Source organism: Rhinoderma darwinii, chromosome 3 (assembly GCF_050947455.1).
Source record: "Rhinoderma darwinii isolate aRhiDar2 chromosome 3, aRhiDar2.hap1, whole genome shotgun sequence".
In the NCBI taxonomy this organism is placed as follows: Eukaryota; Metazoa; Chordata; class Amphibia; order Anura; family Rhinodermatidae; genus Rhinoderma; species Rhinoderma darwinii.
The window spans coordinates 73816750-73888838 of record NC_134689.1 but is presented as its reverse complement, the minus strand read 5'-3'; the positions used below and the strand labels follow the sequence as shown (position 1 = coordinate 73888838).

Here is a 72089-nt window from a genome sequence, read left to right as displayed (position 1 = left end):
CCACGTCAACTTGTGGATAAAAAAACTACGAAAGGGGGAGTCATGCACTTTTCAAATTGAGAAGATGCTGGCTTTAAAATTCCGTGACCACAAGGACATCTACATGATCAGCACTATCCATAAAAGTGCAACAGAAACTGTTAGGGAACGTGGGGCCTCTGCAGATAGACAAAAGCCTGTGTGTGTCATCGGCTATAACAAATTCATGGGTGGGGTAGATTTGTGCGACCAGATGTTACAACCTTATCTGGTTAAAATGAAAACCAGGGGGGCGTGGCCAGCTATGGGAGAGTGAAGACGTGCTTTCTCCAGCTCCTCACCCAGTGTGCTAAAATCGGCTGACATCCACTCTCAGACATGGGGAAGACGACTAAAAAACACAAGGCAGCAGCCCCTACCTGCCCCTCATCACCCCAGCGTGATATCGGGGAATACTTCGGGCGACAACCCCAGATGCAGCTCCGGGCCTCGATCCGGGCCGAGGCCGGGGGTCAAGATGGCCGCCCGACCTCTCCATCTCCACTGTCTCAGTGCCCTGAGCTGATAGAGACGGCAACAGAAGTCGCTCACTTACCCGTCCGGGTCCAGAATCTGGAGGCCTCCGATTCCGCATCTCTTCTCCGGGCTGTGGAGGATCCTGCGGCCCGGCCGACCTCGCCTGCCTGCATCCAAGATGGCCGCCGGGACTCTGTGGTGCTCGGATGTGGGCCTGCTCTGGGGAATACGGCCCCCTTCACAATCTCTCCGGATGGGAGAGCCCCGGTGCAGAGGGTATCGGACCCTCGGTCTCATTGTGAGGCATCTGGGGCTCCCTCCGCGGCAGGTGCCGCTTTTCTGCCATCAGGCCTCGTGGCCTCTCAAGATGGCCGCCGGCGCTCTCCGGCTGGCCTGCAGACGTCGGGTCTCCATCCACCTACGCCATTGCTTTCATGGCCTGATGGCCAGCTACCTCCTGGACCTGACTGCGGCCTGCTACCACCTGATCCGGCCTCCAGGGTCGCAGGAGACGCCACAGCTGCCCTGACTACAGCTCCACAGCAGGACGATTCATATGAGAGGCGCAGTGAGTACCGAGGCTCTGAACCTCCTGCCCCCAGTGTCTCTTTACAGCCTGTAGGGCCACTAGTCCCAGACCTCCCCACTCCTCTCAGGGGCCCTGGGCTGGTGGGGGCCCCCCCATCTTGGTCCTCCAGCTCCTCAAGGAGCAGCGCCCCAAAAGTCCCCTCAACCACCGCCCCGGCCGGGCATGTGGGATTTCCCCTTCAATCCGGGACTTTGCCTGCATTACATACCCGTGACCAGGGTCCTCAATTCCACCCACTTCCTTCTCTTGACCTGGAATATGCCCATGCTCCGATGGATATACCAGCAGACCTTGCATTAAGTCTCACAGACCCGTCGTCTGGAGGTATATGTGAAAATAGGCCGGCGACTCTTTCAGACATCCGCCAGCTTGTCCAACTGTTGCCCACCAGGGCTGATATGTCTTCCTTTGCCAGACAGATCGTGGAAGAATGTAAGCTGGAGTTTACTCAATTTCGGGCTGAACTTTCCTCACTTTCTACAAGGGTGGACACTCTTACGCAGGAGCGGGTTGCTGATAATGCCACTATTGCAAATATCCAATCTACTATTCAGCAGCACTCAGCTCAGCTGTTCACTTTGCAACAACACCTCGATGATATCGAAAATCGTAACAGGAGGAACAACCTACGTGTGAGAGGATTGCCCGAATCTATTCCTACGTCCGATCTGTTTTCAACTCTCTCCACCATCTTCAATACTTTACTAGGCCGTCCGCCAAATACCCATATAGAGATCGACCGGGCACATAGAGCTCTCCGCCCTGTAAGTGCTGATGATCCTCGGCCGAGGGATGTCATCTGCCGAATTCATTTCTACGCAATCAAGGACTCTATCCTGCAAAAAATCCGGCGGCAGCCCATCATTCTCCATCAAGGCACGCAGTTACGTATTTTGCCGGATTTATCTCGACATACGCTGGCGCAAAGAGCTGCTCTCAAGCCCCTGCTGGAGGTGCTCCGAAACCGGGACATCATTTACAGGTGGGGCTTCCCGTTTGCCCTTATGGTCAGACAGGATGGCCGTACCTATACCGTGCGATCCCCGACCGACTTGCCTAGTTTCTTGCGGGACTTGAACCTTCCTCATGTTGCGTTACCAGAGTGGCCCTCATTGTTATCCTCTGCTGGCGGAGGATCGAGAGGGAGACGCCCGCTCCCTGGGCCTCTATCTGTGGCAGAGGGTCGCCCTCCACGAGGACCCCGCAGAAGATCTAGACGCCGACAAGAACGGGACCCTACTCCACCCATGGAGACCGCCCGTTCGGCGTGATGACCCGGATTTCACACCCCTGGAATCCTTCCTTTTACGTATTTACTTGCTGTCGGTTTTCAAGAATGCCTGTGGTTTTGAGTATTACCTTCAGATGCCTTCCAATGTCTTCCTCTTGCTCATTATTTAAAGTGTGCAATGATGTTAAGCTGTCAAGATTTATAATATGGTACGCTGGGGAGTGCGGATAACTCTTATGCGTAGTTGTCACCTTCCCCCTGTAGGTTTTGGACCGAATTTTTGGTCTACCGCAATTGTGCGCTTAGCTGGTGCGGCAGTTGTTTTCTTACTGCCTTTTTTGTTTGATTTTATGTCTGTGTTTTTCTCTAATGCTCTGTTCTTTACTCCTAGCGTGTTTCCCTCCTCTTCCTCCCTCCTGGCGATCCTGGACTCCGATCCCTCGTGCGTTAGCCGGCATACTTCAGCGAGCCGCTTAGTCTGCACCCATGGCTGACCTTACTATTGCCTCCTTCAATGTGAAGGGGCTGAATGTTCCTGAAAAGCGGGCGCAAATTCTACACCATCTACACAAGCGTAAGGTACACATTGCATGCTTCCAGGAGACACACTTTAAGGAGGGACATACCCCTACTATCAAGCACAAACATTACACTACGTGGCATTTCAGTAATAATCCCCTCTCCAGATCGTGTGGAGTTGCCATAGCCCTCCACAAGTCCCTCCCCCATCAGGTTGTTAATCTGGTTGTCGGTCCCGACGCAAGATACATCATCTTAGTGCTTAATATTGGTGGGAGGGAATTCACGGTGATTAACGCTTATGCTCCCAATCAGGGTCAGGTGCCCTTCGTTCTCCAACTTATAGAAGCCGCCCTTCCGGTGGTCCGGGGGACTGTGGTGCTGTGCGGAGACTTTAACCTTACTCTGGATCCGACGGTGGATAATTCTACTGGTCGCTCTAGTGTTGCATATGGTGCTATTAGACGGGCGAGGCGTGCTCTCCTACAGCTTCAACTTTGTGATGCATGGCGCCTACAACACCCCACTGATAGGGATTATAGTTTCTACTCCCATCCGCATGGCACCTACAGTCGCTTGGATTACATTTTCATCCAGCAGCATGCTCTCCCCTGGGTAGCCTCTACGTCCATTGGCAGTATCCTGTGGTCTGATCATGCCCCGGTATACTGTACCTTACAACTCCCCTTCATCACTAAAGGCTCCTGGACTTGGAGACTGAATGAGTCCCTGCTCCTGGATGGGATGTGCCATGATGATTTACTTCAAACGGTGGAATATTTCACACTTGATCACGCTCAGGATGACACGTCCCCCTTGGTGCGTTGGGAAGCCCTTAAATGTGTTCTCAGGGGGGTCCTCATAAAACACGGAGCGCGCCTTAAAAGAGAAAGGGCCCACTCCCTTAAAATTGCGCTCCAAAAAATTAGCGCTCTTGAACTGGCCCACAAGCGTGCGTTGTCTCTTCCGATTTTACGGGAGTTACAGGTTGCCCGACAGGATGCCAGACGGCTGTTGGACTCTGCCCAGCAGCGCGCTCTCCAAGTCTGTCGCAGTAAATTCTACGAGTTTGGCAATAAGAGCGGACGCATGTTGGCCAGAGCTTTAAAAACTAAGATTGCCCAATCACACATCCCAAATACTAAAGCTCCTTCTGGCCAGGTGGTTCACACGACCCCAGAGATAGCGGATTGCTTCCATACCTTTTTCTCTAATCTTTACAACCTTGACCCTCCCACCCCTACCCACTCTCATCTGCCAGACGGGGATTCTTTCTCTTCTCCCTTCACACCGTTGTCTAGGGAGATAGCTGAGGAACTTGATAAGGACTTCACCTCCCCGGAGCTCCTTGCGGTTATAACCGATCTTCCTGGGGGAAAGAGTCCTGGCCCGGATGGCTACACTGCCAAGTTTTACAAGGTGTTGGCTGACCGGTTGTTACCGTTTTTACTGCCAGCTTTTAATTCTATCTCCCCGGAGGTCCGGTTTCCTCCTAGCTCCACCTTGGCTCATGTCACGGTTATCCCTAAGCCGGGTAAGGATCCTCAACTCTGCTCCAGTTATCGTCCCATCTCCTTGCTCAATGTAGACCTGAAAATTTACGCCAAATTGCTCGCCAATAGACTAAATAACTACCTGCCTGATCTAATCCACCCGGATCAGGTGGGCTTTGTGCCTGGTCGGGAGGCCCGGGATAACACCCTTAAAACTCTAGATATTATCCACCACGCCCAGACTAACCACATCCCGCTCATGATCCTGTCCCTAGATGCTGAAAAGGCGTTTGACAGAATATCGTGGCCTGCCCTTTACCAAACCCTTCGGCATGTGGGAATAGGACCCTCTCTCTTGGCAAAAATCATGGCATTGTATCGTACGCCTTCGGCCCAAATAAAAATAAATGGCTCCCTCTCGGCACCTTTCCCTATTTACAATGGCACGAGACAGGGTTGTCCCCTATCCCCCCTGTTATATGTTCTGGTTATGGAACACCTCATGGCCTCCATTCGGAGCAACACGGATATTAAGGGTATTAATATTGGAGGGATGGAATACAAGTGCTCGGCATTTGCTGATGACCTATTGGTCTATCTCACAGATCCTCATGTCTCTCTTCCTTCATTGATGTCCGAGTTGTCCCGTTTTGGAACATGGTCTAATTTCAAAATCAATTTCTCTAAGTCGGAAGCGCTAAATGTTTCTCTCCCGGGCCCGTTAGTGTCGCTTCTCCAAAGTAATTTCCCCTTTTCCTGGCCCTCCAGAGGTATTACATATTTGGGTGCCCGTATAAGTGGTGACCTTACACAACTGTTTACAAATAATTATATCCCCCTACTGGCCAAGTTTCGCACTGATCTTAATTCCTGGCATAAGACTGAATTTTCCTGGTTTGGCCGTATCAATATTATTAAGATGTCGCTCCTCCCCCGCTTGCTTTATCTCCTGCAGACGATCCCCATCTCTATCCCATCCTTCTATTGGTTGCGGCTTCAGCGTTGCTTCGGCTCCTTCATTTGGCCGACTGGTCGCCCACGTCTGAGCCGGGCTCTTCTGACTCGCTCCAGGGGTACGGGTGGGGTTGGTCTGCCGGATTGTAGGCTCTACTATCTAGCATCAACTCACGCACGTGTTTTAGATTTTTTTCATAACCGTGAATCAAAACTATGGGTCCGTTTGGCTCAACAACTATGTCCCAGTACCCTATCATCCCTGCCGTGGACCCTGCCCGGGAACAGACCGACTCAAACCTCCTTTGTGGTCCATCATACCCTTCTGGTATTGAGGTCCTTAGGACCTGAAAGTACGCTTATAGACCCCCTGGGTCCTTTAACTCCAATCACAGACAATCCAGCCTTTCCTGCTGGTAAGGCTGGTCGCTCCTTCCTAGGCAGGCCGTCCACCAATCCCATGTATTTTGCCCAGGTTCTCTCCGCTTCCTCTCTTCTCCCTCTAACATCCATCTGCCCCGATGCTGTGCCCTCCACTCGCCGTATATATGAATATGCCCAGTTAAAGCACTTTTATGGAGCGGTTAAGCGACGCGCACATCTTCACCGGTTGTTGACGGACTTTGAGCGCCTATGTGTCTCCACCCAGCCCCCTACCCATATCATATCCACGATATATAAGTTACTCCTTTCACAGCGTTCCCAACAACTCCCCTCCTTCTGCGGGGCCTGGGAGAGAGAATTGCATACTACATTTACTGACGCACAATGGAAGCGATGTTTCTCCCTCTCACAAAAAGCATCTATAGCCACTAGGGCCCAAGAAACTAGCTACAAAATAGTATCTAGATGGTACCGGGTCCCGGCTGCGCTTCATAAATGGTATCCATCTATGCCTGACAATTGTTGGCGTTGTGGTGATGTAGGAGGTTGTATGTCTCATGTTTGGTGGAGTTGCCCCTTGTTGAGGAGTTTTTGGGATGCGGTACTTAAATTGATATTGGAGGTTACTGGAGTCTCTGTCCCCAACTCTCCGGAAGCAGCTCTTTTATTCATGTTCCCGATGCCAATACAAGTTTATAAAAGCTCACTAGTTAGACACCTCCTTCAGGCAGCAAAGTCAGTGATCCCGCGCAGGTGGAAAACGGCAATACCTCCAACATTAGATGAGTGGTTTCGGGAAGTTGCCGCGATACAGCGAATGGAACACCTGGTGGCTCACTCTCCGGCAGCTGTGGTAAAATACACATCTACGTGGTCTCCTTGGATAGTGTTTCTTTCTTCTCCTTCCTACCTCACGGCTGTAACCTGAGTTGGCCTATGCTCTTGTGAAATGTACTGTGACGCTTGCTGGCTGATGTTTTTTCACCCAGAATACCCCAGAATTGGAGTCCAGGATCCCCTTGTCCTCTCCCCTCCCTCCTACTCCTCCCCCTCTGGGGACCTTTTTCTATACTTTCTCTTCCCCTGTCTAGGGTAATGTGCCGCTCCCTCTCTGTTTGAATTAAGTGGCCTCACTGTGCCTCCTGATGTTTTGCTGTAAGAATTCTCCATGCTACTGGTGTATACTGCGCAGTGTCCTTCCTATTGAGATGTGATGCACATTATTGATTGATTTCTCTTGTTTGTTGTTGTTCCGATTTGTTTTTGATTTGGTCCACTGACCTTGTTGGTCGGTTCCATTTATGGTGTGGAGGCCTTCCCTCCACTATGTTGTGTAATTTTGTGTTTTGAAACTCAATAAAAATTTTTGAATAAGAAAAAAATGAAAACCAGAAAATGGTATAAGACAGTGGCAATATACCTCATCCAGGTTGCAATGCACAACGCATTTGTCCTGTACAAAAAATCAGCGGGCAGGGCGACATTCTTTGAATTTCAGGAGAAAGTGATTGAAGATCTCCTCCTATTTCAATCTGCAGACCAGAGAGTAGTCCATGAATCAGAGGATGTACGCCGACTTGTTGAAAAACATTTTTTACACCCCATCCCTTCAACATCTAACCAAAAATACCCCAAAAAATGGTGTCGGGTCTGCAGCAAACGAAGACAGCGAAGCGAGTCAAGATATTATTGTTCCGCTTGTCCTTCCAACCCTGGTCTATGCATAAGTCCCTGTTTTGAAATCTATCATACCGTTGCACATTACTAATTTTCTTTTGTGAGATATAAAAGTTAAAATGCAGGATTTATTTAGGATTTTATTTTTCTGTACACCTCTTATAGAAATATACTTTTCTAGATTGAGTCATTTTGGGATATAACCCAGTTATAGAAAGTGGAATAAGGCCCTGAAATTCATTCAAGATAAAATTGTGCCCTGAAAGATTTTTATTTCCTTTTCCGTTATGACTATGTCCTGCCATAAATAGCCGTTACTGACTGGGGATACGGCATAATTTTTTCTTTTTATTCTGAGGGTTTCTAATAAGCGAGCTGTTCCTTATCAATACACTATGGGCTTTATTACAGTTTTGTTCTGGTTTTTGGTGGACCTCTTACACCCAACAATACTTATAGAAATAGCGACATTTAATCGGGGAGAAGTGGTCCTTTACTGTATCTATACATACGGTGTGGGACACTGCCCCTTTATATATTCTACAGGTGCTTGGTTGTTTTGAGCACATGGCGGTTCCTACCTTGCCGGGCAGGGGCTTGTTATGGTGTACCGCGTCACTTGGCACATTCGTCCCTTATATAGGGATTGATGGAGCTAAAGAGACGTTGTATGACCAGTCACTTTGAATAATAAAGTCATTACAGCCCTACAAATTTTCTTTCATCCTGTGAACATGCTCTAGTTTTCCACATAGCTGTGTACATTCTTCCTCTCTAACTTACTATATATCAGAGCGGGTTGATATACATAATGTCTATGGACTGACATGATTTCAGGACAGCAGCTTTCTTAGCACGACAGTCATAGCGTGTAGAAACTGTTAGGGACATATATTTCTCAATCTAGAAAAGTAGAATCATCCCATTTTCAAGCAAAATGTATGTCCTGAAAGCCTCCGGCTGCTCCCTTCCTTTTGGGTCCTGCCGTGTGTCCAGGAAACACATTAGGGCCACAATGGGGATATTTTTGAACACAGGAGAAACAGGGTGATACATTTTCTGGTGCATTTCCTTATGCTCAAGTCCTCTGTACAAGAAATCGGACCTTAAAATGACATTTGTGAAGAAAAGTGAAATAAAATTCTTTCCACCTGCTTTGCATTAATTCCTGCAAAAACTGTGGGGTCAAAATACGTATTACACACCTAGATGAATACCTTAAGGGGTCTAGTTTTCAAAATGGGGTCATTTATGGGGAGTTTTTATCTTTTTGGCAGCTCAGCGCCTCTATAAATGTGTAATGGGACCTGAAACATTTTCAATCAAAATGTGTGTCCTTAACCCCTTAAGGACGCAGCCTAGTTTTGGCCTTAAGGCTCAGAGCCCATTTTTCAAATCTGACATATTTCACTTTATGTGGTAATAACGTCGGAATGCTTAAACCTACCCAAGCGATTCTGAGATTGTTTTCTCGTGACACATTGGGCTTCATGTTCGTGGTAAAATTTGGTCGATATATTCAGTGTTTATTGGTGAAAAATTGCAAAATGTAGAGAAAATTTTGAAAAAATTGCATTTTTCTGAATTTAAATGCATCTGCTTGTAAAACAGACGGTTATACCACCCAAAATAGTTACTAGTTCACATTTCCCATATGTCGACTTTAGATTGGCATCGTTTTTTGAACATTTTTTTATTTTTCTTGGACGTTACAATGCTTAGAACATAAACAGCAATTTCTCATATTTTTAAGAAAATTTCAACAGCCTTTTTTTTAAGGTACCTCTTGAGTTCTGAAGTGGCTTTGTGGGGCCTATGTATTAGAAACCCTGATAAAACACCCCATTTTAAAAACTAGACCCCTCAAAGTATTCAAAACAGCAGTTAGAAAGTTTTTAACCCTTCAGGCATTTCACAGGAATTAAAGCAAAGTGGAGGTGAAATTTGCAAATTTCATTTTTCTTGCTGAATTTCAATTTTATTCATTTTTTTTTCTGTAACACAGAAGGTTTTACCAGAGAAACACTACTAAATATGTATTCTCCAGATTCTGCAGTTTTTAGAAATGTCCCACATGTGGCCCTACTGCGCTCGTGGACTAAAACACAAGCCCTAGAAGCAAAGAAGCACCTAGTGCATTTTGAGGCCCCTTTTTTATTAGAATATATTTTAGGCAGCATGCCAGGTTTGAAGAGGTGTTGAGGTGTCAAAACAGTAGGAATCCCCCAATAGTGACCCCATTTTGGAAACTACACCCCTCAAGGAATTCATTTAGGGTTGTTGTTACCATTTTGACCGCACAGTTTTTTCACAGCACGTATTTGAATTGGGCTCTGAAATGAAAAAAATGTCATTTTTTCCAATAAAATGTCATTTGTGATCAAAATTTCTTATTTTCACAAGGAACAAAATACCCCATTTTGTTGCCCAATTTGTCCTTAGTGTGGCAATACCCCATTTGTGGTGATAAACTGCCGTTTGGGCCCATGGGAGGGCTCAGAAGGAAAGGAGCGCTATATGTTTGTTGGAGTCCAGATTTTGTTGGATTGGTTTTCGGGTGCCATGTCGCATTTGCAGAGCCTCAGAGGTATCAAAGCAATGGAAACCCACCAAAAGTGACCCCATTTTGGAAACTACACCCCTCAAGGAATTCATTTATGGTTGTTAGCATTTTGACCACACAGTTTTTTCACAGCATCTATTTCAATTGGGCTGTGACATTAAAAAAATGACATTTTTTCCAATAAGATGTAATTTTTTACCAAAATTTCTTATTTTCACAGGGAACAAAATACTCAATTTTGTTGCCCAATTTCTCCTGAGTGCATCAATACCCCATTTGTGGCAATAAACTGCCGTTTGGGCCCATGGGAGGCCTCAGAAGGGAAGGAGCGCTGTGTGTTCTTTGGAGTACAGATTTTGCTGGTTTGGTTTTCGGGTGCCATGTCGCATTTGCAGAGCCCCAGAGGTATCAAAGCAATGGAAACCCACCAGAAGTGACCCCATTTTGGAAACTACACCCCTCAAGGAATTCATTTATGGGTAATGTGACCATTTAGACTCCATAGTTTCTTCACAGAACTAATTTGAATTGGGCTGGGAATTAAAAAAAAATATATTTTTTCCAATAATATGTCATTTTAGCTCAAAAATTCTTATTTTCACAAGAAATAAAATACTCCATTCTGTTGCCCAATTTGTCCTGAGTGCGGCAATACCCCATTTGTGGTGATAAACTGCCGTTTGGGCCCATGGGAGGGCTCAGAAGGAAAGGAGCGCTGTGTGTTCTTTGGAGTCCAGATTTTGCTGGATTGGTTTTCGGGTGCCATGTCGCATTTGCAGAGCCCCAGAGGTATCAAAGCAATAGAAACCAACCACAAATGACCCCATTTTGGAAACTACACCCCTCAAGGACTTCATTTATGGGTGTTGTGACCATTTTGACCCCATAGTTTTTTCACAGAACTTATTTGAATTGGGCTGGGAATGAAAACAAAATTATTTTTTTCAAATAATATGTAGTTTTGGCTGAAAATTTCTTATTTTCACAAGAAACAAAATACCCCATTCTGTTGCGCAATTTGTTCTGAGGGCCGCAATACCCCATTTGTTGTGATAAACTGCCATTTGGGCCCATGGGAGGGCTCAGAAGGAAAGGACCACCATTTGGCCTACTGGGGATTTTCTAGTGCGAAGTCATGTATGCAGAAGCCCCTGAGGTACCAGAACAGTTGAAACCCCCAAGAAGTGACCCCGTTTTAAAAACTACACCCTTAAGGCATTCATCTACATGTGTAGTGAGCATTTTGACCGGAGACCTACACCCCATAAACTGTAATGTGGGTTCTCCCGGGTACGGCAATACCCTACATGTGGCTGTTATCAGCTGCCTGGACACACAGCAGGGATCAGAGGGGAAAGACGAGGGGGGATAAGCTGTGTGGAGTGCATCAGGGTAAGTAAAATTGGGGTAAATTATAAACCAAGGGATGTATGATAAATTTTAAAACACTTTCATACAGAGCTCTGGTTATTCGGGACACGTGTCACATTGATATATTGTGTCATCCCTTATCCCCCTCTTATAGCAGACTTTGCACCTCTTTTGACTTTTTCCCTTCTTGCCAGTTTGGGGAACTTCTCCTGGAAAGTGTTGCCCTGGTACGATGCGTGTGGGCTCGCTTCCAGAAGTACTGGGTGCCCCCCCCTTCTTGGTCCCTAAAGATTAGGTTCTTGATAATCACCTCTTGAAATTCCAGGAAAGTTCCCGTCTGGCCTGCACATCGACGTAGCATGTACGCATTGTACAATGCCATCTGTATGATGTGCCCGGCCAGCTTCTTATACCACACCGCATGGCGCTGTAGGGCTTCAGGGCTTGATCTTACAAGTCCATCCCTCCCATGTACCTATTGTAGTCCAGGATGCAGTCTGGTTTGGGGGTGGCCTTTCCTTCATATATCCTAAACCTGTAGGTATACCCTGATGCACTCTCACAGCTTATACATCTTCACGCCATACCTTGCCCTCTTACCCGGCAGGTACTCGCGGAATTGAACCCTCCCTTTAAAATGTACCAGGGACTCATCAATAGAAATACACTTCTCGGTGGTGTATGCTTGGGAAAACCGGGCACTGGAACGGTCTAATAGGGGTCTCCGTTTATACAAACGGTCAAAACTGGGGTCATCTCGGGGTGGGCACGGCTCATTATCAGTATAATGTAAGAAGCGAAGTATTGCCTCATTTATTTATTTTTTTAGGTTCCAGTTCAGTTCTGAAGTTGCTTTGAGGGGCCCATATATTAGAAACCCCTATCAAACACCCCATTTTAGAAACTAGACCCCTCAAAGTATCCACAACAGCATTTAGAAAGTTTATGAACCCTTTAGGTGTTTCACAGGAATTTAGAGCAAAGTAGAGGTGAAATTTACATTTTTTTTTTGGTAAGAAAATCCTCTTTATACCATTTTTTTTATAACACAAAAGGATTTATCAGAGAAACGCAACTTAATACTTATTGCCCAGATTCTGCAGTTTTGAGAAATATCCCACATGTGGCCCTCGTGCGGTAATGGGCTGAAGCATCGGCCTCCGAAGCAAAGGAGCACCTAGTGGATTTTGAAGCATCTTTTTTATTAGGCACCATGTCCGGTTTGAAGAGGTCTTGTGGTGCCAAAACATTGGGAACCCCCCAAAAGTGACCCCAATTTGGAAACTAGACCCCTTGAGGAATCCATTGTAGTTTTCTTGGGGTGCATGCGGCTTTTTGATCAGTTTTTATTCTGTTTTTAGGTGGCGTGGTGACTAAAAAACAGCAATTGTACGATTGTTTTTTTTTTACAGCGTTCACCGTGCGCTATAAATGACATATTCACTTTATTCTGCGGGGCGATACGATTACGGCGATACCAGATGTTTATAGTTTTTTATGTCTTATGGCGTTTGCACAATAAAATAAGTTTTGTAAACAATCATTCACTTTTTGTGTTACCTTATTCTAAGAGCCATAACGTTTTTATTTTTCAATCAATAAAGCCGTGCGAGGACTTATTTTTTGCGTAACGAACTGTAGTTTCGATCAGTACCATTTTTAGATACATGCGACTTTTTGATCTCTTTTTATTCCATTTTTTGGGAGGTGAAGTGACCAAAGAAATGTGATTGTGGTTCGGTTTATTATTTTTTTTTTTTTACGGCGTTCACCGTGCGGGATAAATAATGAAATAATTTTGTAGTTCAGGCCGTTACGGACGCGGCGATACCAATTATGTATAGTTTATTTGTTTGTTTATATATTTTTATTAATAATAAAGGACTGATAAGGGAAAAAGGGGGATTTTTACTTTTAATACTTTTAAATCTTTTATTTTCTTATTTTTACACAACTTTTTTTAACTTTTTTTTTACTTTATTACTTTGTCCCACTAGGGGACATGAGGGCAGGAGGCCCTGATCGCTATTCTAATACACTGCACTACATGCGTAGTGCAGTGTATTAGAACTGTCAGCTACTCACTGACAGCAAGCATAGTGGGTCCTGACGTTGTCAGGACCCACTAGGCTTCCGTCTATGGCATCGCCGGACGCCATTGTTTGGTGTCCGGTTGCCATAGTCACCATCGCCGGCCGCTATCGCGTAGCAGGCCGGCGATGGCAGCTTAACCCCTAAAAAGCCGCGATCTCTATAGAACGTGGCTTTTAAGGGGTTAATCAGCGGGGACACAGCGATCGGTCCCCGCTGTAGGAGCTGTGACAGCTGCTGAACAAGACAGCAGCGTCACAGCTCCTGTATGTGTCGGGAGGACGGCCGAAACGGCCGTTACTCCCGTGACGTACTATTACGTCATGGAGCGCTAACGATACAGCTGCCATGACGTAATAGTACGTCAAGGAGCGGGAAGGGGTTAAAGTCTCCAGGTGCTCCCTCCCTTTCAGGCCCTGCCGTGTGTCCAGGTAACGCATCAGGGTCACAAAGGGGGCATTTTTGAAAACAGGAGAAACAGGGTGATAGATTTTGGGGTGTGTTTCTTCATTCCCATGGTCGCTTTACAAAGAAATCGGTCTTCAAACTGAAACTTTTATATAAAAAGTGTTTTGTTTTATTTATTTCACCTGCTATGAATTAAATTTAGCAAAAAACTGTGGGGTCAAAATACTCACTACACCCCTAGATAAATACCTTAAAGAGGCTCTGTCACCAGATTTTGCAGCCCCTATCTGCTATTGCAGCAGATAGGCGCTGCAATGTAGATTACAGTAACGTTTTTATTTTTAAAAAACGAGCATTTTTGGCCAAGTTATGACCATTTTCGTATTTATGCAAATGAGGCTTGCAAAAGTACAACTGGGCGTGTTGAAAAGTAAAAGTACAACTGGGCGTGTATTATGTGCGTACATCGGGGCGTGTTTACTACTATTACTAGCTGGGCGTTGTGTATAGAAGTGTCATCCACTTCTCTTCACAACGCCCAGCTTCTGGCAGTGCAGATCTGTGATGTCACTCACAGGTCCTGCATCGTGTCGGCACCAGAGGCTACAGTTGATTCTGCAGCAGCATCAGCATTTGCAGGTAAGTAGCTACATCGACTTACCTGCAAACGCCGATGCTGCTGCAGAATCATCTGTAGCCTCTGGTGCCGACACGATGCAGGACCTGTGAGTGACGTCACAGTGCTGCACTGCCAGAAGCTGGGCGTTGTGAAGAGAAGTGGATGACACTTCTATACACAACGCCCAGCTAGTAAAAGTAGTAAACACGCCCCGATGTACGCACATAATACACGCCCAGTTGTACTTTTACTTTTCAACACGCCCAGTTGTACTTTTGCAAGCCTCATTTGCATAAATACGAAAATGGTCATAACTTGGCCAAAAATGCTCGTTTTTTAAAAATAAAAACGTTACTGTAATCTACATTGCAGCGCCTATCTGCTGCAATAGCAGATAGGGGTTGCAAAATCTGGTGACAGAGCCTCTTTAAGGGGTCTAGTTTTCTAAATGGGGTCGTTTATGGGGAGTTTCTATCGTTCTGGTAGTTCAAAACCTCTCCAAATGTATAGTGGGGCCTAAAACATTTTCAAGCAAAATATGAGACCTGAATGCCTCCGGTTGCTCTCTTCCTTTCGGGCCCTGCAGTGTGTCCAGGCAACGCATTAGGGTCACAATGTGGGCATTTTTGAACAGGAGAAACAGGGTGATCGATTTTGGGGGGTGTTTCTTCATTCTCATGGTTGCTTTACAAAGAAATCGGTCTTCAAACTGATACTTTTATATAAAAAGTGTTTGTTTTTTTATTTCACCTGCTATGCATTAAATTTTGCAAAAAACTGGGGTCAAAACACTTACAACACCCCTTAATAAATACCTTAACGGGTGTAGTTTTCAAAATGGTGTCACTTGTGGGGGTTTCGACAATTCTGACACCTATGAGCCTCTGAAAACCTGGCTTGGTGCAGGAAAACAAAATGTACTTCAAAATGTATAAAATTATTACTAAATTTGTAAGTCTTCTAAATAGCTCAAAAAAATTTATTTTTTTTCAAAAGTGCTGCCAAAATAGAGTAAAGAGATGGAAATATATATTTACTAAAAAAAATTGTACAGTATGTATGTATATATGTGACATATTGCAGTTAAAAATAGGGGAAAATGATAATTTTTACAAAATGTCTTCAATTTTGCCATTTTTTAATTAATTTCCGCAAATCGTATCAGTCTACTTAAACCAATATATAATAAAGTACAACATGTGACGAAAAAACAATGTCAGAATTACTTGGATATTCAAAACTTTTGCAGAGTTATTCTCTGATAAAGTCAGACATACCAGATTTAACAAATCTGGCTTGGTCATTAAGGTCTTTTCAGGCCCGGTCATTAAGGGGTTAAAAGGAACTAAACTATGTACCTACTATCTGACAGCGACATGGTAGAAGCTGGCACGGAGATCTGGTTGTTTCACATTTCTCTAGGAATTGGTGTCTAGTGTCAGGAGGCAGCAATAAATCTTGAGGCTAAAAGAGAAAACGAGACGTAAGCTTTTAAGAACACTCCAAGAAAACCATTTAGCATCATGGATAGGTGCTGCTTACTAGGGGACAGAGCACGACTGGTTCATAGAAAATTAAAATGAGATTATGCCCCACTCTTCCTCAGGCAAAGTTTTTTTGTTTTTATTTTAAAGAGGCTCTGTCACCACATTATGTGGCCTATCTTCTACATAATGTGATCGGCGCTGTAATGTAGATTACAGCAGTGTTTTTTTATTTAGAAAAACCATCTATTTTCACGTTATGACCTATTTTAGCTTTATTCTAATGACTTTCTTAATGCCCAATGCGTTGTGGAGAGAAGTGTATGACGCTGACCAATCAGCATCATACACTTCTCTCCATTCATTTACAGCAAGATTACGCTTGCTGTGCTGTAAGTCCCACACAAACGTTAGCAAAGTGTCGGGATTGTGAATAGACATCGCATCCTGGCTGGTAGCAATGTCTATTCACTCTGAAGACACTTCAGTAACTTTAATGTGTGTGTATGTGGCTGCACATAGTGAACAACGCAGGATCACTATGTGCAGAGTAAATGAATGGGGATAAGTGTATGACACTGATTGGTCGTAAGCTTATAAGAACACTTTAAGAAAACCATTTAGCATCATGGATAGTGCTGCTTACTAGGGGACAGAGCACGACTGGTTCATAGAAAATTAAAATGAGATTATGCCCCACTCTTCCTCAGGCAAAGTTTTTTTGTTTTTATTTTAAAGAGGCTCTGTCACCACATTATGTGGCCTATCTTCTACATAATGTGATCGGCGGTGTAATGTAGATTACAGCAGTGTTTTTTTATTTAGAAAAACGATCTATTTTCACGTTATGACCTATTTTAGCTTTATGCTAATGACTTTCTTAATGCCCAATGCGTTGTGGAGAGAAGTGTATGACGCTGACCAATCAGCATCATACACTTCTCTCCATTCATTTACAGCAAGATTACGCTTGATGTGCTGTAAGTCCCACACAAACGTTAGCGAAGTGTCGGGATTGTGAATAACGAGAGATGCAGGTAAAAACAAATGGATCTATGTTGGCGCTGCTGCTTAATGTGGACAAGGTAAGTATCCAGAGGTCAAGTTTAAGTTTATGAAAACTGTTTAATCGCAACGCGTTTCAGCGCCGAACTGGCGCTTTCATCAGGCATCGTGGGATTGTGAATAGACATCGCGTCCTGGCTGGTAGCAATGTCTATTCACTCTGAAGACACTTCAGTAACTTTAATGTGTGTGTATGTGGCTGCACATAGTGAACAACGCAGGATCACTATGTGCAGAGTAAATGAATGTTGAGAAGTGTATGACACTAATTGGTCAGCGTCATGCACTCCTCTGTACAACGCCCACTTGGTCAAAAGTATAAACACACCCAATTGGGCATTAAGAAACTAAAACAGGTCATAACTTGGTCAAAATACATTGTTTTTCTAAATAAAAAAACACTGCTATAATCTACATTACAGCACCAATCACATTATGTCGAAGACAGGCCACTTATAATGTGGTGACCGAGCCTCTTTATGGGGGAAATAATTACTGATAAGTTTTACGTGGAAAGCCTTTGCAAGCTGCTGCACACATTGGTACAGGCCAGTCTTCAATTACAAATTCAGTTAAGGGATATACTATAACTTCAGATTTGTCAGACTATGGTGGCTAGAATGAAAGAGCCGACTAATCCAGCAGCTGGCAACCCGCGCCTCTAGCGGTTGAGAAACTACAACTGCCAGCATGCACCGACAGCTGCAAATGACTGCTGTAATGCAATTCTCTGGATAGCAAAATTAGCAATTTTCTCAACATTAATTTATCTGCTTGTAAAACAGTCAGTTAGAACACAAAATTGTTGCTAACTAGCATCCCCCATAGGTGTACTTTAAATTGGCATAGTTTTTTTGAACATCCTTTTTTTCTAGGACGTTACAAGGCTTAGGCCTCATGCACACGACCGTGTTTTTGCGGCCGCAATTCCCCCGAAAATTCACGGGAGAATTGCGGCCCCATTCTTTTCTATGGGGCCGTGCACACGACCGTAGTTTTTGCGGTCCGTGCACGGCCCGGGAGCCCGGACCGCAGAAAGAACGGGCATGTCTTATTACGGCCCGGTTCTGCGGTCGGGGCTCATTGAAAACAATGGCCGCGGCCATGTGCATGTGCGGGCGGCCTGCGGCTGACAGTCCGCAGCCGGCCGACCCGAAAATCACGGCCGTGCACACGGCTACGGTCGTGTGCATGAGGCCTTAGAACTTTAGCAGCAATTTCTCACATTTTCAAGAAAATTTCAAAAGGCTATTTTTACAGGGGCCAGTTCTGTTGTGAAGTAGCTTTGAGGGCATTAAATATTAGGAACCCCAAAAAAGTCACCCCATTTTAAAAACTTCAGCCCTCAAAGTATTCAAAACAGCATTTAGATTTTTTTTTTAACCCTTTAGACTTTTCACAGGAATTAAAGCAAAGTAAAGGTGATATTTATAAATTTCATATTTTTTTCAGTAATTAATTTTTAATCCAATTTTCTTTCTAACACAAAGTCTTAGAGAAATGCAACTCAATATTTATTGCCCAGGTTCTGCCGTTTTAGGAAATATCCCACATGTGGCTGTAGCGTGCTACTGGACTGAAGCACCGGCCACAGAAGCAAAGGTGCACCTAGAGGATTTTGGGGCGTTCTTTTTATTACAATATATTTTAGGCACCATGTCAGGTTTGAAGGGCTCTTGCGGTGCCAAAACAGTGGAAATACCCCATTTGGGAAACTACAGACCTCAAGGAAATTATCTAGGGGTATAGTGAGCATTTTAACTGCACAGGTTTTTTACAGAAATTATTGGAAGTTTTTAAAGAAAATGTAGGTTTAGCGATTTTTTTCTCATTTCCACAAGTACTAAAAGAGAAAAGACACCAACAAATTTGTAAAGCAATTTCTCCTGAGTAAAACAATACCCCACATGTGGTAATAAACGGCTGTTTGGACACACGGCAGGGCTTAGAATGGAAAGAGCGCTATTTGGCTTTTGGAGTTCACATTTAGCAGGAATGGTTTGCGGAGGTCATGTCACATTTGCAAAGCCCCTGAGGGGACAAAACAATGAAAACGCCCAAAAAGTGACTCCATTTAGGAAACTATACCGCTTGAGTAATTCTTCTAGGGGTGTAGTAAGCATTTTGACCACATAGATGTTTCATAGAATTTATTCGAATTGGGCAGTGAAAATAAAAACAATCCTTTTTCTTCAATAAGACGTAGCTTTAGCGCAAAATTTTTCATTTTCTCAACAAATAAAGGAAAAGAAGAACCCAACATTTGTAAAGCAATTTCTTCCAAGTACAGCAATACCCCATATGTGGTCATAAACTGCTGTTTGGACACAAGGCAGGGCTCAGAAGGGAAGGAGCGCCATTTGGAGTGCAGATTTTGCTGGATTGCTTGCTGGGCGCCTGAACAATGAGAAGTGTATGACGCTGATTAGTCACTGATTGGTCAGCGTCATACACTTCTCTGTACAACACCCAGTTGGTAAAAAGTAAAAACACGCCCAGTTGTCCATTGAGAAGCTCATTAGCATAAATCTAAACTAGCTCATAACTTGCTCAAAAATGATCGTTTTTAAAAATAAAAACCACTGCTGTTATCTACATTACAGCGTCAATCATATTATATAGGAGACAGGGCACTTATAATCTGGTGAGAGCCTCTTTAACCCTGCAGGTGTTTTGTATGCCACCATCATAAGACACGTCTCTAATTATTATGCTGTGTTTCCCGGTTTTAGAGACACCCTACATTTGACAGGGCTCAAGAGTGAAAGCGTACCATGTAAAATTGAGGCCTAATTTGGCGATTTACAAAGTATTGGTTCACAATTGCCGAGGCTCTGATGTGAAATAATAAAAGAAACCCCTGAGAATGACCCCATTTGGAAACTACACCCCTCAAGGAATTTATTAAGGGGTGTAGTGAGCATTTTCACCCCACCGGTCTTTTGCATAAATGAATGAGCTGCGGATGGTGCAAATCAAAAATGTATATTTTTCCCTAGATATGCCATTTCAGTGGCAAATATGTCATACTCAGATTATGCCACTGGGGAGACACCCCAAAAATTGTTAGAAGGGTTCTCCCGGGTATGACGATGCTATATATGTGGAAGTAAACTGCTGTTTGGGCACGGGCACACTGTAGGGTTCAGAGCGGAGGGAGCGCCATTTGGCTTTTGGAAAGCGGATTTTGCTTGGTAGCTGATTTGTTTGATTATTACTGGTGTTTCCATTTATAATGTGGGGCATATGTGAGCTGGGCAGAGTACATCAGGGGCATAGTCAGGTGGTATAATAATGTGGTAAAAAAAACAATAAAATAATCCATAGATGTGTGTTACGCTGTGAAGCAATCCTTTCTGCACAGGCCAGTGTCGCACTGATATATGGCGTCCTTTCTTATGCCCCTTTTAGTCCACACTCCGCACCTTTGCTGTTTTGGGAATTTTGCTGGGAAAGTGTTGTCCTGGTATAATACGGGCACCGTCGCTTCCAGCGGATATGTGTGGGACCTCCCCTTCCTGGTTCCCTAATTTTAGGTCCTTGATAAATCGCCTCTTGAAACAGAAGAAATATTTCCCTCGGGCTGCACAACTGCATATTTTTTATTTCCTGACTTATTGGAGCCATAACTAATTTTATTTTTTCCATAGACGTAGTGGTATGAGGGCTGTTTTTTTGCGGGACGAGCTGTAGTTATTAGTACCATTTTGGGGTACACCTTTTATCCTATTTTTTGGGAGGCCAGGTAAAAAAAAACGCAATTCTAGCATAGTTTTTTTTTATACAGCGTTCACCACACGTTATAAATTACATGTTATCTTTATTCTGCGGGTCAGTACGATTCCGGCGATACCTCATTTATAGAACTTTTTTATGTTTTACAACTTTTTGCACAATAAAATTACTTTTGTAAAAAGACTATTTTTTTCTGTCGCCAAGTTGTAAGAACCATAACTTTTTAATTCTTTTGTCGACGGAGCTGTATGAGGGCTTGTTTTTTTGTGAGACAAGCTATAGTTTTTATAGGTACCATTTTTGGATACGTGCGACTTTTTTATCTGTTTATATTCCAATATTTGTAGGGCCAAGTGACCAAAAACCAGAAAATCTGGTATAGTTTTTTACGCTGTTCACCGCGTGCAATAAATATAATATTTTGATACCTCAGGTCGTTATTTGTCGTAGCGATACCAAATACGTATGGTTTCTTATTTTTCTTCAATAATAAAGGACTTGATAAGAGGAAAAAGGGCGATTGTGTTTTATTTTATTACTTGAAACTTTTATTTTTTTCACTTTTTCAAGTCCCAATAGGGGACTTGAAGGTCCAACTGTCTGATGTTCTTATTTCTAACACATTGCACTACCTACGTAGTGCAATGTATTAGATATAAAATGATAGTTTTTTACCGCTCAGACGGTTGTAGATGACAATTTTGAAATATAGGTTATTACAACATTATGTGTTTATCTTACAATATTATATACCGATCTTACATCTTATACATGTGGGTAAAATACCCTTTTTATTTTCTTTTTTAGTTAGAAGGTGGCTACAAAAAAGAAAAAATTGATGTAGATGTTATTAGAGCTGTGATTTAAAGAAAACATTTTAATTCAAAGTCCAAGTTTAATCCCAAAGGGCATAGTGTTTTTAATTGATCGATCCATAATGTTGTAATAACCTATATTTCAAAATTGTCATTTGTATAAGGTGGATCATTGTGATTTATATAACCGAGCATAGTTATTCATATAGGTGGAAGGAATGTGTGGATCATCATGGAAAATGCATCGTATTGGTTGTACTTCTATGTATGTTTTTTGTATATGTCTTGGAGAGATTGAACCTTATTCACACAGCTTTTAGTTAAGTAGCATAGACGAGTCATGCAATTAGATCTCATTATGCTGCAGCGCAGTTTCACAACAAATAGAGGTTTTTTATTCAATTTATTCATAAACTACACTTATTGTGTGAATGATTTATTTTTCATGTCATTTTATCATTGTTGCTTTTAAAATTGGCTGTTTTTATATACATAAGCAATTTAAAACTGTTGTATGTTGAGAAGACTGACCGCTATTTAAACACATGTATGGTACACGCCCATATGCCCCAGAAGCAGCCAGAAGGGCGAAACCCAGGGTCGGGTTGCATTATTTGGCGTGTTATCTTATGCTTTTATCTATATCTATTTTTGTAAGTATGGAATAAACTCGTGGAATTTGTAGTTTCCAAAAGGTAGTGCACTATCTCCTTTTTCTCCCTTGTTGGAGATTTAGAACATCAAGTACGAGGATATACACAGCAAGCAGTTGCATTTCTGCAGTTTCATTTCTGTGTAGAACCACAAGTACCAGCGAGATATACACACCAGTGGAAATTTGGATCGTTTTTTCTGCATGCTAGCTGGGGGAAGGTCAAACCCTTGATGGACACTTCAGACTTTACATCTACAACCGTCTGAGCGGTAAAAAACTATCATTTTGTCTCTGTTTTTTTGTGGTGTTGAGGATTTCACCTCTTCACCTGCTCCGGTTGTTCATCTCCTTGTTGAGATATTTCAGTGAATAGAGAGCAGAGTTGCATATTTGGTTGTTACAATGTATTAGATATGTCAGTTATTCACTGACCGCGAGCCGATTAGGCTTAGTCTCCCGGCGGGGCCTATTCGGCTTCTGTAATGGCAGAGCAGGAGGCCATTGTGTCTCCTGTTGCCATAGAAGCAGTCGCCAGTCCTGATTGCCTGTCAGGGCTGGTGAACTGTTGGCAACTGCTAAGATGCAGCGATCACTTTCGATTGCTGCATCGAAGGGGTTAATGGCAGGGATCGGAGCTAGCTCCGGTTTCTGCCGTTACAGGTGTATGTCAGCTGTAACATACAGCTGACTTCCACCGCTGACGCCAGATCAGCTCTTGAGATGGTGCCATCTTGCCGGTGGCTATGGAAGCTGATGAGGCTCCGCCGCCAGGCGGCTCCTGACCGGCTTCCGTGCTAGGCAGACCGGGAGGCCAGTATTAGTATTATCCGGTTTTCATTGCTGGGGTTCCGATGAGCTGCAAACACCTTAAGTGAATCGCTCGTGTTTGAGCGCTGCACTTGAGTTAATGACAGGGATCGAAGCCAATTTCGGTCACCACCATTACAGCCAGATGTCAGCTGTAAGATACCGCTGAGATCCGGCGATGATGGCACAGGCTCAGCTTCGTAGCCGGTGCCAAACATTTGGCGTATGGATACTGCAAATTGCGGGAAGTCATGGCTAATGTGTGTATATTTTATGTATTGAGACTTATTTTATGGTTTATTGAAAAAACGGGAGTATTGTTTTAAAAAAAGGTTAATTTAAAAATACATTATTATTAACCCCTTAGGGACGCAGCCTAGTTTGGGCCTTAAGGCTCAGAGCCCATTTTTCAGACTGTTTTCTCGTGACACATTGGGCTTTATGTTAGTGGTAAAATTTGGACGATATATTCAGTATTTATAGGTGAAAAATTGCAAAATTTACAGAATATTTATTTTAAAAAAAATAGCCTTTTTCAGAATTTAAATGCATCTGCTTGTAAAACAGATGGTTATACCACCCAAAATAGTTACTAGTTCACATTTACCATATGTCTACTTTAGATTGACATCCTTTTTTTGAACATTATTTATTTTATTTTTCTTGGACGTTACAAGGCTTAGAATATAAACCGCTATTTCTCATATTGTTTTTAAAAATTCAAAAGCCTTTTAACCCCTTAGTGACCAGCCCATTTTAGGCCCTAATGACCAAGCTATTTTATTCGTTTTTCTATAGTCGCATTCAAAGAGCTATAACTTTTTTATTTTTTCGCCTACATAGCTGTATGAGGACTTGTTTTTTGCAGGATTAGTTGTACTCTTTAATAGCACCATTTTAGGGTACATAGAATTTTTTTATTAACTATTATCTTTTTTTTTGGGGTGGGGGGGGTGGGGGGGATTATAAAAGAAACCTGAAATTCCACCATGGTTCTATACGTTTTTAAATTGACGCCGTTCACTGTGCGGCGTAAATAACATGTTACCTTTATTCTATGGGTCGGTATGATTACGGCGATACCACATATGTAGAGGATTTTTATGTTTTACGACTTTTGCACAATAAAAACACTTTTGAACTAAAATGATTTGTTTTTGCATTGTTGCTTTCCAAGAGCCGTCACTTTTTTATTTTTCCATCAATGTAGTGATTTTTTTGGGCTTGTTTTTTGCGGGACGAGACGTAGTTTTAATTGGCACGGTTTTGGGGTGCATGAGATTTATTAATTAATTTTTATTATGACTTTTTTGGGGGGCAATTGAAAAAAATTGCAATTTCGCCATTGTTTTTTGCGTTTTTTTTACGGTGTTCACCTTGCGGTTTAAATGACATATTAACTTTATTAATGGAGTCATTACGGTCACGGCGATACCATATATGTGTACTTTTATTTTATTTTTTACACTTTAAATGAAACCACTTATGATGGAAAAAAATGGATTTAGTTTTTTACTGTAATTTTTATTAATAATCTTTATTTCACATTTATTATTTATTTCATTAGTCCCACTAGGGGACTTTACTGTGCGATCGTATACCAGAGCATTATTGCCCGTCAGTGTAAATCTGACAAGCAATCTATTAGGACGTGCCTCCGGCGCGTCCTAACAGGCATATGTCCAGGGCAGACCTGGGGGCTTTTATCAAGCCCCCGGCTGCCATGACACCCCATCAGAGACCCCGATTGCATTTGTGGGCCGCCGATGGGTGACAGAGGGAGCTCATTCCCTCTGTAAACAAGTTAAACGCCGCGGTCGCTATTGACGGCGGCATTTAACGGGTTAATCGGCCGCGATCTAATTAAACGTTGATCGCGGGTGTTGGAGCAGGAGCCCAGCTGTCAGACAGCTGAGCCCCGGCTCCAGCCTGCACGGGTGACCCGTGCCGGACTTCGACTAGGCTCACGTGAAAAGGCGTCAGCCTAGCCTAAGGCCCCTTAGTGATGAACGTGAAAAGGCGTATTGTTGGTCACTATGGGGTTAAGGTACCTGTTCGGTTCCGAGTGGCTTTGAGGGGCCTATGTATTAGAAACCCCCATAAAACACCCCATTTTGAAAACTAGACCCCTCAAAGTATTCAAAACAGCATTTAAAAAGTTTATTTAACCCTTCAGGCATTTCACAGAAATTATAGAAAAGTAGAGGTGAAATTTGCAAATTTAACTTTTCTTGCTGAATTTCAATTTTATTCAATTTTTTTCTGTAACAGAAGGTTTTACCAGAGAAACACTACTAAATATGTATTGCCCAGATTCTGCAGTTTTTAGAAATGTCCCACATGCGGATCTAGTGTGCTCGTGGACTAAAGCACAAGCCCCAGAAGCAAAGAAGCACCTAGTGCATTTTGAGGCCTCTTTTTTATTAGAATATATTTTAGGCAGCATGCCAGGTTTGAAGAGCTGTTCAGGTGCCAAAAAAGTGACCCCATTTCGGAAACTACACCCCTCAAGGAATTCATTTATGGTTGTTGTTACCATTTTGACCCCATTTTTACAAAGCACGTGTTTGAATTGGGCTGTGAAATTAAAAAAAATGAAATTTTTTCCAACAGGATGTCATTTTTTATCAAAATGTCTTATTTTCACAGGGAACAAAATACCCCATTTTGTTGCCCAATTTCTCCTGAATGCAGAAATACCCCATTTGTGGCGATAAACTGACGTTTGGGCCCATGGGACGGCTCAGAAGGGAAGGAGCGCTGTGTGTTCTTTGGAGTGCAGATTTTGCTGGATTGGTTTTTGGGTGCCATGTCGCATTTGCAGAGCCCCAGAGGTAACAAAGCAATGGAAACCCAGGAGAAGTGACCCCATTTTAGAAACTACACCCCTCAAAGAATTCATTTATGGGTAATGTGACCATTTAGACCCCATAGTTTCTTCACAGAACTTATTTGAATTGGGCTGGTTATTAAAAAAAAAAAAAATTCCAATAATATGTCGTTTTAGCTAAAAAAAAAATATTTTCACAATTAAAAAAAACACATTTTGTTGCCCAATTTGTCCTGAGTGCGGCAATACCCCATTTGTGGTGACAAACTGCCGTTTGAGCCCATGGGAGGGCTCAGAAGGAAAGGACCACCATATGGCCAACTGGGGATTTTCTGGTGCTAAGTCATGTATGCAGAAGCCCCTGAGGTACCAGTACAGTTGAAATCCCCAAGAAGTGACATCGTTTTAAAAACTACATTCTTAAAGGGGTTTTCCAATCCTTTTTTTTTTTTTTTAAATCAATGCAATGTTCCTCTATTAATATATTAGTGCACTCTGACTAGCTTTTTCTTGATAATAAATGGTTTTAGTAACACTACTCCCTATTGTTTACCTTGAGAGGTTTGTTTTGCTCAGTAAATTCATTCCTCTTCTCTTCCTGTGTTTCTCCTCCCTGCATGCACTGCTCTAGTCCCAGCATGCAATGTGCATGCAGCAGTGCACTTGCTCCGCCTACTACACCCAGCTCTACTAACTTCTGCAATCTCAGTCTTCATTTTGGTGCTCTCATTCTATTACTGATAGCACAAGCTGAAATCACTGGATATCTGCGTTTTTAACCTCTTAACGCCGAAGGGCGGATATATCAGTGCTCTGCAGCTGCTAGTTCGCGCAGGAGGAGGGATATATCCGTCCTGTGATGGCGCGGGTACTGCCAGTGTACCCACGGGATCAGCGGCAGGAGCACGGCTGTTATACACAGCCTGGCTCTTGCTGCAACTGCCGTAATCGAAGCGCGCTCCGATTCCGGCAATTTAACCCATTAAATGCCGCTGTCAATAGTGACAGCGGCATCTAATGTGTTTGACAGAGGGAGGGAGCTCCCTCTGTTTTATACTGACAGGCAATAATAACAAGAAGTATACCAAAGCATTATATATGCGATCGGCACATCGCATAGTGAAGTCCCATGGTGGGACTAAAAAAAAAATGTCAATCCGTTAAATAAAGTTGGTGAAAAAACAAAAAAAAAATTACAGTGAAAATCAAATAAAACTATTTTTTTTGCCCAAAAAGTTGTTTTTTGAAAGTAAGTGTCAAAACAAATCACACATACACATATATGAAGTCAATGGCTGTGTGAAAACCACGCATGTCGCACAGAAGCACTTCCGTGGGACGTGCGTGATTCGCGCAACAGCACTGTAAAGGATGAATGAAAACAGAAAAGCACCACGTTCTTTTCTGTTTACAAACATCCAAACGGAGTGTCATAATGATGGTGGCTGCGCGAAAACCAGGCAGCCGCGCATCATAAAGGGCTGACACGCGGAGCTGTTAATTGCCTTTTGCGCACGCAAAACGCCCCGCTTTTTGCTTGCACAAAATGCACACGCTCGTGTAAACTCGGCCTTACGGTGACACCAGATGTTTATAGTTCTTTTATGTCTTATGGCGTTTGCACAATAAAATACGTTTTGTAAAAAATCATTCACTTTTTGTGTTGCCTTATTCTAAGAGCAAGAACTTTATTATTTTTCCATCAATAAAGCCGTGCGAGGACTTATTTTTTGCGTAACGAACTGTAGTTTCGATCAGGACCATTTTTAGGTACATGCGACTTTTTGATCTCTTTTTAATACATTTTTTGGGAGGTGAAGTGACCAAACAATTGTGATTTTGGTACGGTTTATTATTATTTTCTTTTACGGCGTTCACCGCGCGGGATAAATAACGAAATAATTTTGTAGTTCAGGCCGTTACGGACGCGGCGATACCAATTATGTATATTTTATTTATTTATATATTTTTATTAATAAAAAAGGACTGATAAGGGAAAAAAAGGGGATTTTTTTTAACTTTTATTTTCTTATTTTTACACATCTTTTTTTTTTACTTTATTACTTTGTCCCACAAGGGGACTTGAGGGCAGGAGGCCCTGATCGCTATTCTAATACTCTGCACTACATGCGTAGTGCAGTGTATTAGAACTGTCAGCTATTCACTGACAGCAAGCATAGTGGGTCCTGACTTTGTCAGGACCCATTAGGCTTCCGTCGATGGCATAGCCGGACGCCATTGTTTGGTGTCCGGTTGCCATAGAAACCATCGCCGGCCGCTATCGTGTAGCAGGCCGGCGATGGTAACTTAACCCCTAAAAAGCCGCGATCTCTATTGAACGCGGCTTTTAAGGGGTTAGACAGCGGGGACACAGCGATCGGTCCCCGCTGTAGGAGCTGCGGCAGCTGCTGTACGAGACAGCAGCTGTCACAGCTCCTGCACCTGTCGGGAAGACGGCCGAAACGGCCGTTATTCCCGCAACTTCGTATTCCGTCGGTAATTTATAAGGGGTTATAATTTCACAGAGCATGCGCGGTGGAGTGTGTTAACCACGCATGCTCTGAGATAAAGAAGCACGTGGTACGGTTACGTCATTTGTGACGTAACCGTACAGTGTGAAAGCCGGAAACCGGAAGCAAGGCAGAAGACTAAATGGACGGGTCTGCACAGGAAGTGCAGATTTTGCTTCACTAAGGGGGCGGTGACGGAGGAGGATATACGACGCTACAGCCATCTGATGAAACGTAAGTACATTGTAAAGTTATATCATTTTCATTGTTTTATTTAAATAAATGTAATTTTTTAGTTCCGGAATACCCCTTTAAGGCATTCATCTAGAGGTGTAGGGAGCATTTTGACCGGAGACAAACTGTAATGTGGGTTCTCCTGGGTACGGCAATACCCTCAAAGTGGCTGTTATCTGCTGCCTGGGCACACGGCAGGGCTCAGAAGGGAAAGACGAGGGGGGATAAGCTGTGCGGAGTGCATTAGGGTAAGTAAAACTGGGGTAGATTAAAACTCAAGGGCTGTATGATAAATTTTAAAACACTATCATACAGAGCCCTGGTTTTTCAGGACACGTGTCACTGATATATTGTGTCCTCCCTTATCCCCCTCTTATAGCAGACTTTGCACCTCTTGACTTTTTCCCTTCTTGCCAGTTTGGGGAACTTCTCCTGGAAAGTGTTTCCCTGGTACGATGCGTGTGGCCTCGCTGCCAAAAGTACTGGGTGCCCCCCCCCCCTTCTTGGTCCCTAAAATTAGTTTCTTGATAACCACCTCTTGAAATTCCAGGAATGTTCCCCTCTGGCCTGCACATGGACGTAGCACGTACGCATTGTACAATGCCATCGGTATGATGTGCACAGCCAGCTTCTTACACCACACCGCATGGCGCTGTAGGGTTTCAGGACTTGATCTGACAAGTCCACCCCTCCCATGTACCTATTGTAGTCCAGGCTGCAGTCTGGTTTGGGGATCTATGTACTGGTACCTCATACAGGTACATGGGTACTGGTGTGGCATCTCTCTTGTACGTGACAATATGTTGCTGCTAGATTGTGCCCTGCTTTCACCCCTTCTTGTTTGCCCAAGCAGAGTCTTAGGGAGGCCTCCCGTATTTCTTCTAGAAGTGCCACATGCCTCAGGACTTCTGGAAGCGAGGCACTTGAAGAGTGGGACGCTGGTATAAAAATTATCCAGGTAGAGGTGGTAACCCTGGTCCAGAAGTGGCTGCACCAAATCCCACACAATTTTTGCGTTAACTCCCAGTAAGGTCTCATGCACACGAACGTGCTATTGCGGCTGCAATTCCCCCGAAAATACACGAGAGAATTGCGGCCCTATTCATTTCTATGGGGCCATGCACACGACCGTAGTTTTTACGGACCGTGCATGGCCCGGGAGCCCACACAGCAGAAAGAACGGACCTGTCTTATTACGGCTGTCTTCTGCGGTCGAGGCTCACTGAAAATTATGGCCGCGGCCATGTGCATGTCCCACGAAATGCACCTTTTATTTTTACACTTTTATAAAACATTTTTATTAACTTTTTACACTTTATATTTTTGTTTATTAACTTTTTACACCTGCAGCTCTGATCGCTGCTAGAATACATCACACTACCTAGGTAGTGTAATGTACTCCAACTGTCAGTGTGACGTCACAGTCACTCTGACAGTTGGTCTACGAGGATCAGCAGAGGCTGACATACATGGCAGACTTGGGGGCCGTTGTTTGGCCCCCGGGTGCCATCACAAGCATCAGAAGCCCCCACGATTGCATGGGGGCTGCTGATGCGCAACAAACCCGCTACATGCGGAGATCGCAATCGAGCCCCGCATGTAACGGGTTAATTGCCGAAATCAGCGGCAATGAGCCGCTGATCAGCAACGCTGGAGTGTCAGCTGATCTCCAAGTTCCCGATGCACACTGTCGCCGACAGTGTGCCATCGGGAACGACACAGTGACTTCCTGTCACTGACAGGAAGCCCATCAGGACCAGCCGAAGGTTGGTCCTGATGGGTTTCCGTCCATGTCAGATCCGGAAGCCATTGTTTGGCTTCCGTTTGCCATAGTAACTATCGGCAAACCCCGCGATTTCGGACCGGGGTCTGCCGATATGTTTGAAACCCCCATAATTCGGCGATTGCACCTGATCGCCAAATTTAAGGGGTTAATTCGCCGAAACCAGCGGCAAGAGTGGATTGTCAGCTGTCGGCGACAGCTGACCTCGCGGTTCCCGGTGCACAATGTCGCTGACAGTGTGCATCGGGAAAAACTCAGTAACTGTACGTCCTCGTGCGGGAAGTAAACTCCCGCGACGATGGACAGTTACGTCCTGGTGCGGATAGGGGTTAAAATGTACCAAGGACTCATCAATAGAAATACACTTCTTGGGGTGTATGCTTGGGAAAACCAGGCACTGAAACGGTCTAATAGGGGTCTCCGTTTATACAAACAATCAAAACTGGGGTCATCTCGGGGTGGGCATGGCTCATTATCATTATAATGTAAGAAGCGAAGTATTGCCTAATTTATTTATTTTTTTAGGTTTCAGTTCAGTTCTGAAGTTTCTTTGAGGGGCCTATATATTAGACACCCCTATCAAACACCCCATTTCAGAAACTAGACCCCTCAAAGTATTCACAACAGCATTTAGAAAGTTTATGAACCCTTTAGGTGTTTCACAGGTATTTAGAGCAAAGTAGAGGTGAAATGTACATATTTATTTCTTTTTCTCAGAAAAATCCTTTTTATACCATTTTTTTTCTGTAACAAAAGGTTTTACCAGAGAAACGCAACTTAATATTTATTGGCCAGATTCTGCAGTTGAGAGAAATATCCCACATGTGGCCCTAGTGCGGTTGGACTGAAGCACCAGCCTCCGAAGCAAAGGAGGACCTAGTGGATTTTGAGGCCTCTTTTTTATTAGGCACCATGTCCGGTTTGAAGAGGTCTTGTGGTGCCAAAACAGTGGAAACACCCCAAAAGTGACCCCATTTTGGAAACTAGACCCCTTGAGGAATTCTTTGTAGTTTTCTTGGGGTGCATGCAGCTTGTTGATCCGTTTTTATTCTATTTTTAGGTGGCGTGGTGACTATAAAACAGCAATTCTACTATGGTCATTTTATTCTATTTTCTTTACAGCGTTCACCGTGCGCTATAAATGACACATTCACTTTATTCTGCGGGGCGATACGATTACGGCGATACCAGAGGTTAATAGTTTTTTTATGTCTTATGGCGTTTGCACATTAAAAGTACATGTTGTAAAAAATCCTTCACTTTTTGTGTTACCTTATTCTAAGAGCCATAACGTTTTTATTTTTCCATCAAGAAAGCCGTGCGAGGACTTATTTTTTGCGTAACGAACTGTAGATTCGATCAGGACCATTTTTAGGTAAATGCGACTTTTTGATTTCTTTATTCCATTTTTTGGGAGGTGAAGTGACCAAACAATTGTGATTCTCGTATGGTTTATTATTTTCTTTTACGGCGTTCACCGCGCGGAATAACGAAATAATTTTGTAGTTCAGGCCGTTACGGACGCGGCGATACCAATTATGTATAGTTTATTTATATCTTTTTATTAATAATAAAGGACTGATAAGGGGAAAAGGGGGACTTTTACTTTTAAAACTTATTTTCTTATTTTTACACATCTTTTTTTACTTTATTACTCTGTCCCACTAGGGGACTTGAGGGCAGGAGGCCCTGATCGCTATTCTAATACACTGCACTACATGCGTAGTGCAGTGTATTAGAGCTGTCAGCTACTCACTGACAGCAAGCATAGTGGGTCCTGACTTCGTCAGGACCCACTAGGCTTCCGTCCATGGCATAGCCGGACGCCATTGTAAGGCGTCCAGTTGCCATGGTCACCATCGCCAGTCGCTATCGTGTAGCAGGCTGGCGATGGCAGCTTAACCCCTAACGGCGATTCCTATTGAACGCGGCTTTTAAGGGGTTAATCAGCGGGGACACAGCGATCGGTCCCCGCTGTAGTAGCTGCGGCAGCTGCTGTACGAGACAGCAGCTGTCACAGCTCCTGTATGTGTCGGGAGGACGGCCGAAACAGCCGTTACTCCCGAGACGAACTATTAGGCCATGGAGCGCGAACGATACAGCTACCATGACCTAATAGTATGTCCAGGAGCGAGAAGGGGTTAAACTTTAAGGCCCTGTTCACATGGAGTTTTAGGACACATTTTTTGCAGCGGAAACCACGGCAAAAGATGCCTAAAATTGCCTCCCTTTAAATTCAATGGGAGGTGGAGGCGTATTTATGCAGAAAAAAACTCGCGTGAAAAAAAAGTGACATGTCCCATCTTGGTGTGTGGCTTTGATACATCCTATAGACTTTACAATGAGCGTGATACATTGTTAAATTCACAACATGTACACAATCGCTTGGACCATTAGTTGCATGGACCTTTTTTAACTCCTTCCTGACATTTGACGTATCCATACAAAGCGGGCGTCAGCTGTATGTTACAGCCAACACTTCAGAGTAACGAGCAGGATCCCACTCGTTAAATGCCACAGTCAATAGCGACCGCAGCATTTTAATCGTTAGAAAGAGGGGGAGACCCCCTCTTACAGCTCATCGCGCCCCCCGCAATGCAATCGCAGGGTGGCAATGGTTGCTATGGCTGCCTGGGGGCCTAATGAAGGCCCCCAGGTCCACCATCTTTGCGCTGCTATTAAGCCTGTCAGAATCACTATATACTGCTATACATTAGTTTTGCTGTATATCTACAAACAATCTAAGATCGCTGGTTAAGTCCCCTAGGGGGACTAATAAAAAGAAAAAAGAAAAAATTAGTATAATAAAGTTTTTGTAAAAAATAAATAAAAAATAAATTAAATGGTCAAAAACACCCCCCTTTTCCCCCTGGAGCATAGTAAAAAAATAGACAATTGATATCGCCGCATCCGTAAAAGTCTGAACTATTACAATATATCATTATTTAACCCGCACGGTGAACACCGTAAAAAAATAAAAATGTAAACGCCAGAATCTCTATTTTTTTGGTCACCTCATCTCCCACAAAAAATGAAATAAAAAGTGATCAAAACGTCACATGTACTCCAAAATGTCATAATTAAAAACTAAAGCTTATCCTGCAAAAAATAACCCCTTAGGCCTCAAGCACACGACCGTATTTTTGACCATCCGTAAATACTGGCGTAAATACGGGTCCTTGGTCACACGTATTCGACCCGTATTGCACCAGTATTTATGGACCCGTACCCGTAAATACGGATCCGGTGTCACCCGCATTCCACCCGTATTTACGGGCACGTTTTTGGCTGCAAAATTGCACTGCACTAATCGGCAGCCCCTTCTCTCTATCAGTGCAGGATAGAGAGAAGGGACAGCCCTTTCCGTAATAAAAGTAAAAGAAATTCATACTTACCCGGCCGTTGCCTTGGTGACGCATCCCTCTCTTGACATCCAGTCCGACCTCCCTGGATGATGCGGCAGTCCATGTGACCGCTGCAGCCTGTGATTGGCTGCAGCGGTCACATGGGCTGTAACGTCATCCCAGGAGGCCGGACTGGAGGAAGAAGCAGGGAGTTCGCGGTAAGTATGAACGTTTTTTTTTTTTTACAGCTTTATCTATATTGTGATCGGTAGCCACTGTCCAGGGTGCTGAAACAGTTACTGCCGATCGTTTAATTCTTTCAGCACCCTGGACAGTGACTATTTACTGACGTCGCCTAGCAACGCTCCCGTAATTACGGATACACACACTTAGTTACCCGCAATTACGGGAGCCCCATAGACTTCTATGGGCTGCCCGTGCCGTAATTACGGCCTGAAATAGGACATGCTCTATATTTTTTCAACGACACGGGCACCTTCCCGTAAGAAAACGGGAAGGTACCCGTGGCCAATAAAAGTCTATGGTCCCGTAATTACGGGAGTTTTTACGGTCGTGTGCATGAGGCCTTAGGGTATGTTCACACTAGACTAAAAACTACTGAAAATACGGAGTGGCTTTCAAGGGAAAACAGCTCCTGATATTCAGACGTTTAGGCCAAGTTCACACAAGAGTTTTTTTACTAGTTTTTTTATGTGGAATCCGCGCCAAAAGGCTCGTCAAATACGGCCCGAAAATGCCTCCTGTCGATTTCAATGGAAGGCGGGGGCGGTTTTCTCCCGCGAGCGGTAGAACCGGCTCGCAGGAGAAAGAAGCGACATGCCCTATCTTAGGGCGTTTCCGCCTCTGACCTCCCATTGACTTCAATGAGAGGCAGAGAAAGCGTGTTTCGCGGCGTTTTATGCAAGCAGCGCTCAATGGCCGCGGGTGAAAAACGCAGCTTAAATCGGCGTGCAGATATTAGAAAATCTTCCTCAAACTTCCAAACAGAATTGCAAAAAAGTGTGTGAACATACCCTAAGACACTCGCAAATTTCGCAGCGTTTTTTTACTGCTGTTTTTGGAGCAGTTTTCAAGATATGTAAGCAGCTCCAAAAACATCTCAAGAAGGGTCCTATACTTTTTTCGCCGTCGTTTCTCAAAACGGCCGCATTAAAAAACAGCCCATTGGAACAGAACGCCGTTTTTTCCATTGCAATCAATGGGCAGAGGTTTGGAGGCGTTCTGCTTCCAATTTTTCGGCCGTTTATGGCCCGAAAAACTGCCGAAAATGAGCCGTGTGAACATACCCATACCACTTACTCGACGCAAAAATAAGAAAGTTATGGCTATCAGAATTTGGCGACAATAAATTAAATTTTTTACACTTAGGTTTTTACTTGTAAAAGTAGTTAAATATAGAAAAAAACTATACATATATATATATATATATTTGGCATGGTCGTAGCCGTGTTGTCCCACAGAATAAGGCGAACATGTTTTAATTGCACAGTGAATTCTGTAAAAACAAAGCGCAAAAACAATGGAGGAATCGCTGTTTTTTTTCATTTTCTACCCCACAAATAATTTTTTCCCGTTTCCTAGTACATTATAAGCCATAACAAATGGGGCTACGAAAAACTACAAGTCTTCCCGCAAAAATCAAGCCCTCATAGTACTATACCGACAGAAAAATAAAAATGTTATGGGTTTTGGAATGTGGGGAGTAAAAACCGAAAAAAGTCTGCAGCGGGAAGGGGTTAATCCCAGTTTGTTCTTGAATACAATGAAAAGTTGTGCTTCATAAATATAATGATCCGTTCGGTACCTGGGAAACAAGGGCTTATTCTTTTGCCAACGGCAACTTGGTTTTTGCTCATAAATTCAGCCCCCTGGCTACATTGATTCTTCGTGCATGCTTAAATGCAATTTGCTCCAAAACCACGCAATATTGTAGCAAAAAACGGCCCGGTCTTGGCGCAAATTGCATCAAAAGCGAGGTGAAGCAGGCTGTTGGGAAGGAGTTTTGTTTCACCATTAGGCTAGGCTTTCAGGTCACTGTAAAAATGTGCAGTTTGATGCAATTTGCGCCAAAACAACGCCATTTTTTGCCGCGATTTCCCAACATCGCGGCCAAACGACACGGTTTAGCCACGATTTTCGGTAAAATATGCATTTATACCATAACGTGAGAACCAAACTCCTTATGTAAAGTTAACATTACAGTTCCTCTACTAAACGTGTAACTGAGCGAATATAAAACAGATTGTAATCAGCACTAACGTATAAACTAGTTACAGATTAAACACGGCAGCAAATACAGAGCAATGAAATGGGCATCACGCGCAGATCGCTGCCAGCACATGGAGGGGCACAAACCAACATGGCGTTATTTACATTATCCTGCAAGGCTCCTCCACATCTGCTCACACTGGGCCGAAAACCACACGCGCGTTGCGTCGAGCGGCTGTATTTATATCTTCTTAATTTGTTGGCCACGCCCCCACCCCCGCCCGCCGGAGCTGTAATCAGAAACACCCTTTCATTGCTGAACACATTTTAAAACCCATGCTAAATCAGATAGATTTATGGTTTTAAAATGTGTTCAGCAATGAAAGGGTGTTTCTGATTACAGCTCCGGCGGGCGGGGGTGGGGGCGTGGCCAACTAATTAAGAAGATATAAATACAGCCGCTCGGCGCACAACGCGCGCGTGTGGTTTTCGGCCCAGTGTGAGCAGATGTGGAGGAGCCTTGCAGGATAATGTTGGTTTGTGCCCCTCCATGTGCTGGCAGCGATCTGCGCGTGATGCCCATTTCATTGCTCTGTATCTGTTGCCGTGTTTAATCTGTAACTAGTTTATACGTTAGTGCTGATTACAATCTGTTTTTTAAAGTTTTATATTTGCTCAGTTACACGTTTAGTAGAGGAATTGTAATGTTAACTTTACATAAGGAGTTTGGTTCTCATGTTGTGGTATAAATGCATATTTTACCGAAAATCGAGGCAAAACTGTGTCGTTTGGCCGTGATGTTGCGGATATGGCAGCAAAAAAATGGCGTTGTTTTGGTGCAAATTGCATCAAACTGCACATTTTTACAGTGACCTGAATGCCTAGCCTAATGGTGAAACATAACTCCTTCCCAACAGCCTGCTTCACCTCGCTTTTGATGCAATTTGTGCCAAGACCGGGCCGTTTTTTGCTACAATATTGCGTGGTTTTGGAGCAAATTGCATTAAAGCATGCACGAAGAATCAAGGTAGCCGTTGCGCTGAATTTATGAGCAAAAACCAAGTTGCCGTTGGCAAAAGAATAAGCCCTTGTTTCCCAGGTACCGAACGGATCATTATATTTATAAAGTGTAACTTTTCGTTGTATTCAAGAACAAACTGGGATTAACCCCTTCCCGCCGCAGACTTTTTTCAGATTTTCGGTTTTTACTCCCCACATTCCAAAACCCATAACATCTTTATTTTTCTGTCGATATAGTACTATGAGGGCTTGATTTTGGCGGGACGACTTGTAGTTTTTCATAGCTCCATTTATTATGCCTTATGTACTAGGAAACAGGAAAAAATTATTTGTGGGGTAGAAAATGAAAAAAACAGCGCTTCCGCCATTGTTTTTGCGCTTCGCTTTTACAGAATTCACTGTGCAATTAAAAGATGTTAGCCTTATTCTGTGGGACAACACGACTACGACCATGCCAAATATATATATATATATATATATATATATATATATATATAGTTTTTTCTATATTTAACTACTTTTACAAGTTAAAATCTAAGTGTAAAAAATAACATTTATTGTCGCCAAATTCTGAGAGCCATAACTTATTTTTGCGTCGATGAAGTGGTATGGGTATGTTCACACGGCTCATTTTCGGCAGTTTTTCGGGCCATAAACAGCCGAAAAATTCCAAACCTTTGCCCATTGATTGCAATGGAAAAAATGGCGTTGTGTTCCGATGGGCTGTTTTTTAATGCGGCCGTTTTGAAAAAAGACTGCGAAAAAAGTATAGGACCCTTGAGACGTTTTTGGAGCTTCTTTTCATAGACTTGATTATATATTACATATCTTGAAAACTGCTCCAATAACAAACGTAAAAAACGCTGCGAAATTCGCGAGTGTCTTAGGCTATGTTCACACACTTTTTTGCAATTCTGTTTGGAAGTTTGAGGAAGATTTTCCTCTACCAGCACGCCGATTTTCGCTGCGTTTTTCGCTCGCGGCCATTGAGCGCCGCTTACATAAAACGCTGCAAAACACGCTTTCTCTGCCTCCTATTTAAGTCAATGGGAGGTCAGAGGCGGAAACGCCCTAAGATAGGGCATGTCGCTTCTTTCTCCTGCGAGCCGGTTCTACCGCTCGCGGGAGAAAACCGCCCCCGCCTTCCATTGAAATCGACAGGAGGCATTTTCGGGCCGTATTTGACGAGCCTTTTGGCGCGGATTCCACGTAAAAAAACTAGTAAAAAAACTCTTGTGTGAACTTGGCCTAAACGTCTGAATATCAGGAGCTGTTTTCCCTTGAAAGCCACTCCGTATTTTCAGAAGTTTTTAGTCTAGTGTGAACATACCCTAAGGCCTCATGCACACGACCGTAAAAACTCACGTAATTACGGGACCATAGACTTCTATTGGCCACGGGTACCTTCCTGTTTTCTTACGGGAAGGTGCCCGTGTCGTTGAAAAAATATAGAACATGTCCTATTTCAGGCCGTAATTACGGCACGGGCAGCCCATTGAAGTCTATGGGGCTCCCGTAATTACGGGTGACTACGTGTGTGTACCCGTAATTACGGGAGCGTTGCTAGGCGACGTCAGTAAATAGTCACTGTCCAGGGTGCTGAAAGAGTTAAACGATCGGCAGTAACTGTTTCAGCACCCTGGACAGTGGCTACCGATCACAATATAGATAAAGCTGTAATAAAAAAAAAACGTTCATACTTACCGCGAACTCCCTGCTTCTTCCTCCAGTCCGGCCTCCTGGGATGACGTTACAGCCCATGTGACCGCTGCAGCCAATCACAGGCTGCAGCGGTCACATGGACTGCCGCATCATCCAGGGAGGTCGGACTGGATGTCAAGAGAGGGACGCGTCACCAAGGCAACGGCCGGGTAAGTATGAATTTCTTTTACTTTTATTACGGAAAGGGCTGTCCCTTCTCTCTATCCTGCACTGATAGAGAGAAGGGGCTGCCGATTAGTGCAGTGCAATTTTGCAGCTAAAAACGTGCCCGTAAATACGGGTGGAATGCGGGTGACACCGGATCCGTATTTACGGGCACGGGTCCATAAATACTGGTGCAATACGGGTCGAATACATGTGACCAAGGAACCGTATTTACGCCAGTATTTACGGATGGTCAAAAATACGGTGGTGTGCTTGAGGCCTAAGGGGTTATTTTTTGCAGGATAAGCTTTCGTTTTTAATTATGACATTTTCGAGTACATGTGACGTTTTGATCACTTTATATTTCATTTTTTGTGGGAGATGAGGTGACCAAAAAAATAGAGATTCTGGCATTTACATTTTTATTTTTTTACGGTGTTCACCGTGCGGGTTAAATAATGATATATTGTAATAGTTCAAACTTTTACGGATGCGGCGATATCAATTGTCTATTTTTTTTTACTATGCTCCAGGGGGAAAAGGGGGGTGTTTTTGACCATATAATTTATTTTTTATTTATTTTTTACAAAAACTTTATTATACTAATTTTTACTTTTTTCTTTTTATTAGTCCCCCTACGGGACTTAACCAGCGATCTTAGATTGTTTGTAGATATACAGCAAAACTAATGTATAGCAGTATATAGTGATTCTGACAGGCTTAATAGCAGCGCAAAGATGGCGGACCTGGGGGCCTTCATTAGGCCCCCAGGCAGCCAAAGCAACCATTGCCACCCTGCGATTGCATTGCGGGGGGCGCGATGAGCTGTAAGAGGGGTCCACCCCCTCTTTCTAACGATTTAAATGCTGCGGTCGCTATTGACTGTGGCATTTAACGAGTGGGATCCCGCTCGTTACTCTGAAGTGTTGGCTATAACATACAGCCGACGCCCGCTTTGTATGGATACGTCAAATGTCAGGAAGGAGTTAAAAAAGGTCCATGCAACTAATGGTCCAAGCGATTGTGTACATGTTGTCAATTTAACAATGTATCACGCTCATTGTAAAGTCTATATGATGTATCAAAGCCACACACCAAGATAGGACATGTCACTTTTTTTTCACGTGAGTGTTTTTTTCTGCTTGCGGCATAAATACGCCTCCACCTCCTATTGAATTTAAAGGGAGGCAATTTTAGGCATCTTTTGCTGCGGTTTCCGCTGCTAAAGATGTGTCCTAAAACTACATGTGAACAGGGCCTTAAAGTTTAATCCCTTCCCGCTCCTGGACATACTATTAGGTCATGGTAGCTGTATCGTTGGCGCTCCATGACCTAATAGTACGTCTCTGGAGTAACGGCTGTTTTGGCCGTCCTCCCGATACATACAGGAGCTGTGACAGCTGGTGTCTCGTACAGCAGCTGCCGCAGCTACTACAGCGGGGACCGATCGCTGTGTCCCCGCTGATTAACCCCTTAAAAGCCGCGTTCAATAGGGATCGCGGATTTTTAGGGGTTAAGCTGCCATCGCCAGCCTGCTACACGATAGCGACTGTCGATGGTGACCATGGCAACTGGACGCCTTACAATGGCGTCAGGCTATGCCATGGACGGAAGCCTAGTGGGTCCTGACAAAGTCAGGACCCACTATGCTTGCTGTCAGTGAGTAGCTGACAGCTCTAATACACTGCACTACGCATGTAGTGCAGTGTATTAGAATAGCGATCAGGGCCTCCTGCCCTCAAGTCCCCTAGTGGGACAAAGTAATAAAGTTAAAAAAAAAAGTAAAAAAAGATGTGTAAAAATAAGAAAATAAAAGTTTTAAAAGTAAAAGTCCCCCTTTTCCCCTTATCAGTCCTTTATTATTAATAAAAATATATAAACTATACATAATTGGTATCGCCGCGTCCGTAACGGCCTGAACTACAAAATAATTTCGTTATTTATCTGCGCGGTGAACGCTGTAAAAGAAAATAATAAACCATACCAGAATCACAATTGTTTGGTCACTTCACCTCCCAAAAAATGGAATAAAGAAATCAAAAAGTCGCCTTTACCTAAAAATGGTCCTGATCGAATCTACAGTTCGTTACGCAAAAAATAAGTCCTCGCACGGCTTTCTTGATGGAAAAATAAAAACTTTATGGCTCTTAGAATAAGGTAACACAAAAAGTGAATGATTTTTTACAACATGTATTTTTATTGTGCAAACGCTATAAGACATAAAAAAACTATAAACATCTGGTATCGCCGTAATCGTATCGCCCCGCAGGATAAAGTGAATGTGTCATTTATAGCGCACGGTGAACGCTGTAAAGAAAAAAGAATAAAATGACCATAGTAGAATTGCTGTTTTATAGTCACCACGCCACCTAAAAATAGAAAAACGGATCAAAAAGCCGCATGCACCCCAAGAAAACTACAATGAATTCCTCAAGGGGTCTAGTTTTCAAAATGGGGTCACTTTTGGGGTGTTTCCACTGTTTTGGCACCACAAGACCTCTTGTAACCGGACATTGCGCCTAATAAAAAGGAGGCCTCAAAATCCACTAGGTGCGCCCTTGCTTCGGAGGCTGGTGCTTCAGTCCATTACCGCACTAGGGCCACATGTGGGATATTTCTCAAAACTGCAGAATCTGGCCAATAAATATTAAGTTGCGTTTCTCTGGTAAAACCTTTTGTGTTATAGAAAAAAAATGGTATAAAAAGGATTTTCTGAGAAAAAGAAATAAATATGTAAATTTCACCTCTACTTTGCTCTAAATACCTGTGAAACACCTAAAGGGTTCATAAACTTTCTAAATGCTGTTGTGAATACTTTGAGGGGTCTAGTTTCTGAAATGGGGTGTTTGATAGGGGTGTCATATATAGGCCCCTCAAAGAAACTTCAGAACTGAACTGGAACCTAAAAAAATAAATAAATTAGGCAATACTTCGCTTCTTACATTAGACTGATAATGAGCCGTGCCCACCCCGAGATGACCCCAGTTTTGATTTTTTGTATAAACGGAGACCCCTATTAGACCGTTTCAGTGCCCGGTTTTCCCAAGCATACACCCCAAGAAGTGTATTTCTATTGATGAGTCCTTGGTACATTTTAACCCCTATCCGCACCAGGATGTAACTGTCCGTCGTCGCGGGAGTTTACTTCCCGCACGAGGACGTACAGTTACTGAGTTTTTCCCGATGCACACTGTCGCCGACAGCTGACAATCCACTCTTGCCGACCAGCGGTCCTTTGCCGTTGGTTTCGGCGAATTAACCCCTTAAATTCGGCGATCAGGTGCATTCGCCGAATTTTGGGGGTTTCAAACATATCGGAAGACCCCGGTCCGAAATCGCGGGGTTTGCCGATAGTTACTATGGCAAACGGAAGCCAAACAATGGCTTCCGGGTCTGACATGGACGGAAATCCATCAGGACCAACCTTCAGCTGGTCCTGATAGGCTTCCTGTCAGTGACAGGAAGTCACTGTGTCGTTCCCGATGGCACACTGTCGGCGACAGTGTGCATCGGGAACTTGGAGATCAGCTGACACTCCAGCGTTGCTGATCAGCGGCTCATTGCCGCTGATTTCGGCACTTAACCCGTTACGTGCGGGGCTCGATTGCGATCTCCGCATGTAGCGGGTTTGTTGCGCATCAGCAGCCCCCATGCAATCGTGGGGGCTTCTGATGCTTGTGATGGCACCCGGGTGCCAAACAACGGCCCCCATGTCTGCCATGTATGTCAGCCTCTGCTGATCCTCGTAGACCAACTGTCAGAGTGACTGTGACGTCACACTGACAGTTGGAGTACATTACACTACCTAGGTAGTGTGATGTATTCTATCAGCGATATGAGCTGCAGGTGTAAAAAGTTAATAAACAAAAATATAAAGTGTAAAAAGTTAATAAAAATGTTTTATAAAAGTGTAAAAATAAAAGGTTTTATTTTCCTATAATAAGTCATTTATTATCGGGAAAAAATGAAAACGTTAAAAAAAAAAGTACACATATTTGGTATCACCGTGTTCCTAACGACCCAAACTATGAAACTATAATGTTCATTTTTTCGCACGGTGAACGCCGCAAACAAAATAAACGGAAGACTGTCCGCATCGCTATTTTTTGGTCACCACCCCTCCCAAGATATACAATAAAAAGTTATCAAAAAGTCGCATTTACCCCAAAATGGTACCAATAAAAACTACAACCCGTCCTGCAAAAAACAAGACCTCCCACAGCTTTTTTGACGAAAAAATAAAAAAGTTACGGCTCAGAAAATAAATTATTTTATAGAAACGTAATTTTATTGTGCAAACGCTGCAAAACGTAAAAAAAACGATACACATATGGTATGGGTGTAATCGGACCGACCGGCAGAATAAATTATAACGTAATTTATTGCGCACGGTGAACGCTGTAATAAATAAAGATTTTAAAGCGCCAAAATCGCTGGTTTTTTTTTGTCACCTTAGCTCTAAAAAAAGATCCTGAGGGGCCAAAATGCTCACTAAACCCCTAGAAAAATTCCTTGAGGGGTGTAGATTCCAAAATAGGGTCACTTTTGGGGGGTTTCCACGGTTTTGGTCCCTTCGGGGCGTTGTAAACCCGACATGGCACTGAAAACCAATCCAGCAAAATCTGTTCTCAAGGCGCTCCTTGCCTCCTGAGCCCTGCTGTGGGTCCAAACATCAGTTTACGACCACATATGGGGTATTGCCGTAATCGGGAGAAATTGCTTTACAAATGTTGGGCGGCTTTTTCTCCTTTATTCCTTGTAAAAATTAAAAAATTCTATGTTTCCACAGAAAAATAGGTGATTTTCATCTTCACAGACTAATTCCACTAAATTCTGCAATAAAACTGTGGGGTCAAAATGCTAACTATACCCCTAGAAAAATGCCTTGAGGGGTGTAGTTTCCAAAATGGGGTCACTTTTTGGGGGTTTCGACTGTTTTGGTACCACAAGACCTCTTCAAACCTGACATGGTCCCTAAAATATATTCCTAAAAAAAGGAGGCCCCAAAATCCACTAGGTGCTTCTGCGGCCTGTGTTTCAGTCCATTAGGACACTAGGGCCACATGTTGGATATTTCTAAAATCTGCAGAATCTGGACAATAAATATTGAGTTGCGTTTCTCTGGTAAAACCTTCTGTATTACAATTTTTTTTTTTATTACAAATGAATTTCGGCAAAAATGAAATTTGTAAATTTCACCTCTACTTTGCCTTAATTCCTGTGAAACGCTTAAAGGGTTAAAATACTTTCTGAATGTGGTTTAGAATACATTGAGGGGTGTAGTTTTCAAAATTGGGTAATTTATGGGGACTTTCTAATATATAAGGCCCTCAAAGCCACTTCCAAACTGAACTGGTCCGCCGGGTAAGAGGGCAAGGTATGGAGTGAAGATGTATAAGCTGTGGAGAGTGCATCAGGGTATACATACAAATTTAGGATATATGAATGGAAGGATACCAGTGTTCAGCCCCAAGAATACCCCCCATAGGCCTCATGCACGCGACAGTAGCCATGTGCACGGCCGTGTTTTTTTCGGGTCGTCCGGCTGTGGACTGTCAGCCGCGAGCCGCCCGCAAATCGCGGGACATGCACATGGCCGCGGCCATTATTTTCAGTAAGCCTCGACCGCAGAAGACAGCCGTAATAAGACAGGTCCGTTCTTTCTACGGTGCGGGCTCCCGGGCCATGCACGGTCCGTAAAAACTACGGTCGTGTGCATGGCCCCATAGAAATGAATGGGGCCGCAATTCTCATGTATTTTCGGGGGAATTGCGGCCGCAAAAGCACGTTCGTGTGCATGAGACCTTACTGGGAGTTAACGCAAAAATTGTGTGGGATTTGGTGCAGCCACTTCTGGACCAGGCTTACCACCTCTACCTGGATAATTTTTATACCAGCGTCCCACTCTTCAAGTGCCTCGCTTCCAGAAGTCCTGAGGCATGTGGCACTGCTAGAAGAAATACGAGAGGCCTCCCTAAGACTCTGCTTGGGCAAACAAGAAGGGGTGAAAGCAGGGCACAATCTAGCAGCAACATATTGTCACGTACAAGAGATGCCACACCAGTACCCATGTACCTGTATGAGGTACCAGTACATAGATCCCCAAACCAGACTGCAGCCTGGACTACAATAGGTACATGGGAGGGATGGACTTGTCAGATCAAGTCCTTAAACCCTACAGCGCCATGCGGTGTGGTGTAAGAAGCTGGCTGTGCACATCATAACGATGGCATTGTACAATGCGTACGTGCTACGTCGAAGTGCAGGCCAGAGGGGAACATTCCTGGAATTTCAAGAGGTGTTTATAAAGAAACTAATTTTAGGGACCAAGAAGGGGGGGGGGCACCCAGTACTTCTGGCAGCGAGGCCACACGCATCGTACCAGGGAAACACTTTCCAGGAAAAGTTCCCCAAACTGGCAAGAAGGGAAAAAGTCAAGAGGTGCAAAGTCTGCTATAAGGGGGATAAGGGAGGACACAATATATCAGTGACACGTATTATTGGAATTTTTTATTTTTTTTAATTCCCAGCCCAATTCAAATAAGTTCTGTGAAGAAACTATGGGGTCTAAATGGTCACATTACCCATAAATGAATTCTTTGAGGGGTGTAGTTTCTAAAATGGGGTCACTTCTGCTGGGTTTCCATTGCTTTGTTACCTCTGGGGCTCTGCAAAAGCGACATGGCACCCAAAAACCAATCCAGCAAAATCTGCACTCCAAAGAACACACAGCGCTCCTTCCCTTCTGAGCCGTCCCATGGGCCCAAACGTCAGTTTATCGCCACAAATGGGGTATTGCTGCCTTCAGGAGAAATTGGGCAACAAAATGGGGTATTTTGTTCCCTGTGAAAATAAGACATTTTGATAAAAAATGACATCCTGTTGGAAAAAATGTCATTTTTTTAATTTCACAGCCCAATTCAAACACGTGCTGTGTAAAAATGGGGTCAAAATGGTAACAACAACCATAAATGAATTCCTTGAGGGGTGTAGTTTCCGAAATGGGGTCACTTTTTTGGCACCTGAACAGCTCTTCAAACCTGGCATGCTGCCTAAAATATATTCTAATAAAAAAGAGGCCTCAAAATGCACTAGGTGCTTCTTTGCTTATGGGGCTTGTGCTTTAGTCCACGAGCACACTAGATCCGCATGTGGGACATTTCTAAAAACTGCAGAATCTGGGCAATACATATTTAGTAGTGTTTCTCTGGTAAAACCTTCTGTTACAGAAAAAAATTGAATACAATTGAAATTCAGCAAGAAAAGTTAAATTTGCAAATTTCACCTCTACTTTTCTATATTTTCTGTGAAATGCCTGAAGGGTTAAATAAACTTTTTAAATGCTGTTTTGAATACTTTGAGGGGTCTAGTTTTCAAAATGGGGTGTTTTATGGGGGTTTCTAATACATAGGCCCCTCAAAGCCACTCGGAACCGAACAGGTACCTTAACCCCATAGTGACCAACAATACGCCTTTTCACGTTCATCACTAAGGGGCCTTAGGCTAGGCTGACGCCTTTTCACGTGAGCCTAGTCGAAGTCCGGCATGGGTCACCCGTGCAGGCTGGAGCCGGGGCTCAGCTGTCTGATGACAGCTGGGCTCCTGCTCAAACACCCGCGATCAAAGTTTACTTCGATCGCGGCAGATTAACCCGTTGAATGCCGCCGTCAATAGCGACCGCGCCGTTTAGCTTCTTTACAGAGGGAATGAGCTCCCTCTGTCACCCATCGGCGGCCCACAATTGCAATCGCAGGTCTCCGATGGGGTGTCATGGCAGCCGGGGGCTTGATAAAAGCCCCCAGGTCTGCCCTGGACATATGCCTGTTAGGTCGCGCCGGAGGCACGTCCTAATAGATTGCCTGTCAGATTTACACTGACGGGCAATAATGCTCTGGTATACGATCGCACAGTAAAGTCCCCTAGTGGGACTAATGAAATAAATAATAAATGTGAAATAAAGATTAATAAAAATGACAGTAAAAAACTAAATCCATTTTTTTCCATCAGTGGTTTCATTTAAAGTGTAAAAAATAAAATAAAAGTACACATATATGGTATCGCCGCGACCGTAATGACTCCATTAATAAAGTTAATGTCATTTAAACCGCAAGGTCAACACAGTAAAAAAAACGTAAAAAACAATGGCGAAATTACTATTTTTTTCAATTGCCCCCCAAAAAAGTCATAATAAAAATTAATCAATAAATCCCATGCACCCCAAAACAGTGCCAATTAAAACTACGTCTCGTCCCGCAGAAAACATGCCCAAAAAAATCACTACATTGATGGAAAAATAAAAGTGACGGCTCTTGGAAAGCAACAATGCAAAAACAAATAATTTTAGTTCAAAAGTGTTTTTATTGTGCAAAAGTCGTAAAACACAAAAAACCTCTACATATGTGGTATCGCCGTAATCGTACCGACCCATAGAATAAAGGTAACATGTTATTTACGCCGCACAGTGAACGGCGTCAATTTAAAAACGTATAGAACCATGGTGGAATTTCAGGTTTCTTTTGTTATCCCCCCCCCCAAAAAAAGATAATAGTTAATAAAAAAATTCTATGTACCCTAAAATGGTTCTATTAAAGAGTACAACTAATCCCGCAAAAAACAAGTCCTCATACAGCTATGTAGACGAAAAAATAAAAAAGTTATAGCTCTTTGAATGCGACTATAGAAAAACGAATAAAATAGCTTGGTCATTAGGGCCTAAAATGGGCTGGTCACTAAGGGGTTAAAAGGCTTTTTAATTTTTTTTAAAAATATGAGAAATTGCGGTTTATATTCTAAGCCTTGTAACGTCCAAAAAAAATTAAATAAATAATGTTCAAAAAAACGATGCCAATCTAAAGTAGACATATGGTAAATGTGAACTAGTAACTATTTTGGGTGGTATAACCATCTGTTTTACAAGCAGATGCATTTAAATTCTGAAAAAGGCTATTTTTTTTTTCACCTATAAATACTGAATATATCGTCCAAATTTTACCACTAACATAAAGCCCAATGTGTCACGAGAAAACAGTCTGAAAAATGGGCTCTGAGCCTTAAGGCCCAAACTAGGCTGCGTCCCTAAGGGGTTAATAATAAAGTATTTTTAAATAAACCTTTTTTTAAAACAATACACCCGTTTTTTCAATAAACCATAAAATAAGTCTCAATACATAAAATATACACACATTAGGTATTGACGCTACCGTAATAACCTTCACAATAAATTTATAGCATCATTTATAATATGTACACTGAAAATATAAAAACTGCTTTCCTTCACTTATAAATGTGAAGCGCGTGGTGTTATGAATTTTATACCTCCATGTGCCTCAATAGTAATTAACCCCATCATGTACCTCACACATTAACCCAATGTGTTGTCCATTGACTAAGGGGTTAATTACTATTAATGTGAGGCACATGGAGGTTCAAAATTATCCAAACCATGTGCCTCAAGTCAAACTGGAAAATGTTTTTTTTGTTTTTTTTTTATTGTTGGCCAAGTTTTGTTATAGTGAATCGCAATACTACACAAAGTATCAGTATCGAAGTCCAAATTCTGGTATCGTGACAACCCTAATGTAATGTGTACGGTCTTCAATTGTATCTATGTCCTTAGGAAGATACAACTGAAATCGCAGGTGAAGCAAGGGAACCATTCATTCCCTTCCTCCTCATTCGGCACTTTCTGGTGGCACAGGCGGTGCGATGACGTTCTCGCCGCCTGACATCGTTCCGCTGGAACAGGCCTGATCAGAAAAGACCAGGCGTGCATCACCGGAAAATGTATTGCTGAGCCCTGCCAGCTTTAGTAACTCCTAGTGCTTGAATGTCTATGTGGCCGGTTATTTACGTTCATTGGCCTAAAGTAGGCCAATGAACTGAGGTAACCTGGGACCATGTGATTTCAATGAACCAATGACCGCTAAGAGCTGCTTTGTTTGCTGTCAGACCCAGGAAGGCAAGTATGATAATGGTTTTGCTTTCTTACTTAACCCTTTCCCGACATTTGCCGTATGGGTTCGCCATGGAAAGCCATGACTTCCCACAATTTGCAGTATCCATACGCCAAATGTTTGGCACCGTCTACGAAGCTGAGCCTGTGCCATCATCGCCGGATCTCAGCGGTATTTTACAGCTGACATCTGGCTGTAATGGTGGTGACCGAAATTGGTTTCGATCCCTGTCATTAACTCAAGTGCAGCGCTCAAACACGAGCGATTCACTTAAGGTGTTTGCAGCTCATCGGAACCCCAGCAATGAAAACCGGATAATACTAATACTGGCCTCCCGGTCTGCCTAGCACGGAAGCCGGTCAGGAGCCGCCTGGCGGCGGAGCCTCATCAGCTTCCATAGCCACCGGCAAGATGGCACCATCTCAAGAGCTGATCTGGCGTCAGCGGTGGAAGTCAGCTGTATGTTACAGCTGACATACACCTGTAACGGCAGAAACCGGAGCTAGCTCCGATCCCTGCCATTAACCCCTTCGATGCAGCAATCGAAAGTGATCGCTGCATCTTAGCAGTTGCCAACAGTTCACCAGCCCTGACAGGCAATCAGGACTGGCGACTGCTTCTATGGCAACAGGAGACACAATGGCCTCCTGCTCTGCCATTACAGAAGCCGAATAGGCCCCGCCGTGAGACTAAGCCTAATCGGCTCGCGGTCAGTGAATAACTGACATATCTAATACATTGTAACAACCAAATATGCAACTCTGCTCTCTATTCACTGAAATATCTCAACAAGGAGATGAACAACCGGAGCAGGTGAAGAGGTGAAATCCTCAACACCACAAAAAAACAGAGACAAAATGATAGTTTTTTACCGCTCAGACGGTTGTAGATGTAAAGTCTGAAGTGTCCATCAAGGGTTTGACCTTCCCCCAGCTAGCATGCAGAAAAAACGATTCAAATTTCCACTGGTGTGTATATCTCGCTAGTACTTGTGGTTCTACACAGAAATGAAACTGCAGAAATGCAACTGCTTGCTGTGTATATCCTCGTACTTGATGTTCTAGATCTCCAACAAGGGAGAAAAAGGAGATAGTGCACTACCTTTTGTAAACTACAAATTCCACGAGTTTATTCCATACTTACAAAAATAGATATAGATAAAAGCATAAGATAACACGCCAAATGCAATCCGACCCTGGGTTTCGCCCTTCTGGCTTCCTCTGGGGCATATGGGCGTGTACCATACATGTGTTTAAATAGCGGTCAGTCTTCTCAACATACAACAGTTTTAAATTGCTTATGTATATAAAAACAGCCAATTTTAAAAGCAACAATGATAAAATGACATGAAAAATAAATCATTCACACAATAAGTGTAGTTTATGAATAAATTGAATAAAAAACCTCTATTTGTTGTGAAACTGCGCTGCAGCATAATGAGATCTAATTGCATGACTCGTCTATGCTACTTAACTAAAAGCTGTGTGAATAAGGTTCAATCTCTCCAAGACATATACAAAAAACATACATAGAAGTACAACCAATACGATGCATTTTCCATGATGATCCACACATTCCTTCCACCTATATGAATAACTATGCTCGGTTATATAAATCACAATGATCCACCTTATACAAATGACAATTTTGAAATATAGGTTATTACAACATTATGGATCTATCAATTATAAACACTATGCCCTTTGGGATTAAACTTGGACTTTGAATTAAAATGTTTTCTTTAAATCACAGCTCTAATTACATCTACATCAATTTTTTCTTTTTTGTAGCCACCTTCTAACCAAAAAAGAAAACAAAAAGGGTATTTTACCCACATGTATAAGATGTAAGATCGTTATATAATATTGTAAGATAAACACATAATGTTGTAATAACCTATATTTCAAAATTGTCATCTACAACCGTCTGAGCGGTAAAAAACTCATTTTATATCTAATACATTGCACTACGTAGGTAGTGCAATGTGTTAGAAATAAGAACATCAGACAGTTGGACCTTCAAGTCCCCTATTGGGACTTGAAAAAGTGAAAAAAATAAAAATTTGAAAACAATAAAAGTTTCAAGTAATAAAATAAAACACAATCGCCCTTTTTCTCTTATCAAGTCCTTTATTATTGAAGAAAAATAAGAAACCATACGTATTTGGTATCGCTACGACAAATAACGACCTGAGGTATCAAAATATTATATTTATTGCACGCGGTGAACAGCGTAAAAAACTATACCAGATTTTCTGGTTTTTGGTCACTTGGCCCTACAAATATTGGAATAAAAACAGATAAAAAAGTTGCACGTATCCAAAAATGGTACCTAGAAAAACTATAGCTTGTCTCGCAAAAAAACAAGCCCTCATACAGCTCCGTCGACAAAAGAATTAAAAAGTTATGGTTCTCACAACTTGGCGACAGAAAAAATAGTCTTTTTACAAAAGTAATTTTATTGTGCAAAAAGTTGTAAAACATAAAAAAGTTCTATAAATGAGGTATCGCCGGAATTGTACTGACCCGCAGAATAAAGATAACATGTAATTTATAACGCGTGGTGAACGCTATATAAAAAAAAAACTATGCCAGAATTGCGTTTTTTTTTACCTGGCCTCCCAAAAAAATAGGATAAAAGGTGTACCCCAAAATGGTACTAATAACTACAGCTCGTCCCGCAAAAAAACAGCCCTCATACCACTAAGTCTATGGAAAAAATAAAATTAGTTATGGCTCCAATAAGTCAGGAAATAAAAAATATGCAGTTGTGCAGCCCGAGGGAAATATTTCTTCTGTTTCAAGAGGCGATTTATCAAGGACCTAAAATTAGGGAAACAGGAAGGGGAGGTCCCACACATATCCGCTGGAAGCGACGGTGCCCGTATTATACCAGGACAACACTTTCCCAGCAAAATTCCCCAAACTGCAAAGGTGCGGAGTGTGGACTAAAAGGGGCATAAGAAAGGACGCCATATATCAGTGCGACACTGGCCTGTGCAGAAAGGATTGCTTCACAGCGTAACACACATCTATGGATTATTTTATTGTTTTTTTTACCACATTATTATACCACCTGACTATGCCCCTGATGTACTCTGCCCAGCTCACATATGCCCCACATTATAAATGGAAACACCAGTAATAATCAAACAAATCAACTACCAAGCAAAATCCGCTCTCCAAAAGCCAAATGGCGCTCCCTCCGCTCTGAACCCTATAGTGTGCCCGTGCCCAAACAGCAGTTTACTTCCACATATATAGCATCGTCATACCCGGGAGAACCCTTCTAACAATTTTTGGGGTGTCTCCCCAGTGGCATAATCTGAGTATGACATATTTGCCACTGAAATGGCATATCTAGGGAAAAATATACATTTTTGATTTGCACCATCCGCAGCGCATTCATTTATTCAAAAGACCGGTGGGGTGAAAATGCTCACTACACCCCTTAATAAATTCCTTGAGGGGTGCAGTTTCCAAATGGGGTCATTCTCAGGGGTTTCTTTTATTATTTCACATCAGAGCCTCGCCAATTGTGAACCAATACTTTGTAAATCGCCAAATTAGGCCTCAATTTTACATGGTACGTTTTCACTCTTGAGCCCTGTCAAATGTAGGGTGTCTCTAAAACCGGAAAACACAGCATAATAATTAGAGACCTGTCTTATGATGGTGGCATACAAAACACCTGCAGGGTTAAAGAGGCTCTCACCAGATTGTAAGTGCCCTGTATTTTACATAATCTGATCGACGCTGTAATGTAGATAACAGCAGTGGTTTTTATTTTTAAAAATGATCATTTTTGAGCAAGTTATGAGCTAGTTTAGATTTATGCTAATGAGCTTCTCAATGGACAACTGGGCGTGTTTTTACTTTTTACCAACTGGGTGTTGTACAGAGAAGTGTATGACGCTGACCAATCGGTGACTAATCAGCGTCATACACTTCTCATTGTTCCAGCCCATCTTTTTTCACTGCACAATCATGCTGGGCTGGAACAATGAGAAGTGTAGGACACTGATTAGTCACTTATTGGTCAGCCTCATACATTCCTGTACAACACCCAGTTGGTAAAAAGTAAAAAAACACCCAGTTGTCCATTGAGAAACTCATGAGCTAGTTTAGATTTATGCTAATAACTTGCTCAAAAATGATCGTTTTTCAAAATAAAAACCACTGCTGTTATCTACATTACAGCGCCGATCACATTATGTAGGAGATAGAGCATTTATAATCTGGTGACAGAGCCTCTTTAACATGCTTACTACACCACTAGGTAAATGCATTGAGGGGTGTAGTTTCTAAAATGGGATCACTTCTGCGGGGGTTTCCACTGTTGTGGGCCCACAGGCGCCCAGCAAGCAATCCAGCAAAATCTGCACTCCAAATGGCGCTCCTTCCCTTCTGAGCCCTGCCTTGTGTCCAAACAGCAGTTTATGACCACATATGGGGTATTGCTGTACTTGGGAGAAATTGCTTTACAAATGTTGGGTTCTTCTTTTCCTTTATTTGTTGAGAAAATGAAAAATTTTGCGCTAAAGCTACGTCTTATTGAAGAAAAAGGATTGTTTTTTATTTTCACTGCCCAATTCAAATAAATTCTATGAAACATCTATGTGGTCAAAATGCTTACTACACCCCAAGAAGAATTACTCAAGCGGTATAGTTTCGTAAATGGAGTCACTTTTTGGGCGTTTTCATTGTTTTGTCCCCTCAGGGGCTTTGCAAATGTGACATGGCCTCCGCAAACCATTCCTGCTAAATGTGAACTCCAAAAGCCAAATAGCGCTCTTTCCATTCTAAGCCCTGCCGTGTGTCCAAACAGCCGTTTATTACCACATGTGGGGTATTGTTTTACTCAGGAGAAATTGCTTTACAAATTTGTTGGTGTCTTTTCTCTTTTAGTACTTGTGGAAATGAGAAAAAAAAATCGCTAAACCTACATTTTCTTTAAAAACTTTCAATAATTTCTGTAAAAAACCTGTGCGGTCAAAATGCTCACTATACCCCTAGATAATTTCCTTTAGGTGTGTAGTTTCCCAAATGGGGGATTTCCACTGTTTTGGCACCGCAAGAGCCCTTCAAACCTGACATGGTGCCTAAAATATATTGTAATAAAAAGAACGCCCCAAAATCCTCTAGCTGCACCTTTGCTTCTGTGGCCGGTGCTTCAGTCCAGTAGCACGCTACAGCCACATGTGGGATATTTCCTAAAACTGCAGAACCTAGGCAATAAATATTGAGTTGCATTTCTCTAAGACTTTGTGTTATAAAGAAAATTGGATTAAAAATTAATTACTGAAAAAATATGAAATTTATAAATCACCTTTACTTTGCTTTAATTCCTGTGAAAAGTCTAAAGGGTTAAAAAAAATCTAAATGCTGTTTTGAATACTTTGAGGGCTGAAGTTTTTAAAATGGGGTGACTTTTTTGGGGTTTCTAATATTTACGGCCCTCAAAGCTACTTCACAACAGAACTGGCCCCTGTAAAAATAGCCTTTTGAAATTTTCTTGAAAATGTGAGAAATTGCTGCTAAAGTTCTAAGCCTTGTAACGTCCTAGAAAAAAAGGATGTTAAAAAACTATGCCAATTTAAAGTACACCTATGGGGGATGCTAGTTAGCAACAATTTTGTGTTCTAACTGACTGTTTTACAAGCAGATAAATTAATGTTGAGAAAATTGCTAATTTTGCTATCCAGAGAATTGCATTACAGCAGTCATTTGCAGCTGTCGGTGCATGCTGGCAGTTGTAGTTTCTCAACCGCTAGAGGCGCGGGTTGCCAGCTGCTGGATTAGTCTATAACCTGTCATCACTTCTCTCGAAGGTCAAAACGCGAAGGGCACTGTAGAGTCGGCTCTTTCATTCTAGCCACCATAGTCTAACAAATCTGAAGTTATAGTACATCTTTCAATTGAATTTGTAATTGAAGACTGGCCTGTACAAATGTATGCAGCAGCTTGCAAAGGCTTTCCACGTAAAACTTATCAGTAATTATTTCCCCCTTAAAGAGGCTCGGTAACTACATTATAAGTGGCCTGTCTTCGACATAATGTGATTGGCGCTGTAATGTAGATTATAGCAGTGTTTTTTTATTTAGAAAAAGCATCTATTTTGACCAAGTTATGACCTGTTTTAGCTTTATGCTAATGAGTTTCTTAATGCCCAATTGGGTGTGTTTATACTTTTGACCAAGTGGGCGTTGTACAGAGGAGTGCATGACGCTGACCAATTAGTGTCATACACTTCTCCCCATTCATTCCCCATTGATCCTGCGTTGTTAACTATGTGCAGCCACATACACACACATTAAAGTTACTGAAGTGTCTTCAGAGTGAATAGACATTGCTACCAGCCAGGACGCGATGTCTATTCACAATCCCGACACTTTGCTAACGTTTGTGTGGGACTTACAGCACAGCAAGCGTAATCTTGCTGTAAATGAATGGAGAGAAGTGTATGATGCTGATTGGTCAGCGTCATACACTTCTCTCCACAACGCATTGGGCATTAAGAAAGTCATTAGCATAAAGCTAAAATAGGTCATAACGTGAAAATAGATCGTTTTTCTAAATAAAAAAACACTGCTGTAATCTACATTACAGCGCCGATCACATTATGTAGAAGATAGGCCACATAATGTGGTGACAGAGCCTCTTTAAAATAAAAACAAAAAAACTTTGCCTGAGGAAGAGTGGGGCATAATCTCATTTTAATTTTCTATGAACCAGTCGTGCTCTGTCCCCTAGTAAGCAGCACCTATCCATGATGCTAAATGGTTTTCTTGGAGTGTTCTTAAAAGCTTACGTCTCGTTTTCTCTTTTAGCCTCAAGATTTATTGCTGCCTCCTGACACTAGACACCAATTCCTAGAGAAATGTGAAACAACCAGATCTCCGTGCCAGCTTCTACCATGTCGCTGTCAGATAGTAGGTACATAGTTTAGTTCCTTTTAACCCCTTAATGACCGGGCCTGAAAAGACCTTAATGACCAAGCCAGATTTGTTAAATCTGGTATGTCTGACTTTATCAGAGAATAACTCTGCAAAAGTTTTGAATATCCAAGTAATTCTGACATTGTTTTTTCGTCACATGTTGTACTTTATTATACTGGTTTAAGTAGACTGATACGATTTGCGGAAATTAATTAAAAAATGGCAAAATTGAAGACATTTTGTAAAAATTATAATTTTCCCCTATTTTTTAACTGCAATATGTCACATATATACATACATACTGTACAATTTTTTTTAGTAAATATATATTTCCATCTCTTTACTCTATTTTGGCAGCACTTTTGAAAAAAAAAAAATTTTTTTTGAGCTATTTAGAAGACTTACAAATTTAGTAATAATTTTATACATTTTGAAGTACATTTTGTTTTCCTGCACCAAGCCAGGTTTTCAGAGGCTCATAGGTGTCAGAATTGTCGAAACCCCCACAAGTGACACCATTTTGAAAACTACACCCGTTAAGGTATTTATTAAGGGGTGTTGTAAGTGTTTTGACCCCAGTTTTTTGCAAAATTTAATGCATAGCAGGTGAAATAAAAAAACAAACACTTTTTATATAAAAGTATCAGTTTGAAGACCGATTTCTTTGTAAAGCAACCATGAGAATGAAGAAACACCCCCCAAAATCGATCACCCTGTTTCTCCTGTTCAAAAATGCCCACATTGTGACCCTAATGCGTTGCCTGGACACACTGCAGGGCCCGAAAGGAAGAGAGCAACCGGAGGCATTCAGGTCTCATATTTTGCTTGAAAATGTTTTAGGCCCCACTATACATTTGGAGAGGTTTTGAACTACCAAAACGATAGAAACTCCCCATAAACGACCCCATTTAGAAAACTAGACCCCTTAAGGTATTTATCTAGGGGTGTAGTGAGTATTTTGACCCCACAGTTTTTTGCTAAATTTAATTCATAGCAGGTGAAATTAAAAAAACAAAACACTTTTTATATAAACGTTTCAGTTTGAAGACCGATTTCTTTGTAAAGCGACCATGGGAATGAAGAAACACACCCCAAAATCTATCACCCTGTTTCTCCTGTTTTCAAAAATGCCCCCTTTGTGACCCTGATGCGTTACCTGGACACACGGCAGGGCCTGAAAGGGAGGGAGCACCTGGAGACTTTAAGGACACACATTTTGATTGAAAATGTTTCAGGTCCCATTACACATTTATAGAGGCGCTGAGCTGCCAAAAAGATAAAAACTCCCCATAAATGACCCCATTTTGAAAACTAGACCCCTTAAGGTATTCATCTAGGTGTGTAATACGTATTTTGACCCCACAGTTTTTGCAGGAATTAATGCAAAGCAGGTGGAAAGAATTTTATTTCACTTTTCTTCACAAATGTCATTTTAAGGTCCGATTTCTTGTACAGAGGACTTGAGCATAAGGAAATGCACCAGAAAATGTATCACCCTGTTTCTCCTGTGTTCAAAAATATCCCCATTGTGGCCCTAATGTGTTTCCTGGACACACGGCAGGACCCAAAAGGAAGGGAGCAGCCGGAGGCTTTCAGGACATACATTTTGCTTGAAAATGGGATGATTCTACTTTTCTAGATTGAGAAATATATGTCCCTAACAGTTTCTACACGCTATGACTGTCGTGCTAAGAAAGCTGCTGTCCTGAAATCATGTCAGTCCATAGACATTATGTATATCAACCCGCTCTGATATATAGTAAGTTAGAGAGGAAGAATGTACACAGCTATGTGGAAAACTAGAGCATGTTCACAGGATGAAAGAAAATTTGTAGGGCTGTAATGACTTTATTATTCAAAGTGACTGGTCATACAACGTCTCTTTAGCTCCATCAATCCCTATATAAGGGACGAATGTGCCAAGTGACGCGGTACACCATAACAAGCCCCTGCCCGGCAAGGTAGGAACCGCCATGTGCTCAAAACAACCAAGCACCTGTAGAATATATAAAGGGGCAGTGTCCCACACCGTATGTATAGATACAGTAAAGGACCACTTCTCCCCGATTAAATGTCGCTATTTCTATAAGTATTGTTGGGTGTAAGAGGTCCACCAAAAACCAGAACAAAACTGTAATAAAGCCCATAGTGTATTGATAAGGAACAGCTCGCTTATTAGAAACCCTCAGAATAAAAAGAAAAAATGATGCCGTATCCCCAGTCAGTAACGGCTATTTATGGCAGGACATAGTCATAACGGAAAAGGAAATAAAAATCTTTCAGGGCACAATTTTATCTTGAATGAATTTCAGGGCCTTATTCCACTTTCTATAACTGGGTTATATCCCAAAATGACTCAATCTAGAAAAGTATATTTCTATAAGAGGTGTACAGAAAAATAAAATCCTAAATAAATCCTGCATTTTAACTTTTATATCTCACAAAAGAAAATTAGTAATGTGCAACGGTATGATAGATTTCAAAACAGGGACTTATGCATAGACCAGGGTTGGAAGGACAAGCGGAACAATAATATCTTGACTCGCTTCGCTGTCTTCGTTTGCTGCAGACCCGACACCGTTTTTTGGGGTATTTTTGGTTAGATGTTGAAGGGATGGGGTGTAAAAAATGTTTTTCAACAAGTCGGCGTACATCCTCTGACTCATGGACTACTCTCTGGTCTGCAGATTGAAATAGGAGGAGATCTTCAATCACTTTCTCCTGAAATTCAAAGAATGTCGCCCTGCCTGCTGATTTTTTGTACAGGACAAATGCATTGTGCATTGCAACCTGGATGAGGTATATTGCCACTTTCTTATACCATGTTCTGGTTTTCATTTTAACCAGATAAGGTTGTAACATCTGGTCGCACAAATCTACCCCACCCATGAATTTGTTATAGCCGATGACACACACAGGCTTTTGTCTATCTGCAGAGGCCCCACGTTCCCTAACAGTTTCTGTTGCACTTTTATGGATAGTGCTGATCATGTAGATGTCCTTGCGGTCACGGAATTTTAAAGCCAGTATCTTCTCAATTTGAAAAGTGCATTACTCCCCCTTTCGTAGTTTTTTTATCCACAAGTTGACGTGGGAAACCTTTGCGATTCCTGCGTATTGGGCCACAGGCTCCGCTGTTGGCACAATGAAGGGTGCTAAACAATGGCACAGTGGTATAAAAACTGTCAGTGTATACATGATACCCCTTGTGTAGTGTCGTGGAAATCAATGGCTCAAAATATATTAGACTGAAATTTAGACAAGTCCTTCAAGGCCAGACCCCATTAGTCAGTATCCTAATTAGGATATTTCACCGATATATATCGAGAGAGGAGAAGAAAACACACAGGCGCTGCTGATATGCTCAAAAATACTCCTCTGAAGGATTTATTACCAGACTCAAACTGTTAAACTGAAATTCAGAAGGGGTGTAGGCTTGAGGTTAACCAATCAGAGACAATGTGACAATATTTGTTCAGTAAAAAGCATGCAATAAAATACATCCCAGATACATCATTATAATTCTTCACACATCAGGTTTGCAGGTGGCCTTATCTCTTTTGGACAGAATGTTCCCGTGGAGATGGGGGAGACCTTCCTTCACGCATACTTGCCACCCTCCCTTCTCACTCCCTACAACTTCGCATGGGAACCAAGGATAAAACATACGAAATCAACATTACTTGTATTAAAGGAACAATGATTTTTCTATTCACTACAATAAAACCAAGATGTGAACTCCAGACAAGATGGCTGCTGCACGAAACTAAATCATTTAAACATTATCATCACTTTCACATAATACATATCTTAGTAGTTCTGCATCCTGCTTGAGAATTCACAATGTAATTTCATACCGAGAATATAAGCAAATAAACCATCCTTCACAGTAGGAAAGGGCCTATTAAATCCCACACAATCTTACCAGTGGTACCAATATTTGGAGGGCACCCTGGTGGATTAAATTCACTGTCTTTACCCTCGTAGATCTTAAAGAGGCTCTGTCACCAGATTTTGCAGCCCCTATCTGCTATTGCAGCAGATAGGCGCTGCAATGTAGATTACAGTAACGTTTTTATTTTTAAAAAACGAGCATTTTTTGCCAAGTTATGACCATTTTTGTAGTTATGCAAATGAGGCTTGCAAAAGTCCAAGTGGGTGTGTTTAAAAGTAAAAGTCTAAGGGGGCGTGTATTATGTGCGTAAATCGGGGCGTTATTAATACTTTTACTAGCTGGGCGCTCTGACGAGAAGTATCATCCACTTCTCTTCAGAACGCCCAGCTTCTGGCAGTGCAGATCTGTGACGTCACTCACAGGTCCTGCATCGTGTCGGACACATCGGCACCAGAGGCTTCAGTTGATTCTGCAGCAGCCTCGGCGTTAGCAGGTAAGTCAATGTAGCTACTTACCTGCAAACGCTGATGCTGCTGCAGAATCAACTGTAGCCTCTGGTGCCGATGTGTCCCCGCTCGTCTGACACTATGCAGGACCTGTGAGTGACGAAACAGCGTGATCTCTCGAGAACACGGCTGTGTCTGCACTGCCAGAAGCTGGGCGTTCTGAAGAGAAGTGGATGATACTTATCAGAACGGCCAGCTAGTAAAAGTATTAAAAACGCCCCGATGTACACACACAATACACGCCCACTTGGACTTTTACTTTTAAACACACACACTTGGACTTTTGCAAGCCTCATTGGCATAACTACAAAAATGGTCATAACTTGGCCAAAAATGCTTGTTTTTAAAAAATAAAAACTGTACTGTAATCTACATTGCAACGCCTATCTGCTGCAATAGCAGATAGGGGCTGCAAAATCTGTTGACAGAGCCTCTTTAAATGCACATGTGTAGCCAGTAGTGCTTTCACATAACTTGTAGATCTTTACCCTGTATTTTGCACTTTTTGAGGGTATGAATTGGCGGAATGAGAGACGCCCTTTGAAATTCATTAGCGATTCATCCACTGCTAAATTTTGTTCAGGGGTATATGCTCCTAAAAAGGAGGAATTAAGAAAATTTAGCAAAGGCCTTAATTTATACAGCCGGTCACGGCTTCTGTCGCTGGAAGGGGGTGCCAGTAGGTTGTCACTAAAGTGGAGAAATCGCATAAGTATTTCGTACCTGCTGCGTGACATAATGCCAGAAAAAATGGGGGTGGCATGTTTAGGGCTTGATGCCCAATATGAACTAATAGAGAGTTTTTTTTATAATTCCCATGTGAAGGGTGAGGCCCAGATTTTTTTTTATTTCCATTGCATTTGTGGGATTCCACAACCTGGCATAAGGTGACGAAGGCTTATTGGCAATGTACTGCCTGGCATACAAATTTGTTTCATGCACAAAATGTTCCAAAACTTGGTCCGTAATAAAAATATTAAAATTTAGTGGTGAAAAATTACTGACATTGGGACTTATGGCAGGAGTAGCAATAAAGTCATTTATGGTGGGAGAAAATAAACTTGTGGGTTCCCACACTAAATCGGTTTGGTGGGGTTGTGCAATTTCTGGGGCTGCACTTTGAACGGACGTTGTGGCAACTGCACAGTCTCCTATATCACTGGTGCTGGGTCTCGTATCCATAGAATCCCTTGAAGCGACACTTTCGCTGTCGCTTTCAAGTAAAAGCTCAACTTCAGATGCAGAATCTGTATCTGAGCATAGCATCTGATAGGCTTCCTCAACTCTGTATCTTTTGGCAGCCATAATGATTATACAGTCTAAACCGCAAATAATAAATGGAACTAGCTGTTTAAATTTTTTTTATCAACTAAGAACACTAAAGGAATTAAACTTTTTATTTGTAATTTTTTTTTTTAAAGTTTTTTTTATTTTCAAACCTAAACCCTACGCCTAACAAACCATAAACCCAAGCCCAGAACAGCACCCTACGCCGTCTAACAGCGTACCCTAAAAACAAAGTTTATAGTACGATTCTTAGTATATACAGTAAATATACTTTTATATATATATATATGTATGTATATACTATAAAATACTGAAAAAAATTTTTTTTTTTTTTAAACTGTGAGGAACAAGTGATTTTGTGTGGGAACACTGACACACTTGTATCTGTTTCTCTCCACAGCTAGAACAGAGTGAGGAGAAACAGATACATGTTTTTACTTTTATTTTACTGTAGTGATCACTATGATTGGATCTCATAGTGATCACAAAAGATTAGGAACCAATACTATTGGCTCCTGATCACTGCTCTAAGAACAGAGCTGGTAGCAACAGCTCGTTCTTAGAGCAATAGCTGTCATTTAGACACTCCCGGCGGCTCTGTACACAGTAACAGCATGTGACCGCTGTGATTGGCTGTCACAGCGGTCACATGCTGTTACGATGAAATCGGCAGGTCCGGATGGCTGCACTAAGAGCCGGACCGGTTACTTACAGCCGGTTTTTAGTGCAGACTCCACCAGCGTGCCGCTAAACCCCCTCTACTACAGCGACGCCAAAAGGCGTCGTCGTAGACTGAGTACATGCACCGCCTGACGTCAAAAGACGGTGGGCGGTCGTTAAGGGGTTAATAAGTCTGAATGACTTTGTCATATCCAATGTCCTTGTCCCATAAGCCTCCAACTACATGCTTTCTGTAGAAAGGCTAATCCTAATCCCCATAAATGTTTCTGGCCTTGACTGGGATTACTGTTCCCTGCCTTAGGCCTTTTGGCCAGCTAGAATAATGTTCCTGGCTTTGGCTCTTCCTTTCAGGTATTTACATCCTATTTTCCGTTCCATAATGCCCCATGGCTGTTTTTAGCATACCGTGTAATCTCATTAGCATTTCTAGGTTAATTGCATACATAATAGCTTTAGAATTCTAAACCATTACTGTAATAAACCATAAAAAAAGGGGGGGGAAATTTCCTTCAGCTCACCTTGTCACAGGTATGGTAGCCAGCGCACGGATCCTCGTGTCGGCACACGCAAGGGAAATGGCAGAAAAACAAAGTTGGAACCAGCGCTGAAAGTGATGAATCTGTTAAAAACGGGAAACTTCTTCCAAGTTTTAATGTTGCTTTTTTAAAAAACTATGGACAAAGAAATAATGGTGACGGGCGGGTAATGTCCAGAGTACAGAGAGTGATGAGAAGATAGGCGGTAGCCTACGCGTTTCAGACCCCTGCTGGGTCCTTAGTCATGGCTTATAGTTGCCATGACTAAGGACCCAGCAGGGGTCTGAAACGCGTAGGCTACCGCCTATCTTCCCATCACTCTCTGTACTCTGGACATTACCCGCCCGTCACCATTATTTCTTTGTCCATTGTTTTTTAAAAAAAAAGCAACATTAAATCTTGCAAGAAGTTTCCCGTTTTTAAAAGATTCATCACTCAGCGCTGGTTCCAACTTTGTTTTTCTGTAATAAACCATAGTAATAAGGTGTTCACCATACAAACTACATGGTGAAAATGTCAACCCATCCCTAGTTGCGGCAGGATAGGTAGTAGCTACTTAAGCATGATTTGCGCTACTTCTGTCAAAAGGATGAATGAAAACAGAAAAGCACCACGTGCTTTTCTGTTTACAAACATCCAAATGGAGTGTCATAATGATGGTGGCTGCGGGAAAACCGCGCAGCGGCGCATCATATGATGCTGCCACACGGAGCTGTCAAGTGCCTTTTGCACAGTCAAAACGCCGCTTTTTTTGCGTGCGCATAAGGCACACGCTTGTGTGAATCTAGCCTTAGTGGTTTTCTTTCTTGTAGGCATGAGAAGTTGTTTCTATCTACTGTGGACCTCCGAAGTAACCAACAACCACCCAACTTTGCCATCCATGTGCTAGTCATTCAACAAGACAGGGCAGGAAGCCAAGATAAGATGGTATGTGTATAACTTTTTCATTATTTTCCCACTTTACATTGTACCCAACACTAGAGGCAGAAAATGGCAATCCTTCGCTGGTCTCAATAATTCCCTTCCCTCTGTTAAAACTAAAAAAATATTGATTCATAATCCCCCCGTTATGAATCAAATCTTTAGTGTTAGTGGGGGAAGATGTTGTTGGCATTGGTGATTTTGTTTGTTAATTTTTGGGTTTTATTAATAGTAGGACGACTTATGTTCTACTCAAAGTAGTTTACTTTTCACCTTTTCTGGTGAAGACCCACCCGATCATCCCAGATTTCCTTAATTTTTACATGGAGTAGTGCTGTATATGATTACGGCCTCCACCTAGTGCTAAAGTACATTGGCTTGTGATATTTCGTGAGACATCAAATGTACTCTGTAGATCCCATAGTACCAGGTTTTAAATGGCTATCCAAAGCTGGTTCCCTGAACTGCCCCTTTCGTTTTCACTTAACCCCTTCAGGACTGAGCCTGTTTTGGCCTTCAGGACGAAGCCGATTTTTCAAATCTGACATGTGTCACTTTATGTGGTAATAACTCCGGAATGCTTTTACCTATCCAAGCGATTCTGAGATTTTCTCGTGACATATTGTACTTTGTTAGTGAAAAAATGTGGTTGAATTCAATATTTATTTGTATAAAACACCAAGATTTGGAGAAAATGTGCAAAAATAAGCATTTTTCTAAATTTAAATGCATCTGCTTGTAAAACAGATAGTAATACCACACAAAATAGTTATTAGTTAACATTTCCCATATGTCTACTTTAGTTTGGCATCGTTTTTTGAACATTCTTTTATTTTTCTAGGACGTTACAAGACTTAGAACTTTAGCAGCGATTTCTCATATTTTCAAGAAAATGTCAAAAGGTGATTTTTACAAGGACCAGTTAAGTTCTGAAGTGGCTTTGAGGGCCTTATATATTAGAAAGTCCCCATAAATCACCTCATTTTGAAAACTGCACCCCTCAAAGTATTCAAAACAGCATTCAGAAAGTGTATTAACCCTTTAGGCGTTTCACAGGTATTAAAGCAAAGTAGAGGTGAAAGTAACAAATTTAATTATTTTTTTTTTTACAAAATTCATTTGTAATATAATTTTTTTCTATGCCACAGAAGGTTTTACCCGAGAAATGTAACTTATTATTTATTGCCCAGATTCTGCAGTTTTTAGAAATACCCCACATGTGGCCCTAGTGCGGTCATGGACTGAAACACAGGCCTCAGAAGCAAAGGAGCACCTAGTGGATTTTGGGGCCTCCTTTTTTTTAGCATATATTTTAGGTACCATGTCAGGGTTGAAGAGGTCTTGTGGGGCCAAAACAATAAAGACCCCCCAAAGTGACCTCATTTTGGAAACTACACCCCTCAGGGAATTTATCTAGGGGTATAGTTAGCATTTTGAACTCACAGTTTTTTTGCTAAATTTATTTGAATTTGGTTTGTGAAGATAAAAATCTACTTTTTTTTTTCTGAAAAAGAGTAGAAATTGTACATTTTTTCAAGGAATAAAAGAGAAAAAACACCCCAACATATGTAAAGCAATTTCTCCTGATTTATAGCAATACCCCATATGTGGTAATAAACTGCTGTTTGGACCCACAGCAGGACTCAGAAGGGAAGGAGCACCATTTGGATTTTGAAGTTCTGATTTTTCTGGAATAGTTTTCAGTGCCATGTCGCGTTGGAAATGCACTGGAGGGAACAAAATAGTGGAAACCCGCGGAAAGTGACCCCATTTTGGAAACTACACTCATCAAGGAATTTTTCTAGGGGTAAAGTTAGCATTTTGACCCCACGGTTGTTTTGCTGAATTCATTGGAATTATTCTGTAAAGGTAAAAATCGAAAAAGCACCCCAACATTTGTAAAACAATTTCTCCCGATTACGGAAATATGCCATATGTGGTAATAAACTGCTGTTTGGACCCACAGCAAGGCTTAGAAGGGAAGGAGCGCTATTTGGCTTTTGGAGCTCAAATTTAGCTGAAATGGTTATTGGGTGCCATGTCGCATTTGCAGAGCTCCTGAAAGGCCCAAACAGTGGAAACCCCCCAAAAGTGGAAATTACACCACTTAAAGAATCTATCTAGGGATATAGTAAGCATTTAGACCCCACAAGTCTTTTGCAGGATTTATTAGAATTAGGCCGTGAAAATGAATATCAACATTTCTTCCACTAAAATGTTGCATTTTTTTGAATTTCACAAAGGATAAAGGGGGTAAAAGCACCCCAACATTTGTAAAGCAATTTCTCCCGAGTACGGCAATATCACACATGTGGTCATAAATGTTTTTTCATTAGAAAGTAATTAACCCTTTCTGGACTGATCCATTTTTTTTCTTTTCCTTTTTAGTTTTTTCCTCCCCGCGTTCCAAGAGCCACAACTTTTTTTTATTTTGCAGTCAATAGAGCGGTATGAGGGCTTATTTATTGAGGGACGAGCGTTCGTTTTTATTGGTACAAACAACTTTTTGAGCACTTTTTATTACATTTTTCGGTAGAGCGAAGGTGACAAAAAACAGCGATTTTGCAGTTTTAAATTCTTTATTTTTCACGTGAGACGCTCCATACATCACCCCCCACACTAAGACATGCTATGTTGTGGTGCGCGAAGGGGTTAATGCGCAGCGCATGGTGCAGTGTGAAAATTACAGTTTTCCACTCATATGCCATTTTAGTGCACTACATGTTATGCCCAGTTTGTGCCACTGATAAATACCTCATAAAATATTAAGTGGGTTCTCCCGGGTATGGTGATGCCATATCTGTGGACGTTAATTGGTGTTTAGGCACGCTGCAGGGCTCAGAAGGGAGGGACGCCATTTGGCTTTTGGGGCGCAGATGTAGCTGAAATTCCGCCATTCTATACGTTTTTAAATTGACGCCGTTCACTATGCGACGTAAATAACATGTTACCCTTATTCTATGGGTCGGAACGATTACGGCGATACCACATGGAGAGGTTTTTTTGTTTTACGACTTTGGCACAATAAAACCGCTTTTGAACTAAAATTATTTGTTTTTGCCTCGTTGCTTTCCAAGAGCTGTAATTTTTTTATTTTTCCATCAATGTAGTGATTTTTTGGGCTTGTTTTCTGCGGGACAAGACGTAGTTTTGAATGGTACTCTTTTGGGGTGCATGGGACTTATTGATTCATTTTTATCATGACTTTTTTGGGGGGCAATGAAAAAAATTGCAATTTCGCCATCGTTTTTTGCGTTTTTTTTTTTTACAGCGTTCACTTTGCGGTTTAAATTACATATTAACTTTATTAATGGAGTCATTACAGTCGCGGTGATACCACATATGTGTACTTTTTTTTTTATTTTTATACTTTTACTAAATAAAACCACTTTTTATGGAAAAAAATGGTTTTATTTATTTTTTTACTGTACTTATTATTAATAATCTTTATTTCACTTTGATGACTTATTTTATTAGTCCCACTAGGGGACTTTACTGTGCGATATTCCGATCGCTGCTATAATGCTCTGATATACTTCATATACCAGAGCATTATTGCCTGTCAGTGTAAATCTGACAGGCAATCTGTTAGGACGTGCCTCCGGCGCATCCTAACAGGCATATGTCCAGGGCAGACCTGGGGGCTTTTATCAAGACCCCGGCTGCCATGACACCCCATCGGAGACCCGCGATTGCATTCGCGGGCTGCCGATGGGTGACAGAGGGAGCTCACTCCCTCTGTAAACAAAGTTAAATGCCGCGGTCGCTATTGACGGTGGAATTTAACGGGTTAAACGGCCGCGATCGAAGTAAACTTCGATCGCGGGCGTTGGAGCAGGAGCTCAGCTGTCATCAGACAGCAGAGCCCCGGCTCCTGCCTGCACGGGAGACCTGTGCAGGACTTAGACTAGGCTGACGTGAAAAGGCGTCAGCCTAGCCTAAAGCCCATTAGTGACCGACGTAAAAAGGCGTATTAGTGGTCACTAAGGGGTTAAGTTTATAATGTGGGGGCATATGTTATCTGTGCGGGGTACATCAGGGCATAATAAGAGGGTATAATAATGCAGTGAATAAATAATAATTCATAGATATGTGACTGGTGTCGCACTGATAAATGGTGCCCGATCTTATCTGCTTTTGGAACACTCTGCACATTTTGCATCGCCGTATTCTGGGAGCCAGAACTTTTTTATTTTTTCACCACCGGAGCTGTGTGAGGGTTTTTTTTTCGTTGCGGGACAATCTGTAGCTTTTCATTGGTACCAGAAATTTTTTTGATCACGCTTTGTTCCATTTTTTTGGCAAGCAAGGTGACCAAAAACCATCAATTCTGACAATGTTTTTTAGTCGTTTTTTTATGGCCTTCACCCTGGGCTATTGATGACCATTTTACTTTATTCTGCGGGTCGATACGATTACAGCGATACCACATGTATAGAATTTTTTTATGTTTTTCAGCGTTTGTGCAATAAAATCACTTATTTATAAAATAAATAAATTTTTGTGTCACCATATTCTGAGAGCCATAACGTTTTTATTTTTCAGTCAAAAAAGCGCTGTAAGGGCTTGTTTTTTGCGGGACGGGATGTAGTTTGTATTGGTACCATTTTGGCGTACATGCGACTTTTTGATCAATTTTTATTGTATATTTTGGGAGGGTTGGTAACCAAAAAATTGTGATTCGGGTACTGTTTTTCGTTTATTTTTTTTTGCGGTGTTTACCGTGCCGGAAAAATATTATAGTTTTATAGTTGGGGTCGTTACGAATGCGGTGATACAAAATATGTGTCCTTTTTTTAACGTGTTAATTTTTTTCCTATAATAAAAGACTTATTATAGGAAAAAAAGCATTCTATGTTTGTCACTTCTAACTTTTATTTTTACACTTTTTAAAAACATTTTTATCTTTTTTTAACTTTTTTTACTTGTCCCACTAGGGGACACTTAGAATTGCAGCTCTGATCGCTGCTGGAACACATTACACTACACACGTAGTGTAATGTGTTCTGTCATTGTGACGTGACTCACACTGACAGGAAGCACCGGAGGACCGGCCGGAGGCTGATCCTCCGAGGCTTCCGTACATGGCAACCCTGAGGTCATTGTCTGGCCTCTGGTTGCCATGATAATTTTCGCCAGCCCCCGCATTTACATGTGGGGGGCTGCCGATCCGCTGTAAACCTCTTAGATGTGGTGATCGCAATCGACCACCGCATCGAAGGGGTTAATTGCCGATTTCAGCGGCAACAGGCCGCTGATAGGCAACGGGGAGAGCAGGGCTGACACCCTGCACAGTTAACCGCCGCTGCGGTGTAGCGCTGCGCGGCGGTTAACTGTTAAAGCGCGGACATAACTGCACGCCCAGGTGCGATGTTACTGCTCACCTGGACGTGCATTTACGCCAAGGTGCGTGAAGGGGTTAAAGGTATTATGGTTCATAAGCCCCCCATTATGTATCAAGCCTTTCTGTGCTAATGGAGGGATGGTGAAGGGCGTTGGTGGTAGACGGTTATTTAACTGGTAATTTCCATTTAAAAGGTGGAGTTCATCTTCAGACTCAGTTTGAGATGGGCAGTGTAAAGGTAGTTTGTAATCCATTATAGTGCCTTAATGTATGGCCATCAGGTGTAACGTTTCCTTTTTCAGGTTCTCCATTAGGAATTTAAAGAAAAAATAAAGATTACAATGGCAGTCCAAAGCTGGTTCCCAAAACTGCCCTTTTCATGATCACTTAAAGGTATTATGGTTCGTAAGCCCCCCATTATGTATCAAGCCTTTCTGTGTTAATGGAGGGATGGTGAAGGGCGTTGGTGGTAGACTGCTATTTAACTGGTAATTTCCCTTTAAAAGGTGGAGTTGTTCTTCAAACTGTTTAAAATGAGCAGCGGTAGATTGTAATACATTATGCAGCATTAATTAACACTATCAAGAATCCAGTTCAATCCTTCAGTGTAGGGGTTGGAAGGGAACTTCAGGTTGCAGGAAGGGGATAAAGATGTCATTTTACCAATATTAGTAGAGATGTATAAAATGTTTTGGTAGCTGACCTTTTACGATGAACAAATCTTTATACAAAGGTACAAGGAACGTCCGTTGTAAATCCGTAAATGAATTTAGCAAAACTTTCCTAGTTTTAATGCACTTCAATATACTGTCATTTGAGATAAATATAATCTGAGAAATGAGGTTTCTCTTCTAGGGTCTCGCTGACTGGGGAATACTCTGCATCTCTACATCTGCTATGCTGTGTAGTAATCATCCACTTGCAGTATCAAGAACATGTGCAACTTGGAGACCGGGCTGCATCGGATTCTTAACCCGTTCAGGACTGAGCCTGTTTTGGCCTTCAGGACGAAGCAGATTTTTCAAATCTGACGTGTCGGTTTATGTGGTAAAAACTCCGGAATGCTTTTGCCTATCCAAGTGATTCTGAGATTGTTTTCTCGTGACATATTGTACTTTATGTTAGGAAAAAAATTTGGTAGATGAATTCAATATTTATTTGTAAAAAACACCAAGATTTAGAGAAAATTAACAAAAATTTGCATTTTTCTAAATTTTTATGTATACTTGTAAAACAGATAGTAATACCACACAAAATACTTACTAGTTTATATTGCCCATAGGTCTACTTTGTTTGCATCGTTTTTTGAGCATTCTTTTATTTTTCTAGGACGTTACAAGGCTTAGAACTTTAGCAGCAATCTCTCATATTTTCAAGAAAATTTCAAGCCTTTTTTTTCAGGGACCAGTTAAGTTCTGAAGTGGCTTTGAGGGCCTTATATATTAGAAAGTCCCTATAAATCACCCCATTTTGAAAACTGCACCCCTCAAAGTATTGTTGTGTGCATGAGGCCTTAGTCTGTAAAGGTAAAAATCTACTTTTTTTTTTCTGTAAGAACGTAGACATTTTTAATTTTTACAAGGAATAAAGGAGAAAAAGCATCCCAACATTTGTAAAGCAATTTCTCCCGAGTACGGCATATCCCACGTGTGGTCATAAATGTTTTTTCATTAGAAAGTAATTAACCCTTTCCGAACTGATCCATGTTTTGCTTTTTCTTTTTCGTTTTTCCTCCCTGCTTTCAGAGAGCCACAACTTTTTTTAGTTTTCCGTCAATAGAGTGGTGTGAGGGCTTATTTTTTGCGGGACGATCTGTAGTTTTTATTGGTAAAATTTTTTGCTACATAAGACTTTTTGAGCACTTTTTATTACGTTTTTTGGTAGAGCCAAGGTGACCAAAAAACTGCGATTTTGCCGTTTAAAATGCTTTATTTTTCACGGCGTTCACCGTGCGAGTTAAATAATGGTATATTGTAATAGCTTGGACTTTTACGGACGCAGCGATACCAATTTTGTGTATTTTTTTTACATTAGAGAAAAAATGTGAAAAGGGTTTATTTTTGGACTTTAAATATTAATTTAATTTTTTCCATTAATAACTACTTTTTTTTTTTTTTTTTTTTTTTTAAACTCGGTTTATTGTAAAAGTACAAACAAAAATCATCAGCAAATGGAAACAAAATAATGACATTAACATTAACGTTCCTGCATACCATGAATACACATTAGAAACAAGAGTTTGCAATTTACATTTATACATGAAGGCGAGTCACATGAGACTCCAAATAGTCACTGCACGCAGGCAGGTCAGTGTCTCAATTATTTGTGATTCTGTAGACATACAGGTCGCAGTTATTTACCAGATCCAAGCTCCATTCTCACACCTAGGGCATTAAATACCTGGTCAAGTAGATCTCAGATCTCTCCTACTTGAAGTGGTAAGGATTCTCTAAGGTTGCCCACGCTGAAGGAGGCAAGAGGTGAGGAGCACCACTCTCCCCAGATTTTCAAGAATTTATATTGACATCCTCTATGTTTATATACTATATTTTCATATGGGAGAATAGCATTGACCAAGCTTTTCCATTGTGATGTATCCGGAAAAGTGTCCCCCATCCATCGGATGGCTATCGCTTTTCTGGCTAAGAACAGGGCTTCTCGCAGGAAGATACCCTCATAGTGTGTCCGGGTCCTCTCTCCCAACAGCCCCAATAAGCAGAGACCTGGTTCACATGGAATCGGGTTGGTCATAATTGAGGACAGTATTTGCGTCACTTCTTTCCAGAAATTGGCTATGACTGGGCATAACCACATCATGTGATCAAAGCCAGCCTGATCTTGAGAGCATCTAGGACATCGTGTGCTAGGTGCCCTTCCCATCCGATATAATCTGATAGGGGTAATATAACATCTGTGTATGATGTACAATTGCGTCAATTTATTGTTCGCTGCAGGCGAGACCAAGAGATGTGATCCCATGGCCTCCCCCCAGTCCTCACTGGATAGTGTGGGAATAAGACCCCTCCATCCAACCTCAACCGACATCTCAGCGTGAGCGACTCTCTGCGACAGGAGGTAAGTATAAAGGGCAGATACCATCCCCCTTGGTCCCGGTGTTCTCAGAATACCAATGAGTGGAAGTGAAGAAATGGATCTCTGATCTTCCCTGAACTGGGATTGTAAAGCATGCCTAATCTGTACACAACGGAATGCATCTCTCTCAGGAACCCGGAATATATCCTGTATCTCTCTGGCTGA

At 42.2% G+C, this 72089-nt stretch overlaps 1 long non-coding RNA gene across 2 annotated transcripts; it reads left to right on the top strand.

Annotated features, from left to right (window-relative positions):
* The first annotated feature begins 36377 nt into the window (after positions 1–36377).
* Positions 36378–70528, top strand: LOC142751013 (uncharacterized). 2 transcript variants are annotated; one of them, XR_012882680.1, is made up of 4 exons: positions 36378–36417; positions 55554–55659; positions 63379–63493; positions 69687–70528. It is a non-coding gene; the product is annotated as an uncharacterized LOC142751013 (long non-coding RNA). The 2 variants fall into 2 exon arrangements; XR_012882679.1 differs by having other exon boundaries at positions 36378–36421.
* The last annotated feature ends 1561 nt before the right edge of the window (positions 70529–72089 follow it).